This window comes from Hyperolius riggenbachi, chromosome 1 (genome assembly GCF_040937935.1).
Source record: "Hyperolius riggenbachi isolate aHypRig1 chromosome 1, aHypRig1.pri, whole genome shotgun sequence".
NCBI classification, from domain to species: Eukaryota; Metazoa; Chordata; class Amphibia; order Anura; family Hyperoliidae; genus Hyperolius; species Hyperolius riggenbachi.
The window spans coordinates 241,420,994-241,481,941 of NC_090646.1; the positions used below are offsets into that span (position 1 = coordinate 241,420,994).

Here is a 60,948-nt window from a genome sequence, read left to right on the forward strand (position 1 = left end):
GTAGCTGGCAGGACTGGGTATTGGGCCTAGCGGCGGGGAGGGGGGTCGGACCCTCCCTCCCTCGCCTGGGTCCCCCGATCTGCGCTCCCCGCCAGCCTTAAATCAAAGCAGCCGCTATTTGTAAGAGGCACGGGCGGGGAGGACTCACCTCTTACTCGTTCCAGCGTGCGCTCCACTGACGTCACTTCCTGCAACGCTGCAGGAAGTGCCGTCAGTGGAGCGCACGCTGGGAAGAGGTGAGTCCTGAGCCCTCCCCACCCGTGCCTATAGCGGCTGCTTCGATTTAAGGCTGGAGGGGAGCGCAGATCGGGGGACCCAGGCGAGGGAGGGTGGGGTCCGACCCCCCTCCCCGCCGCTAGGCCCAATACCCCCGTCCTGCCAGCTACCCCTCCAGCTCGGCGGCCCCCCAGAGCGCCCCCCCCGGGGGTGACAATTTTATCAAAATTTGCCTCAGGCGGCAAAAAGTCTAGGGCCGGCCCTGGTTCAACTTACCTGGGACTTCTCAGGGACAAACTCAGGATTTTAAAGGGGGGATTCCTGAAAGGTCTCTATAAGCCACGCACAATCCAGTATAATAATATGATAAGACATCATGCTTGGTACACATGCAATTTCATGTCCAACTGACAGGATCTGATGATTATTTCCAACATGTCCGATCTGCTCCCGATCGACAACGGGATCGATCAGGAGCAGTTTGGATACAGATAATAAGGAGGACAGCCAACATTGCTAATGAAGGGAAAAGTGAAGCATTCACACAGCAGGGCACAGGGCTGTGCTAATTCCTGGCTCTGTTAAGTTCCCCAGAGCTGCTCCATGCTCTGTACACATGCTGCTGCTCCATGCTCTGTACACAAGCTGCTGCTCCATGCTCTGTACACACGCTGCTGTTCCATGCTCTGTACACATGCTACTGCTCCCTGCTCTGTACACACGCTGCAGCTCCCTGCTCTGTACACACGCTGCTGCTCCCTGCTCTGTACACACGCTGCTGCTCCATGCTCTGTACACACGCTGCTGCTCCATGCTATGTACACACGCTGCTGCTACATCCAAAGTCAACTGAAGCAGGGAAAGAAATGGGGCAGTGCTGTGAGCTGCAGGATGCCTGCAGATATTCTTGTGTTTCAACTTGTGCCTGTCCCCAGACACTGCATCGGCCCTGGTCTGAGGTCTGATTCTGGGCAGCTGTAATCCCCTACTACATTTGCCTATGCTTCTGTCAAATCCTCTTGTTCCCTGCATTGTCCCAGCCACTGTCCCAACCATGGGTACTCCTCGATTGTGCTCCCCACGGCCAAGACGATTCTGCACATTCACAGTTCAGAAAACTTGTGACTACGAATGTCAAAATTCCTGGCCATGGGAGCGGGATGGAGGAGGCGCACAACCTGGGCCTTGTGTGCACAGTAGACCGTGACTGAGCTAGTTGCTGACTTTACCGGGGCTAACAAAGGAGCAGATTGGGAGGACTGATAGGGACTTGAAGGACTACAGGAGGCCGGAAGAAGCCTTAAAAGCAAACCTGAGATGAGACAACAGAGGCAGCATGAAGGGAAGGTTAGGCAAAATTATTATTATTTATTGTATTTATAAAGCGCCAACATATTACGCAGTGCTGGGCAATAAATAGGGATACATACATTGTAACAAGGGGTGACAGACAGAGCGGTAGCAAATGGCTTTACAACATAGCACAAGGTCAGGGTATAAAAAGCGTTTTACAGAGACCCAGCAAATCAAGTCCGAGTTACTCCATGAAAAGGGTGTCATTGCTGGGATAGCAAAATTAAGGACACATTCAGGGCCGGCCTTAGGTTTTTCAGCGCCCTGAGCGTAACCAGATTTTGGCGCCCCCCCCCCCCCCCATTCATCCCCATCGCATTCCGTGCATATAATAGGCAGATCCCCCCTTAGTGTATATAGGCTACTAGTCTTGCATATGTAGGCAGATCCCCCTTTAATGTATATATAGGCAGATCCCCCTTAGTGCATATAGGCTTAGGCTACTAGTCTTGCAGTTACAGATCCCTTTTAGTGTATTTAGGCAGCCGATCCCCCCCTCCCCTCTTAGTGTATCTAGCATAGGCATATTCCCCCTTTAGCGTAGGGAGGTTGGGGAGCCTTACTTTTTGCTGGTCTTATATTCTTACTGTCTGCAGAGTAGTCTGCAGACTCAGCGCCATCAGATAATTCATCAAGTAGTCACATGCCATCAGATAATTCATCAAGCAGTCTCATGCCATCAGATAATTCATCAGGTCGTCACATGCCATCAGATAATTCATCAAGTAGTCACATGCCATCAGATAATTCATCAAATCGTGGCATGCCATCAGGTAATTCATCAAGTAGTCACATGCTGCCCAATAAAAATAAAGCTGTAACAGTCAACCAGATAAAATAATTAAGTAGCCAGGAACCTCACAATAAACAAATCACATAGACAGATGCCTCAAGATAAAACAATTTAGTAGCCAAGTCCACCCTGGATACATAAATTAAACAGCCATGTTCACCAAATAAAATAATTAGATAGCTATGTGCCCATACATATCAGTAGGTAGAAAAATGTGCCCCTAGATGTTAGGTAGCCATAGCGGACCCCCAATTGCTAGCTGGGTGCAGGGTGTTTGCTGGGTGCAGGTTAGGGCAGTGTGCAGGCTGGTGGCTGGGTGCAAGGCAGGGTGCAGGTTAGGGCAGCGTGCAGGATGGGACAGGGTGCTGGTTAGGGCAGTTGTGGCTGGGGCAGGGTGGGCAGCTGTGGCTGGGGCAGGGTGGGGAGTTTTGGATGGAGCAGGGTGGGCAGTTGTGGCTGGGTGGGCAGTTGTGGCTGAGGCAGGTGGGTGGGCAGTTGTGGCTGGGTGGGCAGTTGTGGCTGAGGCAGGGTGGGCAGTTATGGCTGGGTGTGCAGTTGTGGCTGGGTGGGCAGCTGGGGCAGGGTGGGCAGTTGAGGCTGGGTGGGCAGTTGTGGCTGAGGCAGGGTGGGCAGTTGTGGCTGAGGCAGGGTGGGCAGTTGTGGCTGGGTAGGCAGTTGTGGCTGAGGTAAGGTGGTAAGTTGTGGCTGGGTGGGCAGTTGTGGCTGAGGCAGGGTGGGCGGTTGTGGCTGGGTGTGCAGTTGTGGCTGGGTGTGCAGTTGTGGCTGGGTGGGCAGCTGGGGCAGGGTGGGCAGTTGAGGCTAGGGCAGGGTGGGCAGTTGTGGCTGAGGCAGGGTGGGCAGTTGTGGCTGAGGCAGGGTGGGCAGCTGGGGCAGGGTTGGCAGTTGTGGCTGGAGCAGGGTGGGCAGCTGGGGCAGGGTGGGCAGTTGTGGCTGGAGCAGGGTGGGCAGCTGGGGCAGGGTGGGCAGTTGTGGCTGAAGCAGGGTGGGCAGTTGTGGCTGGAGCAGGGTGGGCAGCTGGGGCAGGGTGGGCAGTTGTGGCTGGAGCAGGGTGGGCAGCTGGGGCAGGGTGGGCAGCAGGGGCTGGGGCAGGGTGGGCCGTTGTGGCTGGGTGGGCAGCTGGGGCAGGGTGGGTAGTTGTGGCTGGGTGGGCAGCTGGGGCAGGGTGGGCAGCTGGGGCAGGGTGGGCAGTTGTGGCTGGGGCAGGGTGGGTAGTTGTGGCTGGGTGGGCAGCTGGGGCAGGGTGGGTAGTTGTGGCTGGGTGGGCAGCTGGGGCAGGGTGGGCAGCGTGGGTAGTTGTGGCTGGGTGGGCAGCTGGGGCAGGGTGGGCAGCTGGGGCAGGGTGGGTAGTTGTGGCTGGGTGGGCAGCTGGGGCAGGGTGGGCAGCTGGGGCAGGGTGGGTAGTTGTGGCTGGGTGGGCAGCTGGGGCAGGGTGGGTAGTTGTGGCTGGGTGGGCAGCTGGGGCAGGGTGGGTAGTTGTGGTTGGGTGGGCAGCTGGGGCAGGGTGGGCAGCGTGGGTAGTTGTGGCTGGGTGGGCAGCTGGGGCAGGGTGGGCAGCTGGGGCAGGGTGGGTAGTTGTGGCTGTTACAGACCTCAGATCTCGCGGCGACCGGTCCCCGCAGCCTGTCCCCGCTCTTCTCATGGTGACTGACAGACCTCAGATGGCAGCGACAGCAGAGTCACAGGCCGTGCACGCTACCCGCGCTCAATGTACTCCAAATAAGGAAGTGACGTCAGAGGTCAATGACGTCACTTCTGCATTTGGAATATATTCAACGTGGATAGCGTGCACAGCCAGCAACTCTTTGTCGCTGCGGTCTGAGGTCTGTCGGGACTCGGGGACAGGCGGCGGGGGCAGAGGCGGCATCGGGAGGGGAGGCATGGCATGGCATGCTCTGAAACCCACAGCGGCAGTTTGCTGGTCTTCGCCCCCAGCGGCACCAAGGGGCGAAGCAAGACGCTCAGCGAGACGGACCCCATCTGGAGCCTGCAGCAGCAGCCGGATAATGTATGCGGCCAGGAGCGCCCCCTGGAAGCCGGCGCCCTGAGCGACCGCTCCGGTCGCTCAGGTCAAAGGCCGGCCCTGGACACACTAAGCGAGAGGGGGCCCTGCCAAAGGCTTACAATCTAAAGGGTGGGGGAGGGACACATAAGGTAGGATTGTGGAAAAGGTGGTTGACTGAGAGAGTTAGAGTGTGGTAGATGTGGAGAAGGCCATTTTAAAGAAATATAATATAATAGACTGGTTTCACAGTCATGAAACGAAGCAATGGGTTAAACTGGAATCCCAGATAATAGACTTGGATGTCAGGGCATTACCCTGGATCCCTGTTTGTCTTAGAAGGTCTCTAGTTGATATCCCCTTGCTGGTACGGAATGTATTGACAATTTGGGATGCCTTGTTGTCAGGAGGGGGGTCTCATTTACTGTATTCATCAATTCCGAGTCCTCTCACTCCCATTTTTGATAATTTGAGCGTTGCAGTTGCAGTTAGAGCGAATACTTTTTTTGGGCCTTAAAGGGACACTTAAGTCAAACAAAAAAAATGAGTTTTACTCACCTAGGGCTTCCAATATCCCCCTGCAGCTGTCCGGTGCCCTCGCCGCCTCCCTCCGATCCTCCTGGCCCGCCGGCAGCCACTTCCTGTTTCGGTGACAGGAGCTGACAGGCTGGGGACGCGAGTGATTCTTCGCGTTCCCAGACACATTAGCACTCTCTATGCTGCTATATGGTATATGATATATTCGATAGCAGCATAGATGGCGCTATTGTGGCCAGGAACATGAAGAATCACGCGCGTCCCCAGCCTGTCAGCTCCTGTCAACGAAACAGGAAGTGGCTGCCGGCGAGGCCAGGAGGATCGGAGGGAGACGGCGAGGGCACCGGACAGCTGCAGGGGGCTATTGGAAGCCCCAGGTGAGTAAAACTAATTTTTTTTGTTTGACTTAAGTGTCCCTTTAATAGAAGGGACTGGCCAATTATGGGAACTTTTTTGGTTAATGGGTCCCCTCCCCCCATCGGGGATCTGCTATCTGCAGAATGCAGAATGGTTACAATATCATCAATTATGTAGTTATGTTAAATCCTTTTCACTCTCATCTCAGTTAATGAGGAATTGTACAGCCTTTGAGAGCCTATGTCTCAGTGAACATCGACCAGAACATGCCATTTCAAAAATTTATAAAATACTGTTGGATGTTTCTCCCAGTCAGTTTAATCATATCTGCTCACAATGGGAAGCAGACTTAGGCAAACAGTTTACAGCTAGTGACTGGAAAAAGGCATTGGCACTGACGCATGGGGCATTGAGGTCAAGTAAAGTACAGGAAAGGAATTATAGGCTCCTGATCCGATGGTTTCGTACCCCAGCTCAGATTTCAAAATGGCAAGAGGGGGGCTCGGACATGTGCTGGAGATGTGGGAAAGAGGTAGGGGATTATTTGCATATGTGGTGGGGGTGCGATAGCATTTCTCACCTATGGAGACTAGCTTTCGAGCGGTTTGAGGAAATGAACTTATATCATATAGCCCACTCCCCAGAGATTGCGTTACTCTCAATGTTTCCAGGTCCAATAAAAAACTCTAAGGGGTCTATACTTGGCCATTTGATGTCCTCAGTCAGATATCTGATAGCCAAAAATTGGAAAGTTGACGCCCAACTGGGGGCAGTAGACCTGGCTGAAGCCCTAAATGACACAATGAGGATGGAGGAATTAGTAATGTCGGCACAAAATAAGATGGGGAAGTTTTATAGTCAATGGGCAACTTGGTTGGAGTTTAGGGAGAGGCTCGGGGTAACGACTTTGATTGGAGACCATGGGAAGCTGGTGGAGGATAATATGTAGTAGGATCTGAAGGCTGTGCATTTGGTCGAATAATCCAATTGGACTGCTTTTTTTTTTTTTTTTTTTTGTCTTTGTTTTGTTTTGTTTTGTTGTGTGATTGGGGTGTGTGTGTTATGTTAGTTCTTAACCTCTTGACGACCAGCTAACGCCGATCGGCGTAAACTGGTCGTCTGCGGGTTACCATGGAAACGGACGCTCGATCGAGCGGCCTTTCCATGTCAGTTCACGGAGGGTGTCTCCGTGAACAGCCGGAGAGCCGCCGATCGCGGCTCGCCGGCAAAATGTAAACGCGGGGAAGAAATCCCAGCTGTTTACATCATACGGCGCTGCTGCACAGCAGCGCCGTAAGGCAGATCGGCGATCCCCGGCCTCTGATTGGCCGGGGATCGCCGGCATCTGATAGGCGGAAACCTATCCTTCAATGCGCAGGACGGAACTCCGTCCTGCACATTACGGAGAGAGGGAGGGAGGGAGGTAAGGAGGCAGAGGGCGGAAATGGCTGCGGAGGGGGGCTTTGAGGAGCCCCCCCCCGCAAAACACAGATGGCCGGCGGCGATCAGACCCCCCCGGCAGGACATCCCCCTAGTGGGGAAAAAAGGGGGGAAGTCTGATCGTCCTGGCATAATACTGATCTGTGCTGCGGGCTGGAGAGCCCACGCAGCACAGATCAGCCAATACAGCCCTGGTCGGCAAGTGGTTAAATTAAATTTGGGTCTGAAATATTTTCAGGACCACCAAGATTTTAGCTACTGAGAATACACCCAGTATTGTGGTGTTGCCATTGAGTTATATCTGTAACGGCATGTTTTGGTGGCTGTACTGTTTTATATTATTGATTGTATATTTTTTTCCAACTCAAATAAAAAAATAAAGATGTGAATTTTAAAGAAATTTGTTTTGAGGGCTTGCTTGGAGGTGTTGAATGAACGGGCTACGCAGTGTACAAAATAAGGGGCTACACAGTGACTGAGGACCTTGGAGATAATGCAGGTATGCATACCTTTTAAAATGTGTTTTAACTCAGGTTCACTTTAAGACTATTGTTAGTTAAAATGCTAGAGACAGAGCAACATTGCTTATGTCACTAATGAGGCCTCCCCCCATATTGTAAAATATGCCGGTGTTTCCCCAGTAAAGACTACCGTATGTTACTGAGGAAGACAGAGGATTCTATGGCACTCAGTCAAAGCGGTCAATGTTAAATCACCTTCTAACATAAGACTGGATGACAGGGATGCATTTCTGATATTTATTGTACAAGCCACAAGCTTGAGTTAAATGTGACATTCATTTCAATTAGATGTTCACCTCAACACATTTATTAATAAAGTAACCAATGAAAACAATTAGTAATAAATAAAACTGATATCATGAATAGATGATTTTAAGAGCTCCAAAAAAAATTTCTACCATTCCATTAGTTTAACACTGCCCATGTAATGGTACTAAGTTATAAATGGGCTTCCAAGACTTTAGCTATGTTGACATTTTATGTGGTTTAAGTCTGCCATCTTGTGGTTGCTTTATGGTATGAGACTCTCTATGCCAATGATAGTTTCACACTAAAGACCTTAAAGACTATTTTTTAAGCATTTTTTATTATTGTACATACTTTTATACCATTATAAATAAACCAGATATTGGTGACAACATAGGAAATAAAGTGCATTTGTTGAGAAAACCCAAATGAATTATCCCCATGTTAGCAGCATTCAATATAAGTTTTTTTATAAATATAATTCTATAATTCTAGGTACTCACCTTGTTTGTATGAACTGTGATAGCTCCAAGAAGAGTGTGCCTGGGAACATGATTGATTGGGTTTATGTAAGTCTCAAATGTCTCTCCTCTGCACCATGTTCTCTCTGAGATGGGTGATCAGGTGAGAAAACAGATCCTCTCCAGGATTTGCTGTTCTCCCTTGGAGAGGTGTTTGAGTGAAAAGAAAAGTTCTAATTAGTCAGCCCAAGTGAGTCCTACTCTGGGAAGCACATAGCTGTGCTGGACTTACAAAAGTATCTGGCTTCTGTGCTATAAACAGACTTGCTAATGTTTTTCTGTTGCTTTGTTTTGGTACAAATGGTAGGTTTGTTACATGTAGAGAGGATTCTCACATTAAAGTTATAGATAACCCAACAAGTTGCAAGGTTTATACCTGGGGCTCTTCAGTGCCCCTCCGCATCCTGGGATTAAAATAAAACTCCTGGCTCCTTGTTGTCAAAGAGCTTTTATCAGCAGATTGGCATGTGGAGTATGGGGGCAGGGGGGAGTGAGGAGGGGTGGGGCAAGTAGATTTGCCTAGTATAGGGCCGGGAGATATCTAATGGTGGCCCTGTTTCCAGATATGAAGAATTTAACTTACTTTCGTAAAACACAAGACAAAACAAGACAAAACTATTTTATTTTTAATATTGCTAGTGTCAGAAATTTACAAATGAAGACTTTTTTTATACTACATTATAGGGTAACAAAATTATAATATTGGTGTAAATGAACAAACATAGAAACACTAGGAAAAGTCATATGCTTCTGATTAATTAGTCAATTACCACACCAATCAGTTTTCACGTGTGAGATCACTGAACATAGTAAAGGACACCTTAAGTGAGAGGAATATCGTGGCTGCCCTATTTATTTCTATTTAAACCATACAAGTTGCCTGGCAGTCCTGCTGATCTCCTTAGCTGCCATAGTATCTGGATCACACAACTGAAACAAGCACGGGGCTAATCCAGACAGACTCCAGTCAGAAACGCCTGATCTGCATGCTTGTTCAGGGTCTATGGATAAAAGTATTAGAGGAAGAGGATCAACAGGATAGCCAGGCAGCATGCATTGTTTAAAAGAAAATAAACATGTCAGCCTCCATATCCTTCTCATTTCAGGTGTCCGTTAATTTTGATTGCTTGCAATGATTAACTGCACTGTTTATAATGTAAACAAAAGTCTGTAAACTAAAGAACTGGATTTCTAAAATCCAAAATGTAAAACAATAAAGACAGCAATACTTATCCTTTAATTCTGATATTCTTATAGCACTGGAATACAGAACCATTCAGGGTATTTGCCCCTTTTTCATCTTCCCCTAAGTGTTCATGGCACAAGCAAATACTCTTCACTCAATTTAGTGAAATGCCTGTAAAATAACCAATATGTCTAAGGATACTGGGTGTCACCAGACAAAACCCCCACAACAAGTATGGGGGGCACCTGCAAGCGCCACACAGATAATGTCTGTGGTTGGGTTCAAATGGCAAAAATGCTAACCAATAAGCCATTCTACAGATCACTGATTATCTACCAGTTCCCGTTCCATTATTACTTTTCGTTTGTTTGTTTGTTTGGTTGGTTGGTTGGTTGTTTATTGTTCTCTTATTGCATGAAAATTTCCATCTGCTATATGGTATCAGAACTTTGATCAGCAGCTTGGAAAATCGCTTGAATGCACCCTATCTCTATTTGGCCAATTATCTGAAACAATTTCCAGTGGCAATAAGTAGTTTCTTATACTGTCTTATTTCTGTCATGTAAGAAGAAGAGAGTGTAAAGAGAATGTGGCTGTATGTGCTAATTAGCTATTCAATTGTGCATGTGACCTTAACCACTTGCTGACCGCCCACTGTAGATTGGCGGCGACAAAGTGGCAGCCCCAGGACCACGTAACGCAGAATGGCGTCGGGTCTTGGGACACTGTTTTGCCGGGGATTGCACGCTGGGATGCACGCGCATCCGCTGGCAATAGGCTCCGCCCACCCGCAACGTCAACCCGCCGGCCAATCGGAAGCGCCGGCGGGTTGTTAACCCGACGATCGCCGCATAGAAAGCGTATAGTACGCTTTGTAATGTTTACAAAGTGTATTATACAGGCTGCCTCCTGCCCTGGTGGTCCCAGTGTCCGAGGGACCACCAGGGCAGGCTGCAGCCACCCTAGTCTGCACCCAAACACACTGATCTGCCCCCCCCTGCCCCCTGATCGCCCACAGCACCCCTCAGACCCCCCCCCCCCCCTGCCCACCCCCCAGACCACTGTTTGCATCCAATCACCCCCCTAATCACCCATCAATCACTCCCTGTCACTATCTGTCAACGCTATTTTTTTTAGTCCCTAAACTGCCCCCTGGGGACTCCTGATTACCCCCCACCCCTCAGATTCTCCCCAGACCCCCCCCCCCCCCCCCTGTGTACTATATGCATCTATCCCCCCTGATCACCTGTCAATCACCTGTCAATCACCCATCAATCACCCCCTGTCACTGCCACCCATCAATCAGCCCCTAACCTGCCCCTTGCGGGCAATCTGATCACCCACCACACCATTAGATCGCCTGCAGACCCGGCGTCAGATCACCTCCCAAGGACACTGTTTACATCTGTTCTCTCCTCTAAACACCCACTAATTACAGGTATGCAGTGGCGGGTTCACTGAACAGAACAGGTATACAGTGGCGGGTTCACTGAACAGAACAGGTATACAGTGGCGGGTTCACTGAACAGAACAGGTATGCAGTGGCGGGTTCACTGAACAGAACAGGTATACAGTGGCGGGTTCACTGAACAGAACAGGTATACAGTGGCGGGTTCACTGAACAGAACAGGTATGCACAGGGGCGTAGCAATAGGGGGTGCAGGGGTAGCGACCGCATCGGGGCCCTTGGGCCAGAGGGGCCCCGAAAGTCCCTCCCTCAACTACAGTATTAGCTCTCTGTTGGTCCTGTGCTCATAATAATCACTTCTGTAGATACATTGAATAGTGGTAATCACTAACAAACTGTTCCCCATCCCCTTGTTGCATCTCTGACACTGTAGTTGCCATTGGCAGGTTTTGGTGCGCCGTATCAATTGTCATGTATACAGTGCTTGGGGGGCCCCATGTAAAACTTGCATCGGGGCCCACAGCTCCTTAGCTACGCCACTGGGTATGCAGGGGTGGGTTCACTGAACAGTACAGGTATGCAGTGGCAGGTTCACTGAACAGGTATGCAGTGGTGGGTTCACAGAACAGGTATGCAGTGGTGGGTTCACAGAACAGGTATGCAGTGGTGGGTTCACAGAACAGGTATGCAGTGGTGGGTTCACTGAACAGGTATGCAGTGGTGGGTTCACAGAACAGGTATGCAGTGGTGGGTTCACAGTACAGGTATGCAGTGGTGGGTTCACAGAACAGGTATGCAGTGGTGGGTTCACAGAACAGGTATGCAGTGGTGGGTTCACAGAACAGGTATGCAGTCAGGGACAAGCTAAGCCTAACTAATCTTTCCCTATGAGAGACAGCAGCTCGCCCTACTCTCACTAATGCAGGCAGGCAGTGGCACACGAGTGACCGTAATGGCCGCCGCTGCCTGCCTTATATAAGGGGGGTGGCGCTCCAGGGGCTAGTGTAGCCTAATTGGCTACACTGGGCCTGCTGACTGTGATGTAGAGGGTCAAAGTTGACCCTCATGGTGCATTATGGGGCGAACCAAACTTCCGCAAAAGTTCGCCTGCGGGACGCGAACGCGAACCACGGAAGTTCGCATGGAACCGTTCGCAGGCGAACCGTTCGGCCCAACTCTAATGTGTGGCACTTTTTTGCAGCCTAACTGCGCTAAGGGGCCCAAAGTCCAATGAGTACCTTTAGGATTTCACAGGTCATTTTGAGACATTTGGGTTCAAGACTACTCCTCACGGTTTAGGGCCCCTAAAATGCCAGGGCAGTATAGGAACCCCACAAGTGACCCCATTATAGAAAGAAGACACCCCAAGGTATTCTGTTAGGTGTATGATGAGTTCATAGAAGATTTTATTTTTTGTCACAAGTTAGGGGAAATTGATTTGTATTGGGGGTTTTTTTCACAAAGTGTGAATTTCCGCTAACTTGTGACAAAAAAAAAAAATCTTCTATGAACTCACCATACTCCTAACAGAATACCTTGGGGTGTCTTCTTTCTATAATGGGGTCACTTGTGGGGTTCCTATACTGCCCTGGCATTTTAGGGGCCCTAAACCGTGAGGAGTAGTCTAGAATCCAAATGCCTCAAAATGACCTGTGAATAGGACGTTAGGCCCCTTAGCGCACCTAGGTTGCAAAAACATGTCACACATGTGGTATCGCCGTACTCAGAAGAAGTAGTATAATGTGTTTTGGGGTGTATTTTTACACATACCCATGCTGGGTGGGAGAAATCTCTCTGTAAATGGACAATTGTGTGTAAAAAAAATCAAAAAATTGTCCATTTACAGAGATATTTCTCCCACCCAGCATGGGTATGTGTAAAAATACACCACAAAACACATTATACTACTTCTCCTGAGTACAGCGGTACCACATGTGTGGCACTTTTTTGCACCCTAACTGCGCTAAGGGGCCCAAAGTTCAATGAGTACCTTTAGGATTTCACAGGTCATTTTGCGACATTTGGTTTCAAGACTACTCCTCACGGTTTAGGGCCCCTAAAATGCCACAAATGACCCCATTTTAGAAAGAAGACACCCCAAGGTATTCCGTTAGGAGTATGGTGAGTTCATAGAAGATTTTATTTTTTGTCACAAGTTAGCGGAAAATGACACTTTGTGAAAAAAAAATTAAAATCAATTTCCGCTTACTTGTGACAAAAAATAAAATCTTCTATGAACTCACCATACTCCTAACGGAATACCTTGGGGTGTCTTCTTTCTAAAATGGGGTCATTTGTGGAGTTCCTATACTGCCCTGGCATTTTAGGGGCCCTAAACCGTGAGGAGTAGTCTTGAACCCAAATGTCTCAAAATGACCTGTGAAATCCTAAAGGTACTCATTGGACTTTGGGCCCCTTAGCGCAGTTAGGGTGCAAAAAAGTGCCACACATGTGGTATCACCGTACTCAGGAGAAGTAGTATAATGTGTTTTGGGGTGTATTTTTATACATACCCATGCTGAGTGGGAGAAATATCTCTGTAAATGGACAATTGTGTGTAAAAAAAAAATCAAAAAAGGGGTCCAAAGTTCAATGAGCACCTTTAGGATTTACAGGGGTGCTTACAATTTAGCACCTCCCAAAATGCCAGGACAGTAACACACCCCACAAATGACCCCATTTTGGAAAGTAAACACTTCAAGGTATTCAGAGAGGAGCATAGCGAGTCCGTGGCAGATTTCATTTTTTTTGTCGCAAGTTAGAAGAAATGGAATTATAACACATTGTATTATAATACCAGTCAGTGCATACCTTGCACTGCATCTGCGTGACTGCACATTGTATTAGACCAGCAGTCAGTGCATACCTTTCACTGCATCTGTGACTGCACATTGTATTAGTCAAGTCAGTGCATACCTTTCACTTCACGCCCCCCCCCCCCCCACCCAATATGGACAAAACAACAGGCAGAGGCAGAACCAGAGGCTGGCCACCCTGCAGGTCTGTTCGAGGTCATGCTGACGTGATTTTGTGCGGCCCTCAACCAAAGTACAGTGTTCAGAAGGCACGTGCCATCAACTCCCAAGATTGTCAGGACGTAGGTGACTATTTAACACAGAACACCTCATCTTCCTCAGCTTCTGCATGGAACTGTGACATATCTTCCTCCTCCTGCTCTGATTCTAGCACTCCAATTAACACTCAGCCAACAGCCACCACTGCTACCACTAGCACCACATCCGCTCCATTTGACAGTACGCAGGAGTTATTTGGTGAGGAACTAACTGATTCACAGCCATAATTGTTACAAGATGAAGGCGCTAAGCATGTTACACCACCTCATATGTCTGAGTTAGGCATTAACGTGTGAGGATGATGAAGCACCTGTTGTTGGTGCAGTTTTGGAGGTGTCTGATACAAGCAAAGCAGTGGAGGATGATGATGATGATGATGATGATGATGATGATACTGCCACAGATGTCAAGTGGGTTCCCAATAGACAAGATGAACAGGGGGACAGTTCAGAGGGGGAGTCAGAGAGGAGTAGGAGGAGATGAGTTGCTGAAAGAAGCAGGGGGAGCTTGTCATCAGAAACAGCTTGTGGCAGTGCCCGGCGGCATGTATCGCCACCTATGGACAGCCAGCCAACATGCCCTTCAAGGTCAGCTGCTGCCACCACCACCAAAGTGCCATCATCCCAGGGCTCAGCGGTGTGGAAATTCTTTTGTGTGTCTGCCTCAAATGACAGCGATGCCATCTGTACTCTCTACCACCAAAAATTGAGTCGTAGAAACACCAAGACCAACGTAGGGAGAACTGCCTTACGAAGGCACATGATGAAAAAGCACAAACAGCAATGGGATGACCACCTGAGGAAAAGCAGCACACAATCACAAAGCCACCCTCCGCCTCCTCTTTCTCCTTCAGGTGCAGCATCTTCTGCTGCTTTATCCCTTGCACCTTCACAGCCACCCTCCTCCATTCCGCTCTCACCTTGAGCGGTTCCTGCTCCTCTGCCCACAGCAGCAGCCAGGTGTCCGTTAAGGAAATCTTTGAGCAGAAGAAGTCAATTTCTTTCAGTCACACCCTTGCCCGGCGTCTGACAGCTGGCTTGGTGGAACTGTTAGCTCTCCTGCTGTTACCATACCAGCTGGTGGACTTTGAGGCCTTCCGAAAATTTGTGGCAATTGGGACACTGCAGTGGAAGATACCAGGCCGCAATTATTTTTCTAAAAAGGCGATATCCAAAGTGTACCGTGACGTTGAAAGGCAAGTGGTGTCATCTCTGGCACACAGCCTTGGGTCAAGGGTCCATCTGACCACAGATGCCTGGTCTGCCAAGCACGGTCAGGGCCGCTACATTACTTACACAGCCCATTGGGTCAACCTGGTGACTGCTGGCAAGCAGGGTGTACGTGGCTGTGCAGCGCACCTAGTTGTGACACCTCCATGGCTTGCAGGCAGGCCTGCCGCCACCTTCTCTCCTTCTCCTCCTACTCCTTCTGCTACATCCTCTTTGCTGTCGTCCTCCTCCTCCTTGGCTGAGTGGCAGTGCCACTCTACTGGTGCTGTGATCTCCTCTCCAACTACACACCCCCAGCTCCCCAGGGCCTATGCTGCATGCGAGGTACAACAGTGTCACACCATCTTGGACATGTCTTCCTCAAAACCGAGAGTCACACTGGAGCAGCTCTCCTGGCTGCTCTGAACACACAGGTGGATCAGTGGCTGACCCTGCACCAACTGGAGATCGGCAATGTGGTGTGTGACAACGGCAGCAATCTCTTGTTGGCTTTGAGCTTGGGAAATTTGACACATGTACCCTGCATGCCACATGTGCTGAATCTTATAATCCAAAGATTTGTGTGTAAGTACCCATGCTTACAGGAGGTCCTGAAGCAGTCCAGTAAGGTGTGTGGGCATTTCAGGCAGTCCTACACGGTTGGACACTTGGCTGATATTCAGCTGAGAAACAACTTGCCAGTGAGGCGCTCAATTTGCGATAGCCCGACTCGCTGGAATTCAACGCTCCTTATGTTTGACCACTTGCTACAACAGGAGAAAGCCGTCAACGAGTATCTGCACAGCTATGCTCAAAGGTCATGCTCTGGGGAGCTGGGCACTTTCTGTCTGAAGTACTAGACACTCATGCGTACTGCCTGCAGGCTCATGCATCCATTTGAGGAGGTGACTAACCTGGTAAGTCGCAGTGAAGGTGCCATCAGCGACTTGATCCCAAATGCTTTCTTCCTGGAGCGTGTCGTACGTAGAGTGGTGGATCAAGCTGTAGAGGAGCGTGAACAGGGAGAGGAGGAAGAGTTGTTGGAAACATTATGGCCAACACCAGATTTGTCATCAACACCTGCGGCAGCACAGAGGAGGGGGAGGAGGAGGAGTCATCTGGGGAAGAGGAGTCAGATGAGAAAGGTGTTTTTTTTAGGAGGAGGCGGAAGAACAACTGCAGCAGGAGTCGCATTGGCCTTGTGCTGCTAACCTTTCTCGTGGTATTGTTCGTAGCTGGGGGGAGGAGGAGAATTTACCTGATATCACTGAGGAAGAGCAAGAGGAGATGGCTAGTAGGTCGGCAACCGAATTTGTGCAGATGAGGTTTTTCATGCTGTCCAGCCTGTTGAGGGACCTTACCAGAAGGCAGAAAGGATGCAGCACTTGCACAACAAGCTGGCAAGTATGCTTTACAGTGCATTTAAGGGTGATGTCACAGCACAATGGAATAAAGGTGCCACTGCCAGTAATCTTCCTCCTCCTCCCATGTCCATACAGGCAAGGACAGGACGCTCTAGAGGTCTCATGGTCATGGACGGATTTCTGGCAAGGCCACATAGGCCATGGCCTAGGGCACCAGATAAACAAGGGGCGGCCTGCAGACAGTGGGCATTATTTGCAGGGCATTATTTGCAAGTGTCCAAACAAATGAAAGTGGTCAGGATAACTGCACTATTAGTACCAGCTGGCACCTGCCTGTGCTGTGCTACAGGCAGCTGCAGTCCGTTAACCAAATGTTTGTGAACAGTGTGTGACTAGCAAAAAGCCAGACCTTGTCCAATGACATAGCAGCAGCTCCAGGCAGTTACAGAAGGCCGGGTCTCACACACTTGGTGTGGGGGATGAAAGGACCAGGGGCAGCACCTGCAAATAGTACAGAATACAGAAGGCAGCCTCTCACAGTACCCATTTCTTAATTATTGATTGGCCAGCGCTGTTACCCTGGAGACAGCAGTGGGTACAGGACTCACTTTTACGTATTGCTGACCCCACCCAATGTCCAATTGTGAGCCACTTTTGACTATGTGTGTGTGGTGGACGGCTCCCACCACGCCCATCACCTGTAGATCGCTTGATTGACCAGTTCCCCCGTGTAACATGATTGATTCACTTCACGTTGCCATGGAGACCTCGGCACTAGCTCCAATAGTGGACACCATCGTCTCAAAAATTTTTGGATGGGTGTGTGTGGAGAGAGGTGGTAGGATACGGTTTCGGTTGGGGCGGCTGGTAATAGTCGGCCTTGGGCGGTAAGAAGTACAAATCCGGCCCTGCTCATGGTGATGTCGGACATGCGAACATTCTTTAGTCCAAGCCTTAGCCCTTCCGGATCCACCCTCCACCAACGCCTCAACCGGCAGGTAGCCGACTACCTTGCTGCTGCCTGCCCCAAAACTAAGTCGGTTCCCACACAGCATCTCTGCCTGCAGGCTGCTTGACTCCACCACCACCAACAGGCTCCAGGACGCCAGGTGGATTCCTGAATTTTTAAGGCTGCTGCTAGCAGCAGCCGCTAACATAAAGGATAATTTTTCTGGTGCGTGTACATGCCTAATTTTTCTGGCTGCACTGCGGCTGCAACAACAAAACAAAAGTCATGTACATGTGTCAATTCCCCTTCGTGATCATTACCTTGCCGCGGTGAAGGAGCTTGCTTATCACAATGAAGCAATGACCGGCTATATGATGTGTTGGGGGGCACACCCAAGAAAATAAGGTCGGTTAATTTTGGACAGACCAGATTTGATCAGTTGGACAGTCACTGTTGTTCTGTCATTGAGCTACCACAGCCCGACCATATGGGCTTGAAAACCGCCATTGTTTGCACTCTTGCCATCGTGCGCACTAGTCCAGCATGGCCATTACAACACAAACAGCTGTTTGCGGTGCGTTACACAGTGAATTTGGTCTGTCAGTGTGAAGCAGTACACTACTTACACTACCTGCTGATCCATGTATACACACGCAAGATGTTATCAAGCACTTTATGCCTCAATTTAGGAATGCAATGTGATTTCTGCCCTTTAGGGATTATAACCCTGCTGTGCATCAAATCTGTAATTTTCCCAGAGACTTTTGGCATGTATCCCACTCCGCCATGCCCCCCTCCAGGTGTTAGACCCCTTGAAACATCTTTTCCATCACTTTTGTGGCCAGAAACAGTGTTTGTAGTTTTTCAAGTTCGCCTGCCCATTGAAGTCTATTGCGGTTCGCTGAGTTTGCGGACGTTTGCGAACCCAAAATCTGAGGTTCGAGCCATCTCTATTCAGGAAAACGATGACAGTGCATTACAGCATTGCTCCATAGTGCCATGAATGCAAGAGTGCTAAATTGGCTTGCATGCAGTTCAGACTTGCCACCCATTGAAAACTTTGGAGCATTTTATGAAATGAGAAACAGGACAAAGGAGACCCTGAATAATTCAATTTTAAAGTTACGGTAATTGGTCTCCTCAGTTGTTTTTTTAAGCGTTTCTAGTATTAACCACTTGATGACTGAGGGTTTTTTCCCATTTCCATCTTGTTTTTCTCGCCACCAATTAGGCTTTCTTTTGGAGGTACAGTATGCCCAGAATTATTTTTATCCTAAATGCTTTTTAACATGAACAATAAGAAAAAAATTGAAATAATGCATTATTTTTCATTTTTTGGCCATTATAGTGTTAAAATAAAACGTTCTACTGTGGATAAAAGCCACACATTTTATTTGCCTGTTTGTCTCGGTTATTGCAACGTTTTAAAAATTTCCCTAGTACAATGTATGGCGCCAATATTTTATTTGGAAATGAAGGTGCATTTTTTCCGTTTTGCGTCCATCACCAATTACAAGCCCATAAATTAAAAATTAATAGTAATATACCGCCTTCACATAAATTTGGGAGGGTGTGGGAGGGAAATAATTAATTATAAAAGTCAGTGTGGGGATTTTTATTAAATAAAAATGATTTTTGGTGTAATATACTATCAGTCATTAAGTAATGCGTAGTAGTGTAAAAACAGGAAGATACCATGAATGCCGGCGTCTCGTAGATGCCGGTATTCATTGAATTGGGTTCTTAGATTTATGAATGGGAACTGTGCTCCCATTCATTAACTTCCCCTCTAAGCCGCGGTATTGGCTGTGCACGCACACGGGCGAACGGGAGCGAGTGTCGGCTGCACGCCGCTGCAGACTTGCATTCGCGGCCCTGGTGCATCCTGTGAATATTGCAGGGTCGTGAATGTACTGCACGGCGTGCATCTAGTAGATAAATTCAAAATGAGCATGCATTTTTTCAAAAACAAAATCTACTCGCTGTTTCAACATTTCTTTATGGTTTTTGTGATGTTTTCAATTAACTATAGTGCTTACATGATTTGCAAACTATACCATTCTGCTTTCTGCTTGTGCTTGCATTTTAATACAGTGTATCTATTTTTTTTTTGGGGGGGGGGGGGGGGGTCGTTAAAGAATATGTAATCACAATTGCCTTAAAGAGAGTCTGAAGCGAGAATAAATCTCGCTTCAGACCTCATAAATAGCAGGGGCATGTGTGCCCCTGCTAAAACGCCGCCATCCCGCGGCTTAACGGGGGTCCCTGATCCCACAAATCCCCTCGGTGCAGCGGGGGAGCGCTTCCTGGTTGGGGCAGGGCTAACCGCCGCAGCCCTGCCCCACGCGCGTCTGTCAGCGCGTATCTACGCCTCTCCCCCGCCCCTCTCCGTCTTCCTTCACTGAGAGGGGCGGGGGAGAGGCGGTGATGCGCCGCTGATAGACGCGACTGGAGGCAGGGCTGCGGCGGTTAGCCCTGCCTCCAGGAGCGACCAAATGTACGACCAAGTCGTGCAGGGGGGGATTTGGGGGTGAAGGGACCCCCGTTTAGCGACGCAATAGCGGCGGTTTAGCAGGGGCACACATGCCCCTGCTAACTTTGAGCTCTGAAGCGAGATTTATTCTCGCTTCAGAGTCTCTTTAAGTCCTTGCAGACAGTGTATATTTTTACTCACAATTGTATATCGGTTGTTCATTATCATTGTTATCATACCATAGCACCAATTCCTGCATATCACTAAACATCTGCTACTAAACTCAGAGACCACAGAGTGAATTACATGTAACACACTTCCCAAGACATAAACATAAGAAGAAAACAATTTATCAAACAATAAAACAACACACGTTAAAGAAGATTTTTCATGTGATGTTTAAAAGAGTATAACATTCCGAACCCTAAAGCAGGAGAGAATAATGGAAATATTATTTACAATTTTAGGATTCAAGCATTGTAATCATCAGTTCAATTAATACAAGTTACATAATGAAAATGTAAAAAACTCTGACTTAAAAAAGCCTTTTAATTACGGTACATAACATAATAAACCTGATTTACTAAGGCGTGTCTATTTGGGAAATGCATTTTCGTGCCCACTCTTTTGCGGACCATGCACTAGTGCATTTGTGGCTGTAGTACAATACAATACAATACAAGACGGTACTGTGCATCCTCTGCAAACACGTGTCGCACCATGCGGTAACGTATCGCACAGCAACACACAACATGGGTGTGTTAATAATCATAAAAGTCTGTAGACTTTAATACTGTCATGCACCTGGCACAGCACAACACGTGCATTGTGTCAACGCTGACAGCACCACGCATACGGGGTGAATCACATCTCATGAATTATTCCACCTTACTTTTCATCCTGCCTTACTTATACTTATCATTCTGCAAAAATCACCTATTCATCTTCATCTTTGCTGCCCTAAGGGCTCTTTCACACCAGAGTCCATTTTCTGCAGTTTAACGCAATGTTGAAACTTTGTGTTAACCAAGGTAAAATGAAAGTCCATACACTTTCATTTTACTTTTCACATCCAACGCTGTGTTTTGGTGCGTTGCGGTTCGACACACCTGGGAGCTTTTAATCGTCGGGACTCGGGAGCCAGCGTTTTCCCTTCGGGTGAATGAATTACTACCGCCGCTGATTGCGTCGTACCGCTACATCCCAACAACATGCCACAGAGCATATAAGGCATGCAGGAGTATGGCTCCTGCACACGTTCTAGATCTGAAAGAGCCCTAAAGCTTCATATAAATGCTAGATGGTTCTCAATGGCTTTTTGTGGCCGCCTCTGCTGAGAGTGTAGTGTGTGTAAGACAGCCGTGATGCATCACCAAGAGATCTGAATTGCCAGATTGTCGCATCCAAGCGCAGGCTGGGGGCCCATTGTCTTCTTCTTACCCCTCCCAGTCTACCATGCGCCACTTTCCATCATTACGCCTCCTTCCATAACAACAGAAGACATCACTAGTCCACAGGCTGACAATGCATTTGTACAGCACTTGGCCCTGAACTGTCACCCAAGAGAACAAGTACTGATGCTTGCGGGTGACAGACAGTGCCCATGCGTGCGTATGCACACCATAACAATTTATACTGAACCACAGCTCATTTCTCCTCTGACCTATTATACTGTATCTTGCTCACCAATCACCACAAAGTGTGTAATCTGTTTCACAATTTAAGAGACTGCAAGCTCATCAGAATCTGCTATCTTTCACAGTGACATTCACGTTTTATTAGTTACTTGAAAACATGGTACAGCAAAATTCTTCTCAAGACACAGCATCGTACACATGTTTGTATCTGGCTAGAAGCAGAACCACACCCACTCTCTCACACTTGGACCAGGGGTTTGAACCATGGGCGTCCGCACATATGGCAAAACCGGGCATCTGCCCGAGCCTGGCCGCCCGCTGCCCCCCCCTGGCCGCGTGCCCGTGCAGCCAGCAGGAGGGAACAGCGCAGAGAAGAGAGAGAGCTATGGGCACAGTGGGGAAGGGCGGACGTCTCCCCCCCTTCCCTCACCTTAGGGGGCTCTCTCTCCCTCGCTGTCCCCTCCGGAATAAAGTGTGCACTGTGCAGCAGCTGGCAGCGGGCGGAACTTACCTCCTCTCGCTCCTGCGCCGGAAGTTCTGGTGCCACACTCTGGTCTGGATCAGGCCAGAGTAGCGGCTAATCCATCCGGCGCGTGCGATGAGAGGAGGTAAGTTCCGCCCGCTGCCAGCCGCTGCACACTTCATTCCGGACTCCGGAGGGGACAGCGAGAGAGGGAGGGAGAGCCCCCTAAGGTGAGTGCCCATAGCTCTCCCTCTTCTCTCCGCTGCTCCCCTCCTCCTGCACACAGACATGTCCACTTTTTCTGGGGACATATCCCCCTGGCTACATATACTGGGACATATACCCCTGCCCAGGGCCGGCCCGCTCATGAGGCGGGGTGAAACTTTTGCCTCAGGCGGCAAACTTCTAGGGGTGGCATCCGCCCGTCCGTGGGTGCGGGGGGCTGGCCGCCGAGCTGGAGGGGTAGCGGGCAGGACGGGGGTATTGGGCCTAGCGGTGGGGAGGGGGGTCTGATCCCCCCTCCCTCGCCTGGGTCCCCCAATCTGCGCTCCCCTCCAGCTTTAAATAGTGAGTAAGTAGCCGACAGTAAGAGGCACGGGCGGGGGATCACTCACCTCTTCCTCGCTCCAGCGTGCACTCCACTGACGTCACTTCCTGCAAAGCCGCCCACTGTATTGTAAGTGGCCCAATACCCCCGTGCTGCCCGCTACCCCTCCAGCTCGGCGGCCCCCCACAGGGGGGGGGGGCGTAAATTTTTTCAAAATTTGCCTCAGGCGGCAAAAAGTCCAGGGCCGGCCCTGCCCCTGCCTACATATACTGGGACATATACCCCTGCCTACATATACTGGGACATATACCCCTGCCTACATATACTGGGACATATACACCTGCCTACATATACTGGAACATATACCCCTGCCTACATATACTGGGACATATACACCTGCCTACATATACTGGGACATATACACCTGCCTACATATACTGGGACATATACCCCTGCCTACATATACTGGGACATATACCCCTGGCTACATATACTGGGACATATACCCCTGCCTACATATACTGGGACATATACCCCTGCCTACATATACTGGGACATATACCCCTGCCTACATATACTGGGACATATACACCTGCCTACATATACTGGGACATATACGGCCTGCCTACATATACTGGGACATATACACCTGCCTACAAATACTGGGACATATACCCCTGCCTACATATACTGGGACATATACCCCTGCCTACATATACTGGGACATATACCCCTGCCTACATATACTGGGACATATACCCCTGCCTACATATACTGGGACATATACACCTGCCTACATATACTGGGACATATACCCCTGCCTACATATACTGGGCACATATACCCCTGCCTACATATACTGGGCACATATACCCCTGGCTACCTGTTCTGGGGACATCTCTACCCCTGGCTACCAGTTCTGGGGACATCTATACCGCTGGCCACCTATTCTGGGGACACCTATAGACCTGGGGCTACCTGTTTTTGGGGAACCACTGCTGTCAGATTGAGTGTATTTTGGGGAACTGCTGCCAGGTGAGAGGTGTCTACATATTAAGGGGGCATTCTGCCTATTTATGTGAAAAGCTGTCTATTTATGTGCCTCATGACTGCTGAATTTGTCTTGTTGCGGGCCTCATGGTTACTGACTTTGTCTTGTTGGGGGCCTCATGATTTGTTGGGGGCCTCAAGATTGCTGAATTTGTCTTGTTGGGGGCCTCATGATTGCTGAATTTGTCTTGTTGGGGGCCTCATGATTGCTGAATTTGTCTTGTTGGGGGCCTCATGATTGCTGAGTTGGTCATGTTGGGGGCCTCATGATTGCTGAATTTGTCTTGATGGGGGGGGGCCTCATGATTGCTGAATTTGTCTTGTTGGGGGTCACATGATTGCTAACTGCGAGACTATGGAAAAAGCTGAATCATCATCATATGAGACAATAGCATTAAACCTACTTTTTCCGCTTTTTAAAACAGAAAATGAAACTGGGAGGTTCTAAAAAAATTAATAATTTTTTTCAGGAGTACGATGGATGAAATTGTTTATCTTCACAGTTTATTTTCAACTTAATTTTCCATAATGTATGAGTTAAAACGTTTGTATTTAGTTTAAATTGCTGTTGGCACTTTGTGATAGTAAAGTGACTTTGCAGTTTGGACACTCGACCTCCAAAAGGTTCGCCACCACTGTCCTAATCTAATGTCCCACCATTGCTTAGTTCATGTAAACTTGTCTCCACCCACGACCACACCCACATTCTGGTTCATGACCACACCCATTTTTCGGCATGACGTAGCTCCATTTACCAGCCCGGATTTCGCCCCGCTTTTTGATCCCCACTTTTTGCCCCCCCCCTGAAAAATTTTCTGCGGACGCCCATGGTTTGAACATGGCTGCAATGCTTTATATGCAGAAATCATGCTAAAAAAAATACACCTGAGCTAAAAAGACAAATCCAATCCTTGCAATCTTCCTGGCCCCTCAATTTCTTTGACCGCTCCTCTGTCATGCTCAGTTGCAACTGCTGTGTATGCCCTGTCCCATTTGCACTTCTCCTCAATCGCACTCTCAAGTGGGTATGCATGGCAGCCATGGTTGGGAGTGGTCTGCCCAATCGACAGCAGCACAACGGAGGGGAGGCCAAAGAACCTAAGGAGTTCGGGAGATTATGGGGGCTGGAAAAAGCCCCAGCTAGGTATGGGTCAATCATGTCTCTTTTTTAGTTTCAGTGTGCTTTAAAATGTGTGGATTGGAAGTTAATAAATCATCCAGTGGGGATGGTCAATGAGATGCAAATAATTCCAAGTTGATGCAGGATTATGCTAATGTTGTATGCTTGAAAGTGGACCTTGGCCAGATTTGCATACTAAATTTGCATAATCCTGCGTCAACTCAGGATCATTTGCATCTAATTTACCATCCATGTAATTTAGAAATCCTTATTTAATCCTCAGTGATAATATTTGTATGTAAACAAACAAGTGTTCTTATATTATTTATGAATCATGCCTAATATGTATTCATTTTCAAATGGCTATACATACCCTTTTCCTCTGTTCATTAGTTCAAACACCTCATTGATTTTATCCAGTGTTAACTTGTTTGTCACCAAGTGTTCAACACTGATTTTTTTCTTCATAAGGTCATCTACTAGGTTTGGGACATCTTCACCTTTCCAACCTAAATGGGAAAACTATATATTTATTCCGAGTTTTACTCTTAAGTAACAGATTTGCCTAGTCTTAAAGGGACTCCGAGCAGCGCCTGTGGGTATGCCCTTAAGCATACCCACAACTAATTAATTATATCCTCACACCAACCAGCATGATGTTTGTAATTATATCCCCCTGGGTTCCTTGTATTTCATTGCATTGCACTGAATGGAGCTGACGAAACTGGGGAAAGTGTCATCCTGTGTAATACAATGCTGAATTAGGAATCCAAGATGGCGGCCGCGATTTCGATCGCGAAAATAGTGAAAACTAAAAGGCGTAGGGCGGCGATTTATATATCAATGGAAAGAGGAGAAAGTGAGCTTCAAAATGGTATGCATCTTTCCATAGTTACTGCACTGCTCGGAGTCCCTTTAAAGAGAACCCGAGGTGGGATTTAATGATCTTAGTGGGGCACAGAGGCTGGTTGTGCACACTAACACCAGCCTCTGTTGCCCCATGGTGTGCCTCCAGGACCCCCCTGCATGCCACTATACCCCCCGCAGTGCTAGCGAAACACAGCGTGTCGCCAGCACAATGTTTACCTCTGCCTGTCTGTTAGCGCCGCTCCCCCACCTCCTCCGTATCGGCGTTACCCGCCCGCGTCCCTTCCCTCCAATCAGCGGGAGGGAGGGGACGCGGGCGGGTAGCGCCAATACGGAGGAGGCGGGGGAGCGGCGCTAACAGACAGACAGAGGTAAACATTGTGCTGGCGACACGCTGTGTGTCGCTAGCACTGCGGGGGGTATAGTGGCATGCAGGGGGGTCCTGGAGGCACACCATGGGGCAACAGAGGCTGGTGTTAGTGTGCACAACCAGCCTCTGTGCCCCACTAAGATCATTAAATCCCACCTCGGGTTCTCTTTAAAGCAAGCCTGTCAATAGTCAATAATGTGGTTTGAAAGTTGAATGCATGCATAGATGTAATGAGTAATAAGGACATGCCTAATATCTGTGTTCTTATGTGTGGTCCATAGGTTTTTTACATAATATTTTCAGTCTCTCGTTAAAAAATAAGCAGTTTGTGGCATTTGTGGCTCTGCTCTTTCCTTTCTCATCATGTGTTAAAATTATAGTTGGTTCCCTTGTACTGTTTACCCTTCTGCCGACTGGCAGGCTTTGTTCACACTATGCTTGTTTTGTGTCAGTTTCTGTATGCGGTTTCTCATTTGTTTTTCCCGATAAAAGGGTGCCCAGGGCACCTTAGTGGTCCACATGAGATTTGAGTGTATGTTTGGGAAAATGCACTCCAGGCATGATTTCATGTCAGTTTTCTGCACAGACATCACTCTTTACTATAGTGAATAGGCTATAAAAGCAACAATACTGCTATGAAATACAAACTAAAAAACTAACACTGCTATAACATTTCTAATCATGTTTTATCAGTTTTTTGATGTGTGTAATGTGCATTGAGCCTCATTGTTACAGTGCTAATTATCAACTGAAATCTGAAATAAGACAGCAAGCAGTTAGAATAATGAATATTTTCTTTTTTGATCTATAATTGTTGAAATGACATAACAAGACCTGATATTAAAATGACTTGAAATATTTTATAGATACAAATATATATTGTAATACCTCCAAATAAGGATCCTTTCAGTGTCCGACCAGTCAGTAGTAAGAATGGATTGAACGAAAGACAGTCAGTTGGAGATGTTACACCCAGCACCACAGTCACCAGGGGAGGACTGGCCCAGGGGGACGGGGGGCAATTGCCCCCCGGGCCGCCCGAATCTTAAGTAATTAGGGCCAGCCGCTGCTATATGCAGCGGCCGCAGACATACCACAGGTGACAGGTTCGAAGTGGGGATCACAACCTCGCGCGATATTTCCCGGCAAGTTAAAGTATCCAATCAGAGAAGGGGCTGAGGCGGCCGGCCGTTGTGTGCCCTTGTGCGTGGCTGCGCCTGCAGTGGATGTGACCGGCACAAGGACACAAATAGCTGAGGTCCTCTCCGGCCCGGTGGGTTGACCCTGCTTGACTCCGCCCCCCACCTGGAGCCATTGCCACCTGCAACGTGCTGCTGTGCCTGCGGTGTCATCAGAGTGAGCTGTCTCACTTTTCAGATTTCTGTGCTGGGGGGGCTGGGGGCCTGGAGCTGTGGCTACGAGTGGCTGGCTGGCCTGGCTGGAGGAGTCGGACACAGTCCTCCCCTGTGCTGCTGTGCCTGCGGTGTCATCAGAGTGAGCTGTCTCACTTTTCAGTTTTCTGTGCTGGGGGAGCTGGGGGCCTGGAGCTGTGGCTACGAGTGGCTGGCTGGCCTGGCTGGAGGAGTCGGACACAGTCCTCCCTTGTGCTGCTGTGCCTGAGGTGTCGTCGGAGTGAGCTGTCTCACTCTTCAGCTTTCTGTGCTGGGGGGGCTGGGGGCCTGGAGCTGCGGCTACGAGTGGCTGGCTGTCCTGGCTGGAGGAGTCGGACACTCGGGGGGCTGGGAGTCGGAGATGCCACCTATTGCTGCTTGCTGCTGTGGAGGAGGAGGAGGTGTAGGACTGAGGAGACAGGAGGATAGAGGAGGTCGGGTCCAGGTCGCCAGAGGGGAAGGTGGTTTTTATAAATTTTGTTTCTGTACTTCTTCTCCCTTCTTGTCACTGAGTTACTCACACTTTGCTGCCTGCCTGCTACTGCTGTCAAATTCAATTCTCTGCCCAGGCCAGTGCCCTCTGAGTTTTTTTTGTGTGATAATCATCCCCATTCTGACCCTGGCCTGAGGGGGAACGTTTTTTCTTCTTGTGGTGTGATTGGCGGCAGGGGAGGGGGGAGGCAGGCAGTTAGGCACTGTCTGTCAAACAGGTAGTTGGAGGGGGGGTGTAGGTGTCAGACAAGTAGTTTGTATGGTGGATGGGCAGGAGTGGGGTTAGGCATCACCAGGTAGGTAGGTAGGTTTTTGTGTGTGTGTGTGTGTGTGTGTGTGTGTGTGTGTGTGTGTGTGTGTGTGTGTGTGTGTGTGTGTGTGTGTGTGTGGGGGGGGGGGGGGTTTGTTTAAAGGAGTTATCAGGCATTTTTAATGAAATAAGTGCTACTTACCCGGGGCTTCCTCCAGCCCCACGCTCCCAGCATGTCCCTCACCGCAGCTCTGCAGTCAGCCATTCGCTGCCGTTGCCTCCCAGTCCCCGGCGATGGCACCAGTCCGACCTGGATGTCAGCCTGTACTGCGCCTGTGCGAGCAGCACTGTCAATCACCGCCACGTGGACCAGAGTGTACTGCGCAGGCGCAGTAGTTCTGCGTCTGCACAGTACGCTCTGGTCCATGTGGCGGTGATTGACAGCGCCGCTCGCACAGGTGCAGTCGGCCTGACGTCATCGCCGGGGGCTGGGAGGCAGCGGCAGCAAACAGCTGACTGCAGAGCTGCGGCGAGGGACATGCTGGGAGTTTGGGGCTGGACGAGCCCTGGGTAAGTAGCACTTATTTTCATAAAAAAAAAAAAAGCCTGATAACTCCTTTAAGGTTAGGCATCAGACACAGACAGGTAGATTGTGCGGAGAAATGGGGTTAGGCATCAGAGTGTGTGTGTGTGTGTGTGTGTGTGTGTGTGTGTGTGTGTGTGCGTGCGTGCGTGCGTGCGTGCGTGCGTGCGTGCGTGCGTGCGTGCGTGCGCGTGTGTCTGGGGCTGTTAGTCATCACAATTTGAAGATTTGCACACAAAAAAAGATATGGCTTTGGGCTGGGGATGGCGTGAAACGGGCCTCTAGTTTGTGTTGTCCCCCCAGGCCAAAAGGTCCCAGTCCTCCCCTGACAGTCACCCCATTGGAACAGTAAGTGGCCTGCAATGCAGATGTCTGCAAAATGAAAAGGAAACAGGAGTTTGTTAATACAGCTTGGACCCTTAAACTCTGACTTTGCTGTTTAATACAACTTCTCTCGCTCTGACTAGATTACCTCCTGGATGCCAGTGCTAGTCAATAGCTCAGCTGAGGCATTCTGCCTGAGCCAACTGGCAGATCAGCAACGAGCAGTCAGTGTGTACAATGTCGTTCAAACGGCATTGTTCCACAGCTTTCACACATTATGTAAAATGTTACTTCCGATTGCGCATGCAGTTTTTAATCAACAAAGTCATTTGGTATATCGGTGTGTTCTTGTCTGTAACTATTGTTCTGAGTGTATGCTTCTTAGGCCTGTATCGTGATCATTCTCATGTTGTCTAATCTATTTCTGTATATGTGCCGTGCAGAGGGTCCTTAAGTGGGGGGTGCTCAAATTTAAAAAAGGGGCCTGGCAATGCCTTCCCCCGCATGCCCCCCCTCCTTGTTTCTGGCTAGGGGGGTATTGGTTGTTATGCTGCTGAATGCAGATGCTGAGTGCCATGTGGGTTATGGGTGCGGGTACAGGGTGTCATGTGGGTTCTGGCTATGGTTGGGTATCGAGTGTCATGCGGGTGTTGATTGCAAGTACTTAGTGCCATGTAAGATCTGGGTGCATGTACTGGATGTCATGTGGGTGCTGGGTGCAGGTACCGGGTGTGACATTGGTGCGAATACTTGGCGCCATGCCTGTACTGGGTGCTGGCTATGGGTGGGCTTTGGGCATCACATGGGTTTTGAATACAGGTACTTTGGGTGCGGTTACGGGTTAAGTGGATACTTGGTGCAGATAGTGGGTGCCATGTGGAAGCTGTGTGCAGGTGTGAGTACTGGGTGCAATTTTAGGCCTGGGTGCAGATACTTGGTGTCATGTGAGTGTGAGTATTGGGTGCCAGCTATGAGGGGAAGGGGTGGCTGATGGGAAAAGTAGAGGTCAGTGTGGGTGCTGCAGGAAGGGGCAGGGCCATGCAGAGGATCCTCAAGGGTATGGTACTTAAATTTGAAATCGATAAATCGTTCTAAATTGTGTATGTAATACCCCCTCTCCATAAAGCATAAGGCAGTCTTATCCCCCCCCCCCCACACACACACACACACACACACACCTTTATAGCAGTATCAGGCAGACTGTGTGTCTCCTTCCAACTCTTTTGGTGCTACCACCCTCACATCAGCAGTGATAGGTGCCCACTGTTAGTGGGTTAGAGAGGGCACAGTGGAGCCCACTGTAGAGGCACAGACTCACCTTTCATTACTGGGACCTCTGTCCCTCTTGATCAGCACCCAAGCCACTTTTCAGGCAAAGAAGTGGTTACCAATATGCAGTGGTTGCTAAGCATTAGTAGATGCAAAACTGCAGTAAGTGCCAAGGCGCAGTGGGTGCCCAGATGCAGTGAATGGTAAGACGCAAAGGTTCACTTTGTGGTAAGTTGCAGTGGGTGCCGAGATGCCAACGTAAAGTCTGTGTCAAGCTGCTTTGGGTACCAAGGTCCAGTTTGTATTGGGTGTTTATTTGCAGTGGGTGCTATGCAGTATTGGGTGCTGAATGAGTAGCAGATGGTGATAAACAATAGTGGGTGCCATGTGAGTGCTAATTTGTACAGGAAGCCATGTGAGTGCTAATTGGTACAGGGAGCCATGTGAGTGTTGGACATGAGTGAGTAGGGAGTGCCATGCGTGGTCTGGATGTGTGCCATGGGAGAGTACTGTGTCTCATATGGGTGCTGGCTAGTGGGATATTTGTTGTCATGTGTGTGCTAAAGGCAGATGCTGGGTACCATGTGGGTTCTGGGTGCTGGCACAGGATGTCGTGCATTCTGGCTGTATGGGTGTGTATCAACCATCATGTAGGTGTTGATTGCAGGTACTCAGTCCCTTTTGAGTTCTGGGTGCAAGTACTGGATGTCATATTTGAGTGCTTGGTTTGGGTGCTGGGCACCAAGTGGAGGCTTAGTGCAACTGGAACTACTGCAGATGAAACATGTGGGTGTTGGGTGCAGGTACTGGGTATCACATAGGTGCAAATACGTGGTGCCATGCCTGCATTGGGTGCTAGCTCTGGGTGGGTGTTGTGTGTCACATGGGTTCTGAGTGCAGGTACATCGGGTGCTAGTACTGGTTATGTAAGTGGGTGCCATGTGGAAGCTGTGTGCAGGTGTGAGTAGTGAGTGACATGTCAGAGCTGGGTGAAAGTACTGTGCCATGTGGGTGTGAGTAGTGTTGGGCGAACATCTAGATGTTCGGGTTCGGGCCGAACAGGCCGAACATGGCCGCGATGTTCGGGTGTTCGACCCGAACTCCGAACATAATGGAAGTCAATGGGGACCCGAACTTTTGTGCTTTGTAAAGCCTCCTTACATACTACATACCCCAAATTTACAGGGTATGTGCACCTTGAGAGTGGGTACAAGAGGAAAAAAAATTTAGCAAAAAGAGCTTATAGTTTTTGAGAAAATCGATTTTAAAGTTTCAAAGGGAAAACTGTCTTTTAAATGCGGGAAATGTCTGTTTTCTTTGCACAGGTAACATGCTTTTTGTCGGCATGCAGTCATAAATGTAATACATATAAGAGGTTCCAGGAAAAGGGACCGGTAACGCTAACCCAGCAGCAGCACACGTGATGGAACAGGAGGAGGGTGGCGCAGGAGGAGAAGGCCACGCTTTGAGACACAACAACCCAGGCCTTGCATGAGGACAAGAAGCGTGCGGATAGCAATTTGCATTTTGTCGCCATGCAGTCATAAATGTAATACAGATGAGAGGTTCAATAAACAGGGACCGGAAACGCTAACCCATCACAGATGTTCATTGTTCATGTTACTTGGTTGGGGTCCGGGAGTGTTGCGTAGTCGTTTCCAATCCAGGATTGATTCATTTTAATTTGAGTCAGACGGTCTGCATTTTCTGTGGAGAGGCGGATACGCCGCCAATCTGTGACGATGCCTCCGGCAGCACTGAAACAGCGTTCCGACATAACGCTGGCTGCCGGGCAAGCCAGCACCTCTATTGCGTACATTGCCAGTTTGTGCCAGGTGTCTAGCTTCGATACCCAATAGTTGAAGGGTGCAGATGGATTGTTCAACACAGCTACGCCATCTGACATGTAGTCCTTGACCATCTTCTCCAGGCGATCGGTGTTGGAGGTGGATCTGCACGCTTGCTGTTCTGTGTGCTGCTGCATGGGTGTCAGAAAATTTTCCCACTCCAAGGACACTGCCGATACCATTCCCTTTTGGGCACTAGCTGCGGCTTGTGTTGTTTGCTGCCCTCCTGGTCGTCCTGGGTTTGCGGAAGTCAGTCTGTCGGCGTGCAACTGGCTAGAGGAGGGGGAGGATGTCAATCTCCTCTCTAAAGTCTCCACAAGGGCCTGCTGGTATTCTTCCATTTTGACCTGTCTGGCTCTTTCTTCAAGCAGTTTTGGAACATTGTGTTTGTACCGTGGATCCAGAAGGGTATAAACCCAGTAATTGGTGTTGTCCAGAATGCGCACAATGCATGGGTCGCGTTCAATGCAGTCCTAGGCCGAAGAGGTCATAGCCTAGGGTCACAAAACCTGTTTATTTGGGCAATTTCAATGGTGGCGAGTCTGACGTACATAAATCGCAGCAATGGCCGTTAGCAACGTCTGAATCTCACGAAATGTCTCATGCAGGTAGAAGACGTATTGTTAGACTTGGGCTCCAAAGATGGGTTCCCTACATCTCTGCAAACCAGAGTTACAGGGCTCCAAATTTGGTAAAATCCCCCATAGGCTTTCATTGGGCCTCCTATTTACAGTTCCAAAATCTCACATCTTTTCAAAGGGCAATTACTCAGCAGTGGCAAATTTTCTAGCATTGTAGGGACCCTTAGGGGGAACATGATTGGTGAGTTTCGGGCCCCTAGGCCAAAGAGGTCATAGCCTAGGGTCACAAAAACCTGTTTATTTGGGCTATTTCAATGGTAGTGATGGTGACGTACATAAATCGCAGCAATGGCCGTTAGCAAAGTCTGAATCTCACGAAATGTCTCATGCAGGTAGAAGACATATTGTTAGACTTGGATTCCAAAGATGGGGTCCCTACATCTCTGCAAACCAGAGTTACAGGGGTCCAAAATTGGTAAAATCCCCCATAGGATTTCATTGCCTCCCTATTTCACTTTCCAAAATCTCACATCTTTTCAAAGGACAATGGCTCAGCAGTACCAAATTTTCTAGCATTGTAGGGACCCTTAGGGGGAACATGACTGGTGAGTTTCGGGCCCCTAGGCCGAAGAGGTCATAGTCTAGGGTCACAAAAACCTGTTTATTTGGGCTATTTCAATGGTAGTGATGGTGACGTACATAAATCACAGCAATGGCCGTTAGCAAAGTCTGAATCTCACGAAATGTCTCATGAAGGTAGAAGACATATTGTTAGACTTGGATTCCAAAGATGGGGTCCCTACATCTCTGCAAACCAGAGTTACAGGGGTCCAAAATTGGTAAAATCCCCCATAGGATTTCATTGCCTCCCTATTTCACTTTCCAAAATCTCACATCTTTTCAAAGGGCAATGGCTCAGCAGTACCAAATTTTCCAGCATTGTAGGGATCCTTAGGGGAAACATGACTGGTGAGTTTCGGGCCCCTAGGCCGAAGAGGTCATAGCCTAGGGTCACAAAAACCTGTTTATTTGGGCTATTTCAATGGTAGTGATGGTGACGTACATAAATCGCAGCAATGGCCGTTAGCAAAGTCTGAATCTCACGAAATGTCTCACGCAGGTAGAAGACATATTGTTAGACTTGGATTCCAAAGATGGGGTCCCTACATCTCTGCAAACCAGAGTTACAGGGGTCCAAAATTGGTAAAATCCCCCATAGGATTTCATTGCCTCCCTATTTCACTTTCCAAAATCTCACATCTTTTCAAAGGGCAATGGCTCAGCAGTACCAAATTTTCTAGCATTGTAGGGACCCTTAGGGGGATCATGACTGGTGAGTTTTGCCACTGCTGAGCCATTGCCCTTTGAAATGGTGTGAGATTTTGGAATGGTAAATATGAGGCCCAATGAAAGCCTAAGGGGGATTTTACCAATTTTGGACCCCTGTAACTCTGGTTTGCAGAGATGTAGGGACCCCATCTTTGGAATCCAAGTCTAACAATATGTCTTCTACCTGCATGAGACATTTCGTGAGATTCAGACGTTGCTAACGGCCATGGCTGAGATTTATGTACGCCACCATCACTACCATTGAAATAGCCCAAATAAACAGGTTTTTGTGACCCTAGGCTATGACCTCTTCGGCCTAGGGGCCCGAAACTCACCAGTCATGTTCCCCCTAAGGGTCCCTACAATGCTAGAAAATTTGGTACTGCTGAGCCATTGCCCTTTGAAAAGATGTGAGATTTTGGAAAGTGAAATAGGGAGGCAATGAAATCCTATGGGGGATTTTACCAATTTTGGACCCCTGTAACTCTGGTTTGCAGAGATGTAGGGACCCCATCTTTGGAATCCAAGTCTAACAATATGTCTTCTACCTGCATGAGACATTTCAAGAGATTCAGACTTTGCTAACGGCCATTGCTGCGATTTATGTACGTCACCATCACTACCATTGAAATAGCCCAAATAAACAGGTTTTTGTGACCCTAGGCCATGACCTCTTCGGCCTAGGGGCCCGAAACTCACCAGTCATGTTCCCCCTATGGGTCCCTACAATGCTAGAAAATGTGGTACTGCTGAGCCATTGCCCTTTGAAAAGATGTGAGATTTTGGAAAGTGAAATAGGGAGGCAATGAAATCCTATGGGGGATTTTACCAATTTTGGACCCCTGTAACTCTGGTTTGCAGAGATGTAGGGACCCCATCTTTGGAATCCAAGTCTAACAATATGTCTTCTACCTGCATGAGACATTTCGTGAGATTCAGACTTTGCTAACGGCCATTGCTGCGATTTATGTACGTCACCATCACTACCATTGAAATAGCCCAAATAAACAGGTTTTTGTGACCCTAGGCTATGACCTCTTTGGCCTAGGGGCCCGAAACTCACCAGTCATGTTCCCCCTAAGGGTCCCTACAATGCTAGAAAATTTGCCACTGCTGAGTAATTGCCCTTTGAAAAGATGTGAGATTTTGGAACTGTAAATAGGAGGCCCAATGAAAGCCTATGGGGGATTTTACCAAATTTGGAGCCCTGTAACTCTGGTTTGCAGAGATGTAGGGAACCCATCTTTGAAGCCCAAGTCTAACAATATGTCTTCTACCTGCATGAGACATTTCGTGAGATTCAGACGTTGCTAACGGCCATTGCTGCGATTTATGTATGTCAGACTCGCCACCATTGAAATTGCCCAAATAAACAGGTTTTGTGACCCTAGGCTATGACCTCTTCGGCCTAGGACTGCATTGAACGCGACCCACGCATTGTGCGCATTCTGGACAACACCAATTACTGGGTTTATACCCTTCTGGATCCACGGTACAAACACAATGTTCCAAAACTGCTTGAAGAAAGAGCCAGACAGGTCAAAATGGAAGAATACCAGCAGGCCCTTGTGGAGACTTTAGAGAGGAGATTGACATCCTCCCCCTCCTCTAGCCAGTTGTACGCCGACAGACTGACTTCCGCAAACCCAGGACGACCAGGAGGGCAGCAAACAACACAAGCCGCAGCTAGTGCCCAAAAGGGAATGGTATCGGCAGTGTCCTTGGAGTGGGAAAATTTTTTGACACCCATGCAGCAGCACACAGAACAGCAAGCGTGCAGATCCACCTCCAACACCGATCGCCTGGAGAAGATGGTCAAGGACTACATGTCAGATGGCGTAGCTGTGTTGAACAATCCATCTGCACCCTTCAACTATTGGGTATCGAAGCTAGACACCTGGCACAAACTGGCAATGTACGCAATAGAGGTGCTGGCTTGCCCGGCAGCCAGCGTTATGTCGGAACGCTGTTTCAGTGCTGCCGGAGGCATCGTCACAGATCGGCGGCGTATCCGCCTCTCCACAGAAAATGCAGACCGTCTGACTCAAATTAAAATGAATCAATCCTGGATTGGAAACGACTACGCAACACTCCCGGACCCCAACCAAGTAACATGAACAATGAACATCTGTGATGGGTTAGCGTTTCCGGTCCCTGTTTATTGAACCTCTCATCTGTATTACATTTATGACTGCATGGCGACAAAATGCAAATTGCTATCCGCACGCTTCTTGTCCTCATGCAAGGCCTGGGTTGTTGTGTCTCAAAGCGTGGCCTTCTCCTCCTGCGCCACCCTCCTCCTGTTCCATCACGTGTGCTGCTGCTGGGTTAGCGTTACCGGTCCCTTTTCCTGGAACCTCTTATATGTATTACATTTATGACTGCATGCCGACAAAAAGCATGTTACCTGTGCAAAGAAAACAGACATTTCCCGCATTTAAAAGACAGTTTTCCCTTTGAAACTTTAAAATCGATTTTCTCAAAAACTATAAGCTCTTTTTGCTAAAAAAAATTTTCCTCTTGTACCCACTCCCAAGGTGCACATACCCTGTAAATTTGGGGTATGTAGCATATAAGGAGGCTTTACAAAGCACGAAAGTTTGGGTCCCCATTGACTTCCATTATGTTCGGAGTTCGGCCATGTTCGGCCCGAACCCGAACATCTAGATGTTCGCCCAACACTACACGTGACCCGTTCAGCCAATCACAGCGCTAGCCGAACGTTCGGGTAACGTTCGGCCATGCGCTCTTAGTTCGGCCATATGGCCGAACAGTTTGGCCGAACACCATCAGGTGTTCGGCCGAACCCGAACATCACCCGAACAGGGTGATGTTCTGCAGAACCCGAACAGTGGCGAACACTGTTCGCCCAACACTAGGTGTGAGTACTGGGTGCCAGCTGTAGGGTGAAGGGGTGCAGGTACTGGGTGTCATATTGAGGCCAGATGTGAGTATTGGATGCAGGGTGCTTGGTGCAAGTACTGGGTGCTTACTATAGTGGGGGTTACTGGTTGAGTGTAATGTGGGTGCTGAATATTGGTGGGATTGCTGTGGGTGCAGGGGGTGGGAGGTCACTGTGGGTACTGCTATGAATGGCATAGTTGCTGCTAGGGGAGGTCGAGGTCAGTATGGTTGATGGGGGAAGGGTAGGTCACTGTGGGTGCTGGGGGGAGAAGTAACTGTGGGTGCTGTGGAAAGTAGAGGTCAGTATGGGTGCTGGAGGAAAGGGAGGTCAGTGTGGGTCCTTTGGGGAAGATCACTGTGGGTCTCGGGAGGTAGAGGTCAATGTGGGTGCAGAGGGTGGGAGGTCACTATGGGTGCTGCTATGAATGGCATAGTTGCTGCTAAGGGAGGTAGAGGTCAGTGTAGGTGCTGGGGGAAGGGTAGGCCACTGTGGGTGCTGGGAGAAGTCAGTGTGGTTACTGGAGGAGGGAGTGGATGCTGGGTGTTGGGAGAAGCCACTGTGGGCGCTGGCAATGGGAGAGGTCACTGTAGGTGCTGCTTTTGGGATGGGAGGTCCCTGTGGGTGCTGCAGGGGACAGGAGGGTAGCCACTGGGGGAGGGAAAAATCACTGTGGGTGCTGGGGGAGGGATAGGTCAGTGTGGGTGCTGGGGTAGGCAGGATCACTGCTAGAGCTGGGGAGGGAGAGGTCACTGTGGGTGCTAGGTGGAGGGAGAGGTCACTGTGGGTGCTGGGGGAGGGAGAGGTCACTATGGGTCCTAGGTGGAGGGAGAGATCACTTTGGGTGCTAGGTGGAGGGAGAGGTCACTGTGGGTGCTAGGTGGTGGGAGAGGTCACTGTGGTTGCTGGGGAGGGAGAGGTCACTATGGGTCCCAGGTGGAGGGAGAGGTCACTGTGAGTGCTAGGTGGAGGGAGAGGTCACTGTGGGTGCTAGATGGAGGGAGAGGTCACTGTGGGTGCTGGGTAAGAGAGAGCTCACTGTGGGTGCTAGGTGGAGGGAGAGGTCACTGTGGGTACTGGGGGGGGGGAGAAGTCACTATGGGTCCCAGGTGGAGGGAGAGGTCACTGTGGGTGCTGGGTAAGAAAGAGGTCACTGTGGGTGCTAGGTGGAGGGAGAGGTCTCTGTGGGTGCTAGGTGGAGGGAGAGGTCACTGTGGGTGCTGGGGGAGGGAGAGGTCACTGTGGGTACAGGGTTGGGAGAGGTCAGTATGGGTCCTAGGTGGAGGGAGAGGTCACTGTGGGTGCTGGGGGAGGGAGAGGTCACTGTGGGTACTGGGTTGGTAGAGGTCAGTATGGGTCCTAGGTGGAGGGAGAGGTTAGTATGCCACACTAGGATTCCTGTCTGGGCCTCTTCACTTGAAAGTGTCCCATACTGGGGGCGGGGCTTCCAGCGGGTGGGCGTGGCTTATCGCGGCCGGGGGCGGAGCTTATTTTGCGCGGCGAGAGGGGCCTTTTCTGAAGATTTTAAAAAGGGGGGTGCCTGGGCACCCAGAGCACCCCCCTGTGCACGCGCCTGCTATGCCATGTGTACCAAAAACAATTCCAGGTACATCAATTGGCATGGCCGGATTTACCATAAGGCATTGTAGGCACGTGCCTACAGGTGTCTGATGATGAAAGGCAGCTCACTCCCCTTCCTGAGCGCCTCCTTCCCTAAGCAGAGTCCTGATGAGGGTGTAAATGAGAGGTTACTCACCCAGCTATTGGCATTCCATTGACGAGATCTCCCTTCAGTCTGGGGCACCACTAGCTACTTAATACTTAGGTTCCTCTAGCTACCTACCTAATACTTGGGGGCTACATAATTTTGAGGGTACGTCTGGCTACCTACTACTAAGGGGCACCTGTAGCTACTTATGATGGGCAAAGGAAGTAAGGTGACAGCTGGGTCAGCCAAAACACTTAGGATGCGGTCTAGCGGGGGTTTGTCAGTTTATGGAGGGCTAAGTCTAAGGTGCCAGAACATCTGTGCCTAAAGGCTCCTGTGATGTAAATCTAAGCCTGTCATTTGGAGTACTTAGCAAATAAAGGTGATTCTGATTCTAATGTACAGGCGACCTCAACACCATGGATTTTGAGTAATGTAGGGGTCTATTTACTGGAAAATTGCAAAGACTAGAAGAAAGTTACAAGAATGCTCTGCGGATGGATATGATAACAGTAGAACTTTTAACTTGAATGGAAAAGTGTTATGTTTAGAGAAAGGCATGCATTTCCATGCAGTTTAAGAACCTTGTGCTGTCTGTAAAACATAGTGTCGGCTTGGGCTTGCTTTTCTGCCTCTGGACCAGTCAATACTGCCATCATTAATGGAATTGGAAATCCTAAATAAATTCTGCAGGAAAATTCCAAAAGCCATACAACGGCCATAAACACACTAGACAATGTATCAAACATTTGTTGAGGTTTTCAGTTTTAATTAATGTCCTGAGTCTAATTCTATTGAAACTTTGTGGAAAAACCTGACGTGGTCAGTCCAGTTGTGAGTAAGCCCATCGACACCATTGGGTTGAACCTGTTCCATAAAGGAATGGATTAAAATGTCTCCAATCTAATGTGGAGGACTGATCAAGGGTTACCAGAAATGTCTATCTATAGTTATGGTTGACCTAAAAAGTCACTGACGCCAAAGGTTTACATAGTCTTGTCATACACAAATATATAACTTTCAATAAATTTGGATCAATAAATGAGCAAGAGTGATGTTTTGCTTTAGGCTTAGTTTCCACTACAAGAGGCAATACTGTATTCATATTGTATGGATACAGTATGTTGTACATGCACTGGGGTCTGTCGTAGGGTCTGCTGCCACTTTGCATCAATGCATGCTATTAAGCAGATGAATGAGCATGTATTTGCTGTCCAAAAACATTGAATTTGTTTGGTTTGTCTGTCAAAATCTTGCACATATCTGTGTACATACCATGGTTTCAATCTGTCCAGTGCATTCAAAGGAATAATCCACACCGCCATTAGTCTTCTCACAAATGACCTCATGAATTGGCTTGTCATAATCTTTTATACATAGACACTCTGTGGCTCCCAGCTCAATGGCTTTTGGAAATTTGTCTTTATGAGTCCCAACCCCGATAATGCGTGAGGCTCCAGCAGTTTTACATCCAGTTATGGCTGACAAACCAACACCTCCCAAACCAAAGACAGCACAAGTAGAGCCCGGTGTCACCTATGGAGAACAGGATTACATGAAGTTATTAGAACAAGATGATCATGAAAGATGCATCAAAAATTATTTTCATGCCCTAAGTAACCTTGAGGTAGCAATAGCGTGCGTTGCATTGTACACAACTTTTATGTGATCATTTCTCTTGCCTTTTATTTTAGAAAAAAACGCTGAGAGGGCTAGTAATCAATGCATAACACCTAGGATCAGCCACTGGATATCGCCTCGCCAGCCCTAGGAGCAATATATGTGTTGATATTCAGAGGCATTTACTCATGCAAGAAGCATTTTGGATTGGCTACACGCTCCCCAGGAGGTATGAACTCTAGGTATGACTCCAACCTGGTACATACTTTTTGATTTACCCTTGGGTGTTAAGTTATTTTTCCATTATACCCATTTTTGTGTTTATGGTTTCTTTCAAATCGGTGCCTCGTAGTTCCATTAGGATTTTATGTGTATTGTCAATATGATTTTATACTTGGTATTGTATTTTATCCTGTGTCTCTAAATCTGGTTAGGGGTGGGGCTATGTACCTTTAAGAAGGTTGTTTGTCTCAATGTTGTGTGGCTATGACTATGGGATGATTGCTGCCCTGATTCACATGAGCCTTCCTGGTTTTGTTTCAATAAAGTTTTTAGTTTTAGCCCAAGACTGCTTCTTGGTGGTTAACAGATCCATACTTATCGGAAGTATCTCTACCCAGGATGTCAAGCACACAAGACAAGCAGGGGGTTAAGCTAAGTATACACACTATACAAAAGTCATTTAAAATGTTTGACAAACAACAGATTTCTCCATATTGGTCGACAATCATTTAAAAAAAATGTAGCCATGACAAGGCTAACAACAATGGCGAGCAACCAATATCGGGCATTTTGCCTGATCCAACTAGCAGATCAATTCAGATGACTGATGGGCACTGGGCAGGCATCGTGCAGTTGGCTTTAATGTACCATGTACTTTTAGAGCTGCAGACCCTCCTATCATACTGTATATAAATGATAACATTGCTGGTCATCCAAGTTGATGTAATATAATGTTCACCAGATCTCCTGAGTAACTACAGATTTATGAAAGTGGAAGGACTACTCCTTTTCATGGTTTCGTTTTATGGCAGCTTTTAAGATGAACTCTCTACCCAAACTTGTCTATATCTTCTCAGCCCACAGCCATCCCATTATGGATACTGCAATCTGTATTGGTTCCCCTGCAACGGGCACTAATGCAATATATTTATATGGCGCAATAAATTACCATGTATCTCCAGGAAAGTTCTTACCCTATCAGGGTACCCAGATGGTAGCCTGGTATGAAAAAGATTCTTGTGCACAGTGGGCACAAATAGAATTCCATGCTTTAAAACCATATCACCCTAGCGCTCTTTTCTGGGGTTAAAGTCAGTAGTCATTAGAAGAATTTCAGATTTATTCCTCTATCGGGTCGAATGTTTGCCTATGGTCCATATTGAGTAGACATATGCCTCTATTGTCGCAAAACTCAAGTTTTAAACCAATTTGTGGCAATCCTATATTTAATCCAGGCTTCAGTAGTCCCTTTGCCTTTGTTTGGTATCAGAAGAACATATAGTTTATTTATGATCTTTTGGATTCTTGATTTGGTAAATTGTATTCTTTTTATGCTTTCAAGAAACGTACAATATTACATGATATGTACTACTGGCAATACAAATCTGCCATTTTCTTAGCTCCATTTACTTGACCTTGGAGTTCTCATGGAAGCCTGACTGTGATGTGATATGGGACAGGGGTCTTCTTCAATTGGTCTCATATCAATGTTTTATACACAGTTCAACTCTCCTGTTAGATCTGCACTGGACTTCCAACATAAGTATATGCAATATTAGGATTAAGCCTTTGATACAGTCACCTCTATGGACTCCTGGTCTAAATGATGAATGCTTCCAAAACCTCAATATGTGTTATACCAAAGAAGAAAAAATACAAGGTCTTATTTCTTTGGTCTAAAATTATGGTTTGACTTTAAAAATGGATTTCCTCTCTCCCCCTGACATGTTGGAGAAACTGTGGTAAATTGGGAACAATTCAACACCTGTGTTGGACCTTTCCTGCCATACAGCTCTTTCGGGATGAAGTACTACTACTAATAAAAAAACAAACGGATATTGTTATCTCTAAGGACCCCTGGACTTGCTTGCTGGTCCTCACTATGCCCAAACTGAAGGCCCCACATCAAAGGCCCCTAAACCATTACCTTAAAGCCGCTTGTTGTCTCATATCTAAGCATTGGAAAGATGTGAACCCTCGCCTCACTACAGGAAGTATGCAATAGTTTTCAGCACATCTATAAAATGGAGGATTCTCCATATACATTTCTGATGGTATGTGGTGGTTGGCACCACCTCTATTTTTCGGTCTCTCTCTTCCACCCTTCTTCGTCTCACTAATTCTATTACATTGGCATATTGAGAATATACAAATCTTGCTTAGGACCCCTGTGTTGTGTACAAAGATGTCTGTATTTCTCTTACAGCTTGTGCCTCTAGTTAACGGCATTAATGAGGTTATATTCTGCGGTTGTATGCTCAGCATGTTTATTAAGCTTCTTTTTTAATACAAAAAGAAAACAAAATAACATTGCTGGTTGTTGGTCAGATTATAAGATTATATTGTAATTAATTATACAGTTTAACATAATTTTGAAACAGCAATGGCAATCCAATAATTAGCTTAACTGGTCATACTATTTTTCTTGTTAGTTTTATGCCGTGTTTAATGTTTTAGAAAAGAGATGACACTTGTGTTTCATTCTACTTTTTTAATTCACTGTCATAAAAACTTTACCTTAGCAGTATTTATAGCTGCACCATATCCAGTAGCAAATCCACAGCCTACAAGGCAAATCTCGATAGGAGCACTGGAATCCACTCTGACAGCACAGATTTCTGACACTACAGTATACTCAGTAAACGTGCTCGTACTCAGGAAGTGGAAAATAGTTTTTCCTCTACAAGTAAATCGGCTGGTCTTGTCTTCCATCAGGCCTGATCTGCTGTGTAAGCTGTTAGGTAAGACCACATTAGAATAAGTCAGTCAATGTTTTAAAACAGATGTGAAAACATAATTGAAAGTTCAAATTACTTTCAGTGCAGGCATGGATGCTACATTAACCAGATAATTCACTACAGTGTACCTTAAACTTCTACAGATCACACCTTACTAATTATGCAAAATGGTTTGCTTTCACAACATATGCGATTCAGAAGTGATATAAATACTAAAATGAAAAATATTTCTAAAAAACTTACATGGAAATTTTAAGTAAATGGAATATGGATGATGGACGATGGATGATGTCAATGCTGACTTCCTTTTTTTAAATGCTCCTAACTTGGCTGTTTTCTGCGGTGCAGGATATTTGGGCGCTAGCGGACGTTAGGAGATTTGGCCACCAGCATAGACCACAATGTTAAATGCAACTATACCTGGTGGCGATGTATAAGGCTGAAGCACATGGGCGGCAGAGGGAACAAAAAGGGTGTAGATAGTGGTGTAGATAGCAGCGGCTGGGGGAAGTCATCAGGTGCAAGTGTTGCGGGTTAGTGTTAGGAGTTGGTAGGAGAAGGTTAGTGGTAAATTACCGATATTCTACTATTAGAATCTAGTTCCTAATAGTAAAATATCTCTATTGCAGTATTGTCAATATTCTGCTAGCAGCTTTACATTGCGCCCAAATTTGTGGACTCCCTATTTTCACTAACATGGTTGCTAATCTTCTACTTCTTAAAGTGGTTCTGAACTCTTGCACAGGACAAAAGGAAAGCAGAGAGAAATTAAGTATTAGGAGAGTTTAGCCTGTCTAAATCCCCCTCATTTTGTGTATAATCACAAGATATAATCTGATCTCTCCCCTGTTTCACATGACTGCCTATGGCAGAGATGGCAGATAAGCCCATTAGAAAGCACTGGATGTTAATATGTCTGCTTCCATGGATCAGGAAGTAGAAACAGGAAAGATTTATTTTAAGATTTGTATCAGCTGTAACAAAGAAATGTTTTTGTTTAAAGGTTACTATGCTGTTGTGTACCTTTTAGAGCAGATAGGACGTTCTGAGTTCAGGATTGCTTTAAGGTCCTTTTACACTTGATGCATTGGTATGCATAGTACACGTTTTTTCCATAGCAGTGGATTGTGAAAAACCTTTCAGTTAAAACGCGTATAGTGGGAACTGAGCCATATGAAAAAATGGGCGTTACTTTGAAAATCAGTTTCCTTCCAATTATAACTGAGAGCAACTGATATAGTGTAAAAGGGCCCTCAAGCTTTCACTGACCCAAAGAAACTGTACAGGCCAAGTGCTCTGTGCTCAGTTTGGTTCTGTTTATTATATATGTGTCACAGGTATGTGACTCATAAATTACTGAAGCCAAAAGGTAAACATGATAGGCCATTTTCCTCTCACTTCAAGCTTACTTTAATCTTGTCTGTTTAATAAAAACAACTTTAGTTATAATTGCAATGTAATCAAAACAGGTATAAAGACAAACGTATTACACACATTAAAGTATCTCTCCTTCCTTACATAGCAGAGATCTTTACTAATAACATCCAAATCAATCATATTCTTACTCATTTTTTTCACATAAGTTGCTGTTTGGGCTTTTGCATCCTCTGCAAGATCCACAATGGGGAACAAAATATGGGATAACTTTGTCACCTATGGACATAAAAATAAAATAATAACTGATGAAGAAACATGCGTAAGCATCAAATATCACTGTGCTAGAAAATGCTGGCTTTGTCTATTCTAGCTCACAGTAGAAGGAAGATGAAGACCTAACTGACATCCTGTATTTATTGTCAATTTTACTCAGTTTGTTTCCATAACTACCCAACCCAGTGTATCAGGGGAGGACTGGGACCTTTCGGACTGGGGGAAAACACAAACTAGAGGCCCTTTTTCATGGCAGCCTCAGCCCAAATGACGTCACACACGCACCCCACATGCTATATGCCAGTAGTCACGTGGGGCGCCATTGAGAAAATTAAGGACACTTGCAGGACAGCGGGACAGGTAAAGTATAACTGCACAGGCACCGGGGGTCACATAATACATTTGGAGGGATGATGCAACCACATCGGCCTGAGTTTTCCAGAATCTCAGATTTGACCAATTTCCACCTGAAATCAGTCAAATCGTCGATTGGGCATGCTTGTGGCAGCACCAATTTTCATTCAATTTGATAGTAATTATCTAAACAGTTGGTTGATCGCCAAGTCAACAGATGTATGGCCACCGTAATTCCCCAAGGCTCCCCGCCACCTCCTCACACACACTTATGTCCAAAGAGGAACTGTTCCTTTAAAAGAGGGACAGTTGGGAGCTATGATTGTGAGAGAGCAGACAGATGATTTTTTTTTACGGACCCTGCAGGCAGGCCTCTGCTCTGCATCGTACTGTGTACATTTACCAGCTTGCCTGAGCTCTAATTGCTCTGTAATTGTGCTTTTATTTCCCTAAGCCAGCCTAGTGGTTCACATTGCCTTATACAAAAACCTGAATGCAGCAGGCCCTGCACCAGCCCTAAATCATTAAATGAGAGGCAGCCTGGGGGGAAATTTTCCCCCTTCCCCCCTGGCCAGTCCTCCCCTGCAGTGTATGTATTGAGAAATTTGGGGATCTAAAGTAACTAGCAGCTCTTCATATGATTGGCTGCAGGTTTCCTTGGCAACACCAATAAGGCACATTGCAAGAGCAGTAACTACGTTTTCAAAAGAAGAAATTCTTCTGAAATATGATTAGGTGTTCAAAATAAATGTGAAACTGGCTTAAAGGACCTCTGTCGCGAAAATCTTACAATTTTAAATATATGTAAAAATTTACAATTAAGAAGTACGTTTCTTCCAGAGTAAAATGAGCCATAAATTACTTTTCTTCTATGTTGCTGTCACTTACTGTAGGTAGTAGAAATCTAATAGAACTGACATGTTTTGGACTAGCCCATTTCCTCATGGGGGATTCATAGGGATTTCTTTATTTTCAAAATGTACTTAATAAATGGCAGTTGCTCCGTCCAACTGTCAAAAAAAAGTATACGGAGAGCAGAGAGGCTGGGCAGCATCTTTGTATAAATCTTTTTCAGGGAGTGTCTTTATAAAGAATAAAGGGCATGCTGAGAATCCCCTATGGAGAGATGAACTAGCCCAAAACCTGTTGGTAATGTCAGATTTCTACTACTTACTGTAAATGCCAGCTACATAGGAGAGAAGTCATTTATGGCTCATATTACTCAGGAAGAAACATACTTCTTATTTTGAATTTTAAGATTTTTGCAACAGTTCCCCTTTAAGAAGAAGTAAAAAGTTCTGGGGTAGTGAGCCCCTCAAGGTGCGATCTGGCCACCCGACAATCACTCGGCTGCTCCCATGTTAATCACTAGAGGAATATGTAAAAAAGAGAGGAGCGCTCTGAGATTTCCAGCAATGATAGATCAATTAACACTAGGAAAGGTCTCACCTAGTATTAGTGTGGCCGGTACAGCGTACTCAGCCGCGATTCGCATGCGTCCCTCTTAGGCAGCCGGGGACCGGGCTCTCCGTGGCAGCAAGGCAGAGACAGGGCGGAGGCGACGTCACCAACTCCAGACCTCCTTGCGATTGTAGCGAGGACGTCTGTTCAAACACACGCTGGAAGGCGTGGTGAGCAGCGTCCAATTGTCCGTGAATGGTGAAAATAGAGGCAGGGGAATAGACTGGCCACAGTGTTACAATATGGCACAAAATACATATGGGACTATAAAATAAAGGTTTATTAAAATGACTTTTTTAATAAACCTTTATTTTATAGTCCCATATGTATTTTGTGCCATATTGTAACACTGTGGCCAGTCTATTCCCCTGCCTCTATTTTCACCATTCACGGACAATTGGACGCTGCTCACCACGCCTTCCAGCGTGTGTTTGAACAGACGTCCTCGCTACCATCGCAAGGAGGTCTGGAGCTGGTGACGTCGCCTCCGCCCTGTCTCTGCCTTGCTGCCACGTAGAGCCCGGTCCCCGGCTGCCTAAGAGGGCCGCATGCGAATCGCGGCTGAGTACGCTGTACCGACCACACTAATATTAGGTGAGACCTTTAAGAAGAAGGAAGCAATTAAAAATGTTGATTTTATAGTATTATTTGTTGTTAAAATTGCTTTCCATTGAATAGACATTTTTGAAGAGTTTTTGATTAATTTGATAAGTTAATAAAAACATATATGTAAATAAAACTGTGTAGTTTATTATTTGGATATTGTTTATATGCTGCACATTTATTTGGCATGCTGTGTCTGAATCTGAGCATTCAATGTGACATCTTACAAAAGAGGGACACCGAGACCCTATTATAGTGTAGTATGTAATGGGATTTAGAAGAGAAAATGGTAGAGTAAATATAATATACTCACAAGTCAGGGTCAGGGTTACCTCACAGGCAACCACTGTAAATGCAGGTGGGGTGATTAGACCTGTCCACACTCAGGATTAAGAAATCCCTCTCCCTAGATCAGAAAAAAAGGGGGAGCACCCATCCACCTAGGGTGGACTTGTACGAAGTAGTATATATACAGAGGTGCCAAAAGGAGGATGAAAGTATCTATTGCCTAAAGAAGTGTGGTCATTCCAGTGAAATGCATTGTCCTGATCTCTGGAGTATGTAAATAAAATTGCTTTATTGAAACAACATCAGCATAATCTTGTGTCTGCTTGGGAGAGGTAAGTCCACCACTACCTCCTCTATTTTTAAACATTTTAGATACTTTTATCTTTTTGGCACCTCTGTATACATACTACAATATAACATCTTATTTGTTTGTTTGTTGACTGTTTAATTAAAAAATACATCACAGATTAAATTATTGGTTGATGATTATGTGTTAATGTTTTTGCAATGAAAATTGCTATATTAATCCAGCAGGCTCACCTGGATGTAATCGTGTCACTCCCTGCCCAACACTTTCAACAATTCCAATAGCTTCATGACCCAAAATCACTGGGTAATTAGTATAAAATATTGATTTTAGAGCACTGTTATCTGTTCCACAAATGCCAGAAGCGAGAATCTACAGGGAGAAAAATGTTTAAAGCTGAACTAATGGCATAAAACTAGAAATTTTATACATAATAATTTCTGTATAAACTGTATTGTATTGCCACTCAGACCAATGGGCACAATGAATGTCTGCATGTCTCCTGGACTTTCAGCTCTCATCTGCATGCTTATTCATTCGGGAACCCACAAAGGGCAAAAGTGGCTGCACGTGCAATCCCCTGAAGCCTACTACCTATTGCATTAGCTAGGGAAAATGTATTATTCTGAATATAAAATGCTAATTTAATTAAAAAAAATATACAGATTACAGACATAAAAATAAACCAAAAGTACTACTGATTTCCACCATAGCACACAACTGTCTCTCTTTAAGAGGGACAGTGCCTCTTTGGGAACCCAATCCCTCTGTCCCTCTTTCTTACTCATTTGTTCCTCTTTCAGAACTGATTTACAGATCGATGTAAATAAATATATCTTTTCTACTGAATTTTTTTTTTCAAATAAGTTTTATTGAATTTTAAAAGATAACATATACATATAGAACATTCCCAAGATCAACCCAGACTCCCCCCACCCACATCCGCCCAGTCCCCTTTCTCTCACGATCCCCCCCACAGGACAAGTGTCAGGATATCATGAGAAAAATTCCTGATAGCAAAATTACGTTGTTTGATAATCTACACCATGTTTTTTAAGATGTTCTAACCAAGGAACCCATATCTTATCAAATTTTAAGGGGCAATTACGTTGCAGGTATGTTAGTTTATAGAGCGGGAGTGCTGCATTAGTTATTTTAACCCATTCGGCCGCCGTAGGCGTTTTCCTGTCGAAAAAGCATAAGGAGTCCCATAGGAGTATTAACCCCCTTGGCGGTATGAAAAATACCGCCAGGGGGCAGCGCAGCAGTTTTTTTTTTTTAATTATTTTTTTTTTAAATCATGTAGCGAGCCGAGGGCTCGCTACATGATAGCCGCTGCTCAGCGGCATCCCCCCAGCCCCGCCGATCGCCTCCAGCGATAGGCGATCAGGAAATCCCGTTCAAAGAACGGGATTTCCTGGAGGGCTTCCCCCGTCGGCATGGCGACGGGGCGGAATGACGTCACCGACGTCAGCGACGTCGGGACGTCATTGGGAGACTCGATCCACCCCTCGGCGCTGCCTGGCACTGATTGGCCAGGCAGCGCTCGGGGTCTGGGGGGGGGGGGGCGCGCGCCGCACCGGATAGCGGCGATCGGGCGCGCGGCGGCGGCGATCGGGGTGCTGGCGCAGCTAGCAAAGTGCTAGCTGCGTCCAGCAAAAAAAAAATTAAGTAAATCGGCCCAGCAGGGCCTGAGCGGCACCCTCCGGCGGCTTACCCCGTGTCACACACGGGGTTACCGCTAAGGAGGTTAATCGCCTAGCATGTAGAAAAGTACCTGAAATGCCTAATAAGTGAAGTTTAGGATCCAGTGTCAACGATCTCTCAAAAATCTTTTGCAGAAGATTGTTGACTTGCATCCAGTACGATTGTAATTGAGGACATTGCCATACCATGTGTATGAAATCAACCAAGGGATGATTGCATCTGGGGCAGTGAGATGATTTGTCTGTGAACATACGCGCCAAACGTTGGAGTGTATAGTATATCTTATATATACATTTTAATTGTATGATTCCCTAGTGGAAATTAAATACTCGCTAGAGGCATCTAAGAGATCCTTCAATTCTGATTCCTCTAGGTTCGGCACATCCCCACCCCAAGCCTGAAAAGCTTTATCTACTCTAGCAGATGAGGTGTCCATAAGTGTTGCATAAATAGCAGACAAGGGGGATTCTAGCTGATTCCTCATCAGTAAGGATTCCAAAGGATCCGCTTTTAGGGAAATTTGGTTAGGAAATTGAGACTGTGCTGCATGCCTCACCTAGAGGTATCTAAAGAACATCTTGTTGGATAAAGAAAACTCTTTTTTAAATCATTAAAAGGAACCAGTTGACCACCTCTGAATATATGTTGTAACCATTTGATACCCTGTGTAGCCCAGAGAAGTGGATCAGGAATATTCTGAAAATGATAGAGGTTAGGATTGCACCAAATAGGGGTAGATGGGGAGAGAACCCCTGTCTCGTAAAATATTTGTCTGGCCGTGTTCCATACTTTGATGGTGAGTTTCATGGGGGTAGGTAATTGAGTAATTGCATTGCAGTCTCTAAAGGGGAGTAAAGTGAGTCCTTCATAGGATCCCACTATGGCAGCTTCTAAAGTGGCTGCTGTATTTCTTTCGTCCTGGGCAAACCACCACCGGATAGTCACTAGGGCTAAGGGCGAGAAATATATTTTAAAATTAGGTAGAGCTATACCCCCAATAGATACTGGTAATTGAAGAGTGGAGAGGGAGATCCGAGATACTCCTCCTGCCCATAAGAATGCGATCAGGATTTTTTTCAGTCTTTTTAAAAATTATAATTTGAAATCCATATTGGAGTTTGCCTAAAGACATATGTAAGGTAAGTAAAACATCTTGAGTAAGTTAGACCTACCAATTACTGTTAGGGGTAATGAGGTCCAGGTTCTACATTGCTTATCCATCCTATCAATAATAGGGAGAAGATTAATGTTCAAATAATCAGTGAGGGGGTATCTAACTTGTATACCTAAATATTTAAATTCTGATACCCATTGAAGGGGAGTGCTTACAGCGTTAATTTTGGCCGATTGGTCTATGGGAAAAAGCGAGGATTTGTCCCAATTAATTTTAAGGCCAGAGTGCTGACCAAAGGTATTGATTGTCGGCAACAGCCGTGTTAGGGAATCCCGCAAATCACCAAGGAAGAGAAGGAGATCATACGCGTATAGTGCGATTTTCTCAGTTAAGTTACCAATGCGAAAACCATTTATGACATCCTCAGCCCTTATTCTGATTGCCAGTGGTTCAATTGCCAGGGTGAAAAGAAAGGGAGAGAGAGGGCATCCCTGTCTTGTTCCACGGCCAAGTTCAAAGGGAGGAGATACGATCCCGTTGGTAAGGACCCTTGCGCAGGGGTTAGCATACAGTAGTTTAATCCAATTAATACATTTTGGCCCAACTCCGAATGATCGCAGCACCTCCCACAGATAAGGCCATTCGATCAAGTCGAAGGTCTTCTCTGAATCTAGCGATGCGATGACACATTGCCCACAGTTATCATGAGTAGTTGAGAGATTTATGAACAATTGCCTAAGATTAATGTCTGTCCCCCTTCCCGGCATGAACCCTGTCTGGTCAGGATGAATTATAGTTTCAAGCATTGGTTTAATATGATTAGCCAGTATTTTGGCAAACATTTTTGCTTCCACATTAATTAAAGATATTGGGCGGTAGGATGTACACCGAAGAGGATCTCTTCCCTTCTTTGGGATAACAACTATAAGGGTCTCCTTCATAGAGTCAGGTAGTGATAACGGTTGTTCAGAGCTTTGGAACAAATTTAGGAGATGTGAGGACACATCCTCGGAATATCATTTATAAAAATCTGGTATGTCATCTAGGCCTGGTGATTTGTTGGATTGTAAAGAAGCTATAGCTAAACTAACTTCATCTTCTGTGATGTCCTTGTCCAAGAGAGGTTATACTTGGAGGAATATATCTCTTTATAGTACGATATAAATTCTGCATTAATGTCTGCAGGGGTGGTCAAAGTGGCCCCCGAGGAGGAGAGAATTGAGGGTATGGTTGTGATAGGGGTATGTTCCTTAGTGAGCCAGGCCAGCATTTTCCCACATTTATCCCCATGTTCAAATATCCTCTGTTTGATTAGTAAATCAGCTTTTTTAGTGGATTCTACATGAAGTAATTTAAGATCAGTGGTTGCTAGTTGCCAATGCCAAGTTGAATACGTGGCACGATCAGGTTGTGCCAAGTATCGAAGTTCTGTGTCCCTTACCCTGTCTTCTGCAGATTGTATGCTGAGTAGCCTCTGCTTCTTATGTTGTTTGATTTGGGAAACGTAATCACCTCTCATAAAGGCCTTGAACGCGTCCCAGACAATCGGTTTTGTAGCAGAATCTTTGTTTGTAGCCCAAAATTGGGGTACAGATATTAAAATATTCTCATGAATCTCTTGGTCCTTGATCCAGTATCCTGAAAGCCTCCAAGGCCTGTTATGGGGATGAGAGCATAATGAGAGAGCTGCCATGAGAGGGGCATGGTCAGAAAGGGCCCAAGGCAAGCGTTGAATATTAAGAATAGCAGAGGCTGATGATTTAGAGGCGAGCATAAAGTCAATCCATGAAAGGGTTCTATGTGAAGCAAAGTGGCATGTAAAACCTGTAGCGTCCGGATGTTTCCACCTCCAAACATCCAAAAATCCCATACTGTTAACCAAATTGGAGAATTCTTTAGGCTCTTTAGAGTTGGGTTGGGTATTTGCCTGTCTTCTGGATGTAGGACCATATTGAAGTTCCCCATTATTATCGTTTTAACTGGAGACCATTGAGCTATAATAGGTGCGCGTGTGGCCAGGAGTTCTGTAAAAGCTGGAGGAGGGAGATAAATTCCTATGATAAGTATATCTTGTAGATTAATTAAAGCGTGGAGGGCAATATATCTGCCATAAGGGTCTATTTTTAGGTGAAGGAGCTGGAATGGCAATGTACGAATGAGGATACTGACACCCCTGGAGTATGAGGAATATGATGTAGGGTAGCAGCTACCCACCCACGGTTTCTTCAGTGCTAGAACTTTACTCCCAGTAAGATGTGTTTCCTGAAATATGCATACATCTGGATGATGATTTTTAAGATAGTTGAATACGAGTAAACGGTTAAATTTATTATTTAGACCTCTCACATTCCATGAGAGGATTCTACAGTCAGAATTTAGTGTCATGGAAAGTAAAGATAGTAGATCATTGAAGCATAAGCGTAAAAGTAATTGTTGCCCTGTAAGAAGAAATCGTGAGAGAAACCCACCCCCCAATAAAAAGTCCTCCCCAAACTTAACTTTACCGTAAACTCTAGGTAAAACTAGACTCTATCAGCGGAGGGTGACCTGCCTGGAGGCAGAAGCTCCGCTGGCCGATATCTCCAAATTGTATTTGAGGTTAACACTTATAACGTTACCATATATAACAAAATATACTGTACATCCATACAGTCAAGAAGCCAAATTGACTCTAAACTTTATTACCATCCTTTAAATTTTTATATTTCTTATTTAAAGTTACTATAATGGAAAACGAACCGGGATAGAAAGGACCAGTGTGGTTTGAATTATAAAACAACTTATTTTTCTTATGAAATCTGGTATAACATGGTATGCGTAACTAAGGGTGTGGTGGGGGCGTGTTTAGGGGTGTGGTGGGGGTGTGGCCTAAGTATCACTCTTTCTTATCCCACAAATTTGGGAGGCATGATTTCCACCAATGTTGCTTAACCACCTAAGGATCGCGTCACACCCAATAGGCAGTGGCGGCTCCAGCTTCAGATTTTTGGGGGGGCTCAAAGGGGGCACGAGGGCTGGCAGCCTGGGCTTGGGGGGGGGGGGGGAATTTGCGTCACGCGAAGCGCGCCGCGGCGAAAATTTGGGCGTGGTCATGATGTCATGTGGGCGGGGCTAACTGTAATGTAGTTGTACCAGCTAACGTAGTTACATGAAAAAAAAATGAAGTAAACGCACATAATGACAGGTAGCCTTTCACCAGTAAATGCACATAAGAATCAGCTTTTCAGCAGTTAATGCACGTAATGACAGACAGCGTTTCCTCATTAAATGCACATAAGAGACAGCTTTTCACCAGTTAATGCACGTAATGACAGACTGCGTTTCCGCAGTAAATGCAAATAAGAGCCTGCTTTTCACCAGTTAATGCACGTAATGACAGACAGTTTCCCCATTAAATGCACATAAGAGCCTGCTTTTCACCAGTTAATGCATGTAATGACAGTTTCCCCATTAAATGCACATAAGAGCCTGCTTTTCACCAGTTAATGCATGTAATGACAGACAGTTTCCCCATTAAATGCACATAAGAGACAGCTTTTCACCAGTTAATTCACATAATGACAGACTGCGTTTCCGCAGTAAATGCACATAAGGGACAGCTTTTCACCAGTTAATGCACATAATGACAGACTGCGTTTCCGCAGTAAATGCACATAAGGGACAACTTTTCACCAGTTCATGCACATAATGACAGACAGCATTTCCCCAGTAAATGCACATAAGAGACAGCTTTTCACCAGTTAATTCACATAATGACAGACTGCGTTTCCGCAGTAAATGCACATAAGGGACAGCTTTTCACCAGTTAATGCATATAATGACAGACAGCATTTCCCCAGTAAATGCACATAAGAGACAACTTTTCACCAGTAAATGCACATAATGACAGACAGACAGTGTCCCCAGCATAGGTAGCCAGGTGTATAGATGTCCCCAGTATATGTAGCCAGGCGTATAGCTGTCCCCAGTATATGTAGTCAGGCTGGTGGTGGTGGTGGACTGGGGGCCCCAGGGCACCTCAAGCCTGACTGGTGGTGGGCTGGAGGCCTCATGCCTGCGTGGCTGGTGGGCTGGGGTCCCAGGGAAGCTCAGGCCTGGCTAGTGGTGGTGGGCTGGGGGCCCCAGGGCAGCTCAGGCCTGGCTGGTGGTGGTGGGCTGGGGGCCCCAGGGCAGCTCAGGCCTGGCTGGTGGTGGTGGGCTGGGGTCCCCAGGGCAGCTCAGGCCTGGCTGGTGGTGGTGGGCTGGGTGGAAGGGCTCAGGCCTGGCTGGTGGTGGTGGGCTGGGGGCCCCAGGTCAGCTCAGGCCTGGCTGGTGGTGGTGGGCTGGGGGTACACTGGGTGGGGAGGAGGGTACCTGTGGGTGGGGAGGAGGGTGCCACTGGGTGGGGAGGAGGTTGCCAGTGGGTAGGAGGAGGGTGTCAGTGGGTAGGAGGAGGGTGCCAGTGGGTGGGGAGGAGGGTACCTGTGGGTGGAAAGGAGGGTGACACTAGGTGGAGGAGAAAGGTGCCAGTGGGTAGGAGGATAGTCTCAGTGGGTAGGAGGAGGGTGCCAGTGGGTGGGGAAGAGGGTGCCAGTGGGTAGGGGGGTCGTCAGTGGAGGGGGGAGAATGCCCGTGGGTGGGGAGGAAGGTGCCCTGTGTGTGAGGAGATTGCCCTGGGGAGAGAAGACAGGAAGAAAATGATCGAGGCGCCAGCCGCGCTAATAAGGGATGCGAGAGCCTACTTTATTCCTCCCTCCCTCCCTTCTTCTGAATGCCCCCACCTGCTGTGAATGACGGTCGCCCCCCCCCCCCTCCCCCCGTAGGCAGTGTGTGCGGAGGAGAGCGGAGCGGTAGGTCCTCTTACCGCAATCCATGCTCACCGGCAACTAGTCTCCTGCTTCCTGTGACGTCATGGTAAACAGGAAGCAGGAGACTAGTTGCCGGTGAGCATGGATTGCGGTAAGAGGACCTACTGCTCCGCTCTCCTCCGCACACACTGCCTACGGGGGGGGGGGGGGGGGACCGTCATTCACAGCAGGTGGGGGCATTCAGAGGAAGGGAGGAGGGAGGGAGAAATAAAGCAGGCTCCCGAATCCCTTATTAGCGCGGCTGGCTAACAGACTTGCGGTGGCCACGGCCAGCGGGGGGGCTTTAACAGGGGCTAGCAAGTTGCCAGCTGGGGCTGAAGCCTGGGCAAGCCCCAGTGTAGCGCCGCCACTGCCAATAGGCATGAATGTGGTGGCTCCCTCATGACCATGTAACGGCAATTGGCATTAAGTCCTGGGGCATGGTTTGCAGGGGATCCGCATCCCCGCTTGAATGACGGCACTCCACTCCATCATCAGTCTACCAGCAGCAATTAGACGATTTTATTTTTAAAATTATTTTAAAAAAACAGCCTGCAGCAGCAATCAGAGCCCATCAACAGAAAGCTCTGTTGTTGGGCAGAAAGGAGGGAGAGGTAATTTGTGTGCTAAGTTGTAGTGCTCTGCAGCAAGCTCTGAAAGCTGCAGAGCACTAAATTGAAAAAAATAGCCTGGTCACTGGAGGGGGGGTGGGGGGTGTAAGCCTACGGCCCTCCAGAGGTTGATTTGTGGTTTATTATTATTTTTATTTATTTATATAGTGTAAATATACATCTTCCATAGCACTGTGCAATGTACAAAAAATATACAACAATGGGGAGCATAGTTACATGAGAAGTTCAGCACACTGTACAATCAGAACAACCAGTGACACAAGTACCGCTACATACAATTGATGTGTAGTTTAAAAAACATCCCCAATAATAATAGATCTTAATTTGATAAAATGAAAACACAAGGGGGAAGTCCCTGCCCTTGGGAGCTTACAATCTAGAGGGAAGTAGGGTGGAGACACTTAGGGCCTGAGCCCACTAATGCAGTTGTGCGCAGTTGTATCCGCTTCTCTCCGCTTTTCAGCATCTGTAACATTGATATGTTGCTGTAAAGCAGACACAACTGCGCACAACTGCATTAGTGAGCTCAAGCCCTCAGAGAGTGGACAAGGGGTCCGCAGATGGGGCAGTGAGGTCATAAAAAATAATTGTACCCCCCACCCCTAACAATTTAAAGGTGCAGAAAGGATGTCAAAATCCCCTTAGCCAACTAACAATAGATGAACAAAACCTTTAACAAAAATATATATGTTAGATATTGAAATGTTCTCTTATCTTATATGATACATAACATGAACCGCATTTACATACCTTAATTCTAACTTCATGAGCTTTTGGTGGAGCCACTGTAATTTGTTCAATGCACAAAGGTTTATTAGGTTCCCATGCAATTGCTGCTCTACAGACAATATCCTTAGATAAATACATATAGTTACAGGTAGATTATTGGTCACAGAATAAAAAAAAAGTACATGCACGGTTTTTATTATTATGTAAATAATTTACCTGATCAATAAGGGCTTTCCTAGTGCTTGGGGAATACAACAATCAGGATGGTCAATGAGGTGCACCTAATTCCAAATGTTACAGGATTATGCACATTTTGTATGTTAATGTATGCAGCTTGAAAATGGACCTACCAAATCTCACATTTGCATATTCTTGCATCAACTCCGAATTATTTGCATCTCATTGGACATCCCTACTCATTTGTTCTATAAACTGATAACTTCAGCTACTGAATTGTTCCGTTTGTTTGGTTAAAATTCTGAATAAATCAATTACAAATGAAGGCAAAATACATCCAACACATTAGAGGGGGCCTCCAAACAGCTGCTGTTCCAATTCAGTTCTGCATCTCACCATTCCAGTTTAGTTTTCTATTTTTTCTCAAAGTGCCAAAATGTACAAAACAAACAAAAGTGAACATTTGACTGAGATGGTCTATATATGCCATATACGTTTTGAAAGGAGTAGGCAAACAAGATTGAAAGATATTGTTGCTATTGTGCATCTGATGATAGCTGTGTCCGGGTAATTATATACATTTTTTGGGGGGGAGGGGGTACAGCCAATCTTTTTTTGGCACACTGATATCGCCGATAACATAGTATGGTCGGTCACATGGTTGTTGCTTTTACACTGTGTGAGGGTACTACAGCACACGTCGTGTGAGGGTAGCACACTACACTGTATAAATGGGGGTTGTGTTTGAACAACATACCACCCCACAAAAAAGCAACAACTACAAATCAGTACAGCAGGGTCAATGTCAGTCTTCAAAAGGACTTTTGTGATCAGGATGAGTCTCCAAAAGGAGTATTGGGTGATCCCTAGCTGGTGAACTAGCTGTAGCAGAGGAAGCAGCTACACAGCACAATATCACAAAACAGCCTATGTCTCACTGTCTCTCTATCTGCAGCAGCAGCTTCTCTCCCTACACTGACTAATACGGAAGGAAAATGGCCCTCAGGATCATGCCTTTAAAAGGGGGGAGTGGCCCAGGTAGTGATCATGTCTAATTGGCCGTCCTGTCCCACCTGACTTCAGGTTGAAGGGTCAAAAATGGCACTTTGGGAAAGTATAAGGAAGGCAAGGACAACATGTATTGTTCACGCTACTCGCTAGTGCGCAAGTAGCGCACGCAAGTAGCGCACATTAACCTGGAACCATTCACCAGTAAATATGTTAGGCCATCCCTACTTAGTAGATACAGTATATCTGACCCTGGTGTTAGCAATTTATTCTTTATTGCGAACTTTATGGCAGAGTTACATTTTTGTTGCTGCGTCTAAAATTAACCTGTAAAAACAAAATTGCAAAGGAATAAACACTGCTAGCAGCATTATGATTTTCCTTCACATTGTAAGGGGGTTGATAGTGTTCAGGCGCAAACAGGCAAGCAAACAAAGCAAATGCATACTCAATATTAAAGGTATACATTTTCTAAATTGTTTTAAATATGTTATGCTAGACTGCTTATTTGATTAATTATTGCTAAAAAAAAATACAGGTTTCTTTCCAAAAGTTTAAATATTAATTTTTGTCGATTTACAAACTATCAGTGCCTGCTGCTACTAAGTATGTGTTACTTTTGTACTTTATTTTGAACTACAGTAAAACCTTGGATTGAGAATAACTTGGTTTAAAGGGACTCCGAGCACCTCTCATGGGCATGCCTTTAAGACTCCGACCAGTATTGCTTTAAGTATGTACTCAAAGATGCATACCATTCTGTAGCTTGTGCTCTTCTCTTTCATTTGATGCCTGAATCGCCGTTCTACACCAAATAGTTTTCGTTCGATTTCAATTTAAAAATCGCGGCTGCCATCTTGGCTGTGTTATAACTTCCGGGTCACCCCTGTCTTCTCAGTTAGAGAAGTGCATCACTGAATGACTCAGGAAGAGGAAGTGACACGCATGGCCATTGCAAAAGGCTCCTCCAGAGGGGACATAGCAGAACTTTGTTGGCTTAAAGGCATGCCCATGAGAGGTGCTCGGAGTCCCTTTAAGAGCACTTTGCAACACAAGCAAACATTTTTCTGAAATTTTGACTTAATATACAAGCAATGTCTTGATATGCAAGCAAAAAGAGTGTACATGCATCACAAGTATCTCAACTGAGCACAACTGGCAGTGCAGGATTATACTTAATCTGAGTGTAGGGACTGTACAAAGTCACATTTCCATGAAATCTCCAAAAGTAATTGTCATTGGATAAGTTCCTTGTTAAAGCCAAACAAACAAATAAACAACAAAAAGGTTGAGGTGATCCAACAGATAACAATGATTCTATTAGTTATAATGAAAGTCTTGTTTACATTTTTATTTAAAACTTTTTAACTATAACTGTTTTGGATTGTGGAACTGGGTTTCCATAAATTCTTATGAGGAAATTCGCTTTCATATAAGAGCACTTTGGATTACAAGCATGTTTCCGGAACGAATTATGCTCACAAACCAATATTCCACTGTATATCTGATTATGGTTCCACTGTATATCTGATTAGACAATGGAAGCAACATTCAGAACATAGCATTCGACACGTAACAGCGAAAATGTAAAGAAGTATATTTTCTTACTTGCCCTGCTGTGCTCATTGTGATGTCTCTGTAAGATGCTGAATGTATGCAGGCTGCTATCTCCAAGAGCTCAGGAAGCTGCCTAAGATGGAATTCATAGCTTTCTATTACCAATCCCTTTTTAATACCTTACTGTGTCTACACTCCCTCCCTAATGTAATTACTTTAATGAAGTGCAAATACCAATCATGTGGTAAAAATACATTGACAGATATAAAGTGTAAGTGTAAATTCAGCTATCACTAAGGAACTGACTCACAATGATTTCTAAGGGAAATATTAGTGCATTCAAACTGATAATAAAGTGAGGAGCATGGAAGGTGATGCCACTATGCCCAGACATTTGTTGTTTTGTATCTTTATAAATGGAAACTTTTATTCAATAAAAGTTTATTTCTAATTAACTCCAAATACGGCTTAAAAAATGTGTGGTATGAAATACACAGACAGAACCATTTGATGCCAGACATGACATTAACTTGCCTATTTCAATGTTGCATGCAGTTACTGCAGATCAGTTATAAGCCATTCAAAAGGGTTCCCGAATTAGTTTATGTATTCCACCTCCATTTACCCACTCAACAGCGGTGACATGGTAAAGCACTTGTGGAGAATTCTAGTCTGTCTCCACTCGGAACATAGTTGATCCCAGTGGTCACACTCCAATAAACAAAAAACAAGACCAAATAGATGTTAGGGCTGGTGCACACCAGAGCGGTTCTGAAGCGGTTTTTAAAATGCTTGCAGGGGGAAAACCGCTTGGCTAATGAAAGTGAATGGGATGGTGCACACCAGAGCGGTTCGTTTTTTCCACAAACGCAAACTTAGAGGCTGCAGCATTTTTTAGATTTCCAAGGAAAGTGGAAAACAGCTCTGAAAAACGCTAGATCAAAGCGGTTTTCCAGGCGTTTTTGTTACAGAATCTGTTCAGTAACAGCTTTTACTGTAACAATATTTGTAACCTGCTACACAAAAACGCTCCAAAAAACGCTAGGCATGTTTAGAAAACATCTCTAAACATGCCTAGAATCCCTCTGAAATCTGCTTCAAAAACCTCTAGCGTTTTGCAGATCTGCTAGAAATTTTTGGTGTGCACTGGCCTTACAGGCTAGTTACTAATTGGCACTGTCCTCCTAGCGGCTAAAGATATAAAGGGACTGGGCTGTGTTAAAACATAAGGTTTGCCTTACTTAACCACTTGCCGACCGCACACTCATACCATGCGGCGGCAAAGTGGTAGCTGGAGGACCAGCGATGCACAACTGCGTCGCCAGGTGCCTCCCTAATTAATCAGGAAAGGCTCGCGCGAGCAGCAGTTTCCTGTTAGATCACGGAGCGGGGCTCCGTGAATAGCCTGCGAGCCGCGATCAGCAGACTAAATGTAAAAGCAGGAGACGTTCGTCTCCTTTGTTTACATTGAACGGCGCTGCTGCTACAGCAGTGCCGTAAGACAGATCGGCGATCCCCGGCCAATCAGCGGCCGGGGATCGCCGCCATGTGACAGAGGA

At 46.6% G+C, this 60,948-nt stretch overlaps 1 protein-coding gene across 1 annotated transcript; it reads right to left on the reverse strand.

Moving 5' to 3' along the window:
• Positions 1 to 20,065: 20,065 nt before the first annotated feature.
• Positions 20,066 to 59,467, reverse strand: LOC137547368 (NADP-dependent alcohol dehydrogenase-like). Its single transcript, XM_068270901.1, has 10 exons — positions 59,441 to 59,467; positions 56,669 to 56,770; positions 47,873 to 48,011; positions 44,542 to 44,629; positions 42,756 to 42,972; positions 39,672 to 39,932; positions 28,774 to 28,808; positions 26,609 to 26,709; positions 24,857 to 24,992; positions 20,066 to 20,090 (listed from the first exon to the last, which is right to left on the reverse strand). Exons 1-10 carry the CDS (start codon positions 59,456 to 59,458, stop codon positions 20,066 to 20,068), a joined length of 1,122 nt encoding a protein of 373 aa, XP_068127002.1. The 5' UTR covers positions 59,459 to 59,467.
• Positions 59,468 to 60,948: the final 1,481 nt, after the last annotated feature.

Excerpts from the sequence above, each read along its gene's own strand:
- LOC137547368 (XM_068270901.1), bottom strand. Across the intron at positions 48,012-56,668 it reads CTCATGAAGTTAGAATTAAG|ATTCTCGCTTCTGGCATTTG; the intron begins GTATGTAAATGC and ends TTCTCCCTGTAG. Across the intron at positions 24,993-26,608 it reads GAAAGGATCCTTATTTGGAG|GTTGGAAAGGTGAAGATGTC; the intron begins GTATTACAATAT and ends TTTCCCATTTAG.